Here is a 58,605-nt window from a genome sequence, read left to right as displayed (position 1 = left end):
TGCATTTCACTTTCAGAGATTCCTTCAGGCAGTAGCTTCCAACTAGAGAATCAGTCCATGGGTGTCCTGGTGGGAAATTAGATGGTAGAAGAAAAAGTGGAGTAAGGGTTATCCCTCTCTGCCAAGGGGCAGGCTCAGGCAGCAGCTGTCTTCTCCAGAGCTCCAGTTTTCATCAGGGACCCTGGCTCCTGTGTTCCAGAAACCCCACTCCTCCCTTCAGTCCTCCAGCCTATGGCTGATGGAGGCTTCTAGCTATTGTTTTGAAAGACAAAGAGGGAGGGAGGGAGGGAAGGAAGAAGGGGGAGAGAGAGAAAGAGAAAGAAAAGGCCAAAATATAGTCACTTTTGCTACTAAGCCATGTCACCAAACCAAAACTTAATAACTAACCTAAGGCAGTTTCAGCCTCTACCGGGAGTGGAATTTTAAACCAATAAGTCTGGAATTTCCTGATCCACACTAGTGAGGTAATCTGCCTGATAAGACCCCCTGCTATTCCCTAAGGGAAGGTGTCTTTGTCTGAAATAATCCATTCTTAATTTAGTTCCACCCTCTTTCTTCCTATAAAAACCTTCCATTTTATACAATTCATTGGAGCCCTTCTAGTGATACACAAATTGCTTAATAAAGTCAATTAGATCTTCAAATTTACTCAGTTAAATTTTGTTCTTTAACACTGTTGATAATTTCTGAGTTGTTTCCATTCCCTGTTTGGCTTCCCAACCCTTCCACCACTGGTGTAAGGCCTTGTAGGACCCTGAAGGACTGTGAATGGACTTAAAGTGAGAGGGGCAGCCACTAGAGGGAGCCATTTAGCAGAGGTCCTGCAGAAACTGACCTGTTTTACCAGGATTACTCTTGCTGCGGATGAGAAGAGTGTAGGGGACAAAAGAGGAAGCAGGGAAAGGTTACTGCTCCTACCAGAATAAAAATCAGATCATAATGATCTTTTGCCTCTTTTGAAGCCCTGTTGGACTCACAGTTATGCCATATAATTCAAAGCTCGCCTACCTGATTGGAGGCCAACTTGTTCTCTAGTTGGGTTGTATAATTCATCTCTGAACCCCTCAATGCTTCCTCACACAGTGCCTGAAACAGTAGGCACGAAGAAGAAGACGATGAGGAAGAAGGAGAAGGAGAAGGAGAAGAAGAACCTTGTATTTAATAAATGAATAAATAAATGGGAGAGAAAAAACCGGCATGACTTGCCTGTCTTACTTGTCTGTAAACTCCTCAAGCTCAAAGACCTTATCTAGGACTTTCCCATGCCTCCCAAGTGTTCTGTGAGTGTTTGTTGAAAGAATGACAGCCTGCTGTGTGCCAGGTGCCACAGGCAGTACCATTTTCCCAAAAATAAGACCTAGCCGGACAACCAGCACTAATGCGTCGTTTGGAGCAAAAATTAATATAAGACCTGGTATTATATTATATTAATTATATTATATTTTATATCATATTATATAAGACCGGGTCTTATAGTAAAATAAAACAAGGTTTCATATTAATTTTTGCTCCAAAAGATGCATTAGAGCTGATTGTCCAGCTAGCTCTTATTTTCGGGGAAACATCATCACCACCCTGCCCGCAACCCACTCAGAGCTTTCCTGGAGAGCAAACCTCCCATGAAGATTACCCTGAGGTTCCACTTCGGGAGAGAAAGGCTCCTTGTAAATGACCAGGCTGTCCCCTCCTCTGGGTAGGCACTTCCTGTTTGGGGTAGAAAGGAACCAGACAATTTCCTGTTAGCAGGTCTTTTAAGCAAAGCAGCAGATGCTGAGCAGGTCCTGGCCCAACCTTTCAGGCCAGATGCCTGGCAGTTAGATAACCTTTATGTGGAAGGGAAGTGGGGCACAGTGCCAGATTAGCCAGGCTTTTATTGTGCTCTTTGTAAGTCCCCTGGGTCCTGGTGTGAGTAAAAAACAAACCAGAAGAGGCTGACGTCCTGCAAACCATGATGAGGGTTAGGGGAGATGGGACGGCTCTGAGCCAAAGAGCACTGCCTGGTAAGGAGGTAGTCATGTGATTGTCCTGGAGCAGGCTTATGTATGTCATCTGGATGTGAACACACTCAAGTGTGAACCTGTGTGAAGAATGCATGTGTATACACTTGTGTCTGTGCCCCCAATGTCCAGCACTTGGTAGGATTTAACATTTATTTATTGTCTGACTTGCTCCCCACAGCAAATTGGGGTACTAGAAAAGGCAGGAATTATTGTTGTCCCATTTTAAAATGGCAGAAACTCAGAATGACTTTCAAGTTAGTTGACTTTCAAGTTTCAACAGAGTATGAAAAAAAACCTCAAGATTCAAACCCAGATCTGCCTTGCTCCAAATTTCTTGCTTTTTCTAGTCCCATGTGAGCATATGCATGTGTGCATACAGGGAGGGAGAGAGGCAGATATACTTGTGAATGTGACCCAGACTGATGAGACCATATCCACATGTGCTGGATAGAGGACATTTCTCTTCCAGAGGCAGAAGCAATGGTTAGTCACAGCTTCTAGAATTGAATCATAGCTAAAAATGCACAGAGATTATGGTCAATAATGTATCCAAATGATCACAGCTATAGTTCTCACAACTATGGGGAAAACGTCCTTTCAGCTTTCCCAGGCTAATCTCGTGTCCTCCTTCTTCTTCTTCTTCCTATTTTTGTAGTTTTTGAAGGTTGATCATTCCATTAGTGCCTTTCTCCGGAGCCCAGAATTCCTTCTGATAAAAATCTGCTTTGTGTTCTCTACACTTCCTGGGGAGGAGGAAGGGGCAGAGACAAAGCTGATTGTTCCAAGTATTATGAAGAGAGAAACTGAGGCCCAGAGGGGCCTTGTCCAGGTCTACACATCCTGCCTGATTCAAGGGGTCCTGGTCAGGAAAACGACTCACTGGCCACCTATTGCTTTCTGTCAGAGAAGAAAGAATGGCCTGGGCAGATGCTCTCCTGGACAGGCAACATGCCCAAGCCCTGGCATGAGTTCCACAGAAGTCCTGTCCACTCTGGGAGGAGTGGGAGGCCTCGTGGATTTCAGCCAAGCCCAGTGCAGAGAGAGGGATGGAGGAGAAGCAGCTTTCTTTGAAGAGGAGGTATGGAGAGGAATGCCAGCCTAGCTGGGTCAGGAGCCTGCCCCATCAAGATAGAGAGGGAAGGAAAGAGGCAGACCCTTGGAAAACCTAGTGCTTTCTTCCTCTTAAACATTGGTGTCTAGTATTTACTGATTAAGTAGGTCTAGAGTAGGACTCTGAAATCTGAATTTTTAATGTGTGTCTCCAGGTGATTCAATGCAGGTGATCCAAGAATCACATTTTATAAATTTAACTTGAGGCGAGAAAGACCCAAGATCTGGACTTATACTCCAGGTTTGAACCCTGACTCTATTGCTAGATTTGTAACTTTGGACAAGTGCTGTCTCTCTGTGCCTCAATTTCTTCATCTTAAAGATAAGAATGCTTATAATAGTAGCTTTCTCCTAAGGAAGCAGCAAAGATTCAATGACATGATTTATGTAAAGCACATAGCACATACATGGCACATGTTAATTTCTTAACAAGTATCTACCATTGTTATTTGTTTCAATTCCTCATTCCCATCCCTACCCCCACTCCCACCAGAGGAATAAATAATGGTATTGGATATAGCGATTTGGCACCACAGTATTGTTTTGGATGTGGGTAATATTTGGACTGTGCTGTGAGAATCCCCCACTCCAAAGCCATTCTCCTCCCATCACTCTTCTGACACCCTGGCTGTAGGCTGAGCTTCTTCCAATAAACTCCCCTGCCGTTCTCGTCTTCCTTTCCTCCTCAGTTCCTCTCTCACATGGCAAGTTGCCCTCCTTCTCCACCCCACTGAAAGTTATTTGGGGCTGGCCCGGTGGCTCAGGTGGTTGGAGAGCCTTGCTCCCAATGCCGAGGTCGCGGGTTCGATTCCCACATGGGGGGAAAAAAAGAAAGTCATTTGGCTCAGGATGTGTCGCGGAAAGTAAAAACAAACAGCAAGTTAGTTGTGGAGTTGCGTAGGCACCTGGATTCCTGAAGAAAATCACAGAATGTAGTGCTCTGGGACTTATGAGTAAGCTTTAGAGGCAGAAGGGAACTGAAGCTTCTGCCACCCAGATTCTAACCATAGAAACATGCTGTCTTCCTGGGAAACAGAGACATCCTGTGCAAAGGCATGGTTGAAGCCCATGGTGAGTGTGTGGGCAGAGGAAGCTCTGTTCTGCACAAATTCTTCCAGGCACTTCCAAATCTGAATGGTATCTCCAAGTGACCATAAGCAGGGAGAGGTAAGTATGGGATGAAGTAATTCAACCAAGGACACAAACGGAAAGCAGAAGAGGTCAACTTTCAAACAGTGGGGTTAGTTTTTGAGGACCAGGGACCAGGGCTCACCTGGGAACGGAAAAAGGCAGAGTCAGCTCTCTGAGCTGCCAAGCCCATCCCGACTCCTCCCTGTCACTCAACGCTCCAGAGAACCACTGCTTCCTCCCTTCCCCTTTCCTCTCAGTGCAGCTGAAATAGAGAACCCTTGGGATGTGCTGGAGGAAGGGATGGAGAAATTCTTCCCAAAGAAAAAATTGGCAAATCCTGGTTTGATTCCAGCGTGGCCTACAGTGTCCTTACTGTACCTCAGAATTCCCTGCCCCAAAGCAGAGTTGTAGCTGGCCTATCAAAATCCACCTGTTGGTCAAGGGCACCATATACCATGTCATACCTGCATCCTTCTGACAGTCCCCCCAACACACCTACGTGCGCATACGCGGGTTGCCAGATAAAATAGAGCACACAAAGTTAAACTTGAATTTCAGATTAATGATAAATAATCTTTTAGTATAAGTTTGTCCCAAATGTTGAATTGGCACATACTTATTCTAAAAAATTACTCGTTGTTAATCTGATGCTCTAGTTTAACTGGCTATCCTCTATTTTTATTTGCTAAATCTAGCAACCTTACCCCACACCCCTTCCGAATCTCCCTCCTCCAGGCTCACCATAGGACTTTGCTAGAACCTGTAGCTGTGTCAGACTGCTCTGTTCTTAGCTGAGAAACTTCGTTTCAATCTGCCCCAGCGGACTGAAATCTCTCTGAAGGTAAGGCCCAGGCCCTCTCCACAATCTCTGGGGCTCCGTTTCAGGGGTATCCACTCTTTACAAATGTGCACAAGGGCACCCACAGAGAGGGGGCATGAATGGGCAAAGAAATCCATCCTCCACTCTTATGTCCCCAGCGGAGTCCTGGCACAAAGATATACCATTGAAACGTGTGTGTTTTTCTCATTGGTCTGCCAGAGGAGCGTCTGTTTCTAATTGGTTCGCCCAGGATGAGTGACCCCTTTTCATTGGTTTGCTGGGAGGTGGGTGGGGCCTATTCAAATTACTCCACCCACAGGGGAACGCCCGTTTCTAAGAAGGCTGACTAATCAAAGAAGAGACTTTTAAAAATTCCTCCACAAGAGTGAAACCTTCTAAACAATGCAAAAACCTTCTGTGTGCTACTAAACCTTCTGAGGCCCTGAGGCTAAGAACACTGCATTACATTTGTTTAGCACTTTATAGATTCCAAACTACTTTTACGTACATCAACTCATCTAATCCACACAACAACCCCCGGAGGTGGGTATTACTGGGCCACTTGCATTTTACCGATTAGCAGATTGAGACTAGAAGACAGTAGCAACCTGCGCAGTTACTAAGGCAGATAATGAAAACAGTTTACTTTTGCTTAGTGTGAGTTTAGCTACGGCTTTCGCGTAAATCATTCCACTCCACCTTGACTACGTAAAGCCAGGCACTTTACAATCATTTTCTCTTTTAATCTTCACGCAACGCTGGGAGCTAAATATCATTTGCTCTCATTTTATTGCTGAGGAAACTGACGCTCAAAGTAGTTAAATCCTTTGCCAAAAGTCACCAAGTTTGCAGCTAGCATTTATTAAATGCGTGCTTCACGATGCCAGGCACGGTGCTGAGTTACTTACAGGCATTAATCTCTCACTAAATGCTCCCTTCCATGACATGATACTGGTATTCTTATTATCCCCGGTTACTGATGAGAAAAATAGGTTCAGAGAAAGTGAGTGACTTGCCCTAGACCACTCAGCCAGCAGGTAGTTGAGGCAAGATTCACACGGCTAGCAAAGAAGCAGATCTGGAACTCAAACTCAAACACTTCTGATCCCAGCCCAGGGCTCGTCTCATAGCCCAGGTTCTCGCTCCCTGCTATCCGGGTTGAAACAATCAATGACCCTCAGGTAGGCCAGGACCCCTCTTATAGAAGTCTTAGGTGGCTACAACCACCAGAAGACGCTACCTCCCCCGCTCTCCCCGGAGAGAAACGATCTACTGGAGGTGGCGGGCGAGAGAACAGAGTACAGGTCCGCAGGGCGGCGGCCGGCAGCGGAGCGGGGTGGGTGGGGCCGGAGTGCTGGGCTCCCGCCCGCTCCTCCCTCCCTTCCTCCGCTGCCTTGTAAGTCCGGGGGCCGGGGACCCACTGTGCAGGCACTGTGCGAGCTGGAAACCTTGGACCGGTTTCCAGCGAAACGCTGCAGAGGAGCGGCCCAGCGTGCGGAGCCGGGGCACTGGCCAACCCCTGGGACCTTCCCTCTCGGCGCCGAACGCACAGGGCTGGAGCATCCGCGGAGACCCGGGCACTGCTGACTGCGGGCCGGCTTACCGGTTCGCCGAAGCTCCCCACTGCCCCGCGCTCGCCGCAGAGACCGCGGTGAGATGGCCGCGCGTGTCGGCCTCCTGCTGCGCGCCCTGCAGCTGCTGCTGTGGGGCGGCCTAGACGCCCAGCTCGCGGAGCGCGTAGGCCAGGAGCTGCGCAGGGAGGCAGAGGTAAGGGGTGTGTGCGGGGAGGAGGAGGTCCGCGTGCTCAACACCGGCCAGAATTTTACCGTCAGGGCACTCAGCTGGTCCCATCTGAGCTGACAATCTGCGTTACCCTCCCCCTGCGCTCTGCACCCTTCACACTTGCACACAAAGAGCCTGGGGCAGCATTCTCTACCCCACCCCCTCCCCTACCCCACCCCAGTCAGGGCTGGGACCACACAGTCACGCGGATCTGCATTCATTTTCCCGGCCAGGGGAAGGAGGGAGCGACGAGATGGGACAGATAGGCAAGAGTTGAGAGAGTCCCTGTACCCCAGTTTGTCTCGGAGCCAGTGCCCCTCACCGCCTATGCTGGGGAGACTTGGCAGTTCATTCATCAGATGCCCCGAGCCCTCCCCGGGTGTCAGACACTGTGGAGCTCCCAGATTGGCGTGGTGGAGAGGGCACCACAGACTGGGCTGGGACACCGGTAACCAGCTGGGGCAAGTCAGTCCCAAGCTCAGAACAAGTTTCTTCAACTATAAAATGGGTGAGAGTAATATACATACATAGTCTCAAGAGTTGTTTCTAAAAAAAAAAACAACAACAAGACTTGCTTCTAAGGAGCTCTAAACAGTGCTCTGGAGTGACCCTGAGAGGAGGGGACAGGGAAGTGGAGATGAACCTTAAAGATTTCCCATTTCATTTTCCTCCTTCAGACTCAACCGCTTGCTGTATGTTGCACAAGGGGGAATTTCTTGTGAGGTAGGAGTGGGGGTGGACTCGGGCATCTATTTTCTAGATTTAGGTGACTTTACATGAGTATCATTTCTTTCTTCCCCAAAGAAGCATCTCTGTGTTCTTAGCTCTTCTCAGGAATAGGACTGGAGTCTCCCCTGTTCTAAAGAGAAGAGCTGCAAATTAATTCTCAATTACTGAGCCCATCTGTCTACCCTGAGACTCTTATTCCCCTCAGAGCATCATTCCTGTTCTAAAACTTCTCAGCATCCTCCCAATTCCCTTTCCTAGAAGAGGCTGAATTTGGGAAACCTACAGAACGAGGAGAGCCCTCTCTGAATCGTTCTTCCTTCCATCAATCAACCAGCTCCTATCCCTGTTCTGGAATATCTGAGAATGACCCTGCTTCAACAAGGAGGTCCTCTCTTCTCACCCCCTCCCCTTCTAAGCACTGGTCTCTTGTTCAATGCTCTCTGCTTTTGCACATTCGAGAATCACTTTGTTTCTCTGAATTTAGAATATTACAACAAATGCAAGTCCTCGTGATCCCAGGAGAAAGTTTCTGTCTACAAAGCCACGTTTTGTTAAGGGTCCCACCACACCTCCTCCCGAGTCCAGGTCCCAGGCAATTCCTGGCAGGAGAACAGAGATAATATCTCTGCGCCCATGCCTGTGGTGGCCCCAGATGGAGAGAATTTCATCTTGGGGTGTGCTTGGAAAACATAAAATATTTAGCCAATTGAGGCTCTTTCAGTCTATTTAACATAGTTGGGGGAAGGAGTTTTTAACTCTGACAACTATAAATATTTTAAAAGCATACAAAAACTCTGGAAATGTGTAATGGGTGTGTATGTGCCTCTATATGCCTTTGCATGTAAATATGTAAGCATGAACCGGGGTGCCAAAAAATTGTATACAACTGGACACTTTGGTCAGCGTTGCTCAAGCAGTAGTTCGCCGTCATCAGCAGTGTCTGGACGCTGATGGTAACCACTTTGAGCACCTCTTGTAATTGCAGAAGTCAAACGTGACTTGTATTCATCTTTTGTTATCGGTATATATTGAGTATTACAATTTTAATACAGTTTTCCTTTTTTAAAATATGTATCATTTTGGCTCCCTCTGTATATGCAAAGTGTGTGTGTGTGTGTGTGTGTGTGTGTGTGTGTGTGTCTAGATGTGTTTCTGTAGAAGGTCAATTGCATGGGCTTTAGCATCCGACAGACCTGTGTACAAATCTTGGGTTTCACCTCTACAGACCTCAGAGTTTTCTTCTCTGTACAATGAGGGTCAGTAATGCCTATTTCACAAGATTATTGTGTGGTTTCATTAAGCTCGGCACAGTGCCTAGTACAGAAAAAGCAGTCTATAAAAGAAAGTTGCTCTTAGTGTTGTTAGAATCTTCATCATTATCTCAGAGAACAGAGCTTCAGATTAAAGTCCTGGCTTGGTGACTAGCTCTCCCAAACCAACAACACAGGACAAAATAACTAAGGCAACTATTTTCAGCATTGGACAAGAGACAGTACAGGGCTATAATTCCTGAGATGGTATTGCAGTTACTACGGCTATATTACAAATTACCCTGAAACTTAGTGAAGTAAAACAACCATTTACTATGTACATAGATACTGTGGATCAGAATTTCAAACAGAGCACATCAGGGCAGCTTGTCTCTTCTCTACAACGTCTGGATATGGAATCATCTGCAGGCTGTTTACTCACCTAGCTGGTAGTTGATGTTGGCTGTCAGCTGGGGGCCTCAGTTATCCATGTGGGCTTATCCACATGGTCTCTTCACGCGGGCTAGTTTGGGCTGCCTCAAAACATGGTGGCTGGTTCTCCAGGGTGAATGGAGAGAGAGAGAGACAGAGAGAGAGAGACAGAGAGACAGAGAGAGAGACAGAGAGAGACAGAGAGAGAGTTGTGTTCTCTTTATGACCTACCATGTTTCCCCGAAAATAAGACTGGGTCTTATATTAATTTTTGCTCCAAAAGACGCATTAGGGCTTATGTTCAGTGGATGTCATCCTGAAAAATCATGCTAGGGCTTATTTTCCAGTTCGGTCTTATTTTCGGGGAAACAGGGTAGACTAGGAAGTGGCATAGCATCACTTCTGCTATACTCCATTGGCTGGAGCAGTCACAAGCCTCAGATCAAGGGGACCCCACGAATGGCTGGAGGAATGTTGAAGTCACATGGTAAGAAAAATCTGGGAATAGATGTGTGGTCATTTAGGGAAATACAACCATCCACAGAAGGGAACCACACAAAATGAGACCCACGATTACCCCCGCTCTTTGCTCGGGTGCAGATAATTCCCTGACTGCTGTGCAGAGAGCTAGACCCCAGCAAAGCACAGCAGTCCTGCTGAGCTCATGGGCAAAGGTCAGAGTTCAGGACATAGAAGAAAAGAAATCATAAAAACAAGCTGTGTGATCTTAAGCTAGTCCCCTCACTTCAGGCTGCAGTTTCCTCTGTAAAATAAGGGAGTTAAATCTCTTAAGTGACTTTTAAGCTTCTCTCCAGCACTAAGATTCTGTTGGCTTTGATGTGTTTGCATGCATGTGACTATGTGTGTGTATATTTCCTCTGCCTGTGTGTCCGAGTCTGTCTGTCTGGATGTGTCTGTGCTCCCATGTCTCTGTGTGTATCCCTGTGCCCTGTGTGCATGGCTGTATGTGTCCCCTGTGTGCACACAAAGTAATAAAGTTGAAGGCTTTCCGGAGTGGGCTTTGCCTGGGAGGAGACTGATGGCTTACAAAGCTGCATTATGAACAAGTCCATTGTTGGCCTTGGGAAAACCAGGGCTGCTCACACTAGTGAGTAGGAAGGGCCTCTACTGCTGAGTTGCAAAATTGAGAGTTAATGAATGACATCACCATCCTGGCCCCCCTCCTATTCCCAGACAGGCCCTACCCTGTCCTCAGGCAACACAGACTATCCCAAGGGATCTAGCTACCATGCTTTGCTCAGACCTTCTTCAGAATCACCAGGCAGTCTGTCCAGGACTTCCATTCCACTCAGTGGGCTACACATATCTGCACAGCTACTCCTGGGGTGCTGTCCAACCAGCAGCTGGGGAGTTTGTTTCTCTAGGGAGACCCTGGAAGTTCTGTGGAGTATCCACCCCTAGATGCAGTGTCTGTTTCTCATACCCCAGAGCCACTCATTTAACTTTCTGTGAGTCAGAAACTCAGAAGCCTGGGTATAGACGCCGTTCCCAAGAGCTCAGCTCGGTGACTCAGTGCATAGAAGTGCAGAAGAGGCTCTGAAAGGTCCCAAAGGACCATGGGTTGGTGGAAAAGAGTTGTCAAGCCAGCGTGAAAACCAAGAAATCTAGTAAAAGCTGGGTGGTGGAAGCAGGAACAAAGAAAAGAAATTCTCCCAGCCTGGGTTAGGGCATTATTTTATGCCTTAAACTTAGCCCTACAAGCCGAGCGAAGACCATGGATTCCTACAGCATGGTTATGACATTAGGAAAAGTACAAGAGGGTCTGGATGGAGACGGGCCAGCTAATGTTTTCCGACTTCCTTGAGGATGGAAAATGAAAAAAGGAGCAGGGATTACAGTAAGAGGTATTTAGGTTACACCCAGACAGAACTTTGTGAATATGAGACTGGGGACAGGGAAAGGAGCAGTAGAGAGAGGAAGTCAGACAGAGGGAAGGGCAAATGGAAAGGGGCCAAGCTGGTCCCGCTGCCCCGAGGCCTGCGATGGACCCCAGGGGCCAGAGAGCAAAAGCAAAGATTCCTGGCAGCAGATGTTTGTCTTTGTGAAAGAACATGCTTCAGTCCTGTTGAATACCTGCGGCTTGTCAGAAGTCTGATTTGGGGTGTGATGGGAGGTGTGATCCCAGCCTCCATTGCAAACTGAGCCCACCAGTTAAGTAGCTTCTTCCTTCTGTCCTGCCCCTGCACCGACTTGCAGAGGAGACAGGAGGAATCAGCTACAAAGACCCCCTGTTTTGCCTTTCTTATTGGAGGGCCATCTCCCAGGGGACAGAGCAGCTTGGCCCCTGCTCCTTCCATTTTAAAGCCTCTGAGTCACTTGTTTAAATGTGATATAAAACATCCTGGATAGATGTCAGAGGATTTGGATTCCAGTATTGGTTTTGTCACTCACGAAGACCCTTTACAAGGATAGTGCACTCCCCTGAGACTTACTTTCCTCATCTTTAAAATGGGAATAACAACACCTGTCCTGCCTATGTTTTTGCTACGTGATTGTGAAGCTCAAAAATCTAATCCCCTTAAAAGTTCTACAATAGTCAAGGACTCACTGCTCCTGATTACCAGAAAGCATTTTTATTTATAGGATATACAAGGCAGAACTCCAGCTATCATCCCTTGCATCTTGACTTGGCTACTAAGGCAAAAGATGTATTGGATGGTAGACTGGTCACGTAGTGACTATGCGAAGACGAAATTATAATGAAACACAATATGAGATGGACTAAATCATAGGGAAAGCATCATGGTTTCTGCGTCAGCTTACCATTTTGCAATTTTTTAATTTCTGGTTCCACTTTTGCTGCTGCAGTTCTTTGATATGGAGGGTGTCACAGCCAGTCTGTGCATATGAGACTGGGAACTGCCCCTCCTAGACTTCCAGCAAGAAAGCTTTGTAACCATAGAGGGAAAAATAGTGTTTTTAATGGGAAAATTATCATAAAGCTTTCCCAAAGCATCTCTTACTGGATTTTTACAGTGCTCCTGTAAGAAACATAAGCAGTATGCTTTGGGGCACAGAGAAGTTAAGTAACTTTGTCATAGTTCATACAGGTAATCAGTTGTAGAAGAAAGGCTACAATAACAGACAGACCTGGAGTAGAGCTTAGCTCTAATCCAACCCCCTCATTTCACAGAAGAGGAAACTGAGGCCCAGAGAGGCACAGGAATTGCCTAAGGGCACACAGCTAGCAGCAGCACGAGGGATAAAACTCAAGACACTCAATCCAGTGCTCTTGCCCTGTCAGGCCAGTGACTCAGAGTTCCTGACTCAGACCTGGATTCATTTTGCTACACCTTATTATAGTCTTGCCCTACTCAGAAATGGCCAGAATTTTTCTTTCCCTTAGACATTACGTGGGCTGGGCCCTACACACCCACCGACGACAAGTTAGGACTGGTACAGGACTAGAACCCCCAGAGTTCTGCTTCAACTCAGCTTCCTATGTCCCAGGGAGAATTGTTTTCATGTTACCCAAACACCACAGCCACTCCCAGGGCTTTTCAGAGGCGACTTCCCAGGAAAGCAGCCCCAGCCCTGACCAAGTGGGTGAGACAAGTTGGCACCAGGTTTAGGCCCGAGCAGGGTGAATCACCAAAGGGGCACAGCCCTCCAGCTTCCTCTGCACTCAGTGCAAGCCTTGGGCTCTCCAAGAGAGAGGATGGGTGGAGAACAGCGAACAGAGAAAACCTGGTGCTTGACTTGCAAGGCAGAGAGGAGCAGTCTGGTGCTATCTCCATGAAGGAGGACGAGGTGACCACGTTGGAACTCAGAGAATCCCTGAGAGGACATAAGCCCCCAGGAAAACTGCAGCCGGAAAGGGAAATGACTCCTCCAAGGTGATTAGTGTCGAGCTGGGATGAGAACGAGAGCTCCACCTCCCACTCCTGTGTCTTTTCCTGGGATCCCTTTGTCACGCTGTCCCCTGCCACACCCCTGCTCCGATGCAGACACGAGTATTTCACTTTGCAGGGGGAAACTGAGGCACAGCAAATGGACTCACAGAAGAGGCTTAGGGACAGCTCCAAGACCAAAGGGTGTCTCAACCCTGCCTCCTCCTCACCAGGGACGTGGGTCTGCCCCCCTCAACAGGACTTTAGAGCCCTCAGCACTGACGATATCAAGGGGACTCTTCCTTGTAATTAAATTTTTTTTAAATATAGGTATGTTAATCATAAAATAAGTATAAGGGAGTTCTTAAGTCCTGCTAATCTCCAGGATAACACTTCAGGGCTTTTCTGGAAATATAAACTGTCAAATTCTTAAAATTTCTTTTTTTCATTCTTTTGGTGTATCTTGGCTGGTGCCCTGAACACATGCTCACTGCCCCCCAGGAGTTCAGCTAGGCAACCCACAGCGTCCCAGAGACAAGTCAGGAGAAAGGCCCAAGATTTCCCTCTGATGGACGCATGGAAAAGACCTCCACCCCCATCCTGCCCTCCACCCCACCTTTTCTTTTCCAAAGCACCAGGCACAGGCCCAGCCAGGAAACAGGAGACGCCGCTGCTAGTTGATTTCCCCTCCCTCCCATTTTGGCTTCATAGTTCCAGAACTGGAGCCAACAACCTGATAAGTTCTGGGTGGGTTTGGGGGGCGGAGCACAGGGAGTGCCAGCCTGTTGGCCTGTGACCCAGTCTCTCCCAAGTTACTCAGCAAAACTGCTTGTAAGGAGACATTAATTCTCTGGCTTCCCGTGAAAAGCCAATATCTGTATCCTCACCAGGGGAAAGGGAAGAGGCAAAGAAAAGAGCCAGGTACCTGGTTGGGGTGAGGCAATTCTGGGACAGAGCACCTGAATTGAGAACAGAGGTGTTAACTGCCTATTGAAAGCAGTTCCCATCTTACAAGTGGGTTGAATTCCAAAAGTCTGTTGTCAATTTTCCCTCTAAGGTAAATCAACTAGATCACTGTTTATTGAGCATTTATTACGTACCAAAAACTACGCTAAATGTGCATTGCTTCATTTAATCCTTCTGAGAATCCTGTGGAGTTACTCTTGTTCTCACATTGTGGGCAAGGAAATGGAGGCTCAGAGAAGTTAAGTATTTGTCCTCCGCTACTCAGCAGAATCAAGGTCGGGAATAGATTCTGGATTCCAAGCCTGGTGGCTATTCCATGACGTCACACTATATTGAACAGTAAACTGTCTTCCAGATTAAGCCACTGGAACTCCATTATGTCTCCCCAAATAGTGTACATATGCAGAGAAAAAAGAAAACAGTAGTGCTGAAATCCTAATAAATTAGTGCAGGAAAACAATAAAATGGAGGTGGAAAGTTCTGTTGTCTAAAATAAAGGTTCCTTAAGGAAAGTGGCTTTATTGAGAAGAGGACGTGGAGGTCACAAAAGATGGATACAGTGAAATGCCCAAAGAGGAAGCTGGATACTTGCAAAGGCTTAGGGGCTTGCCCATCCTGGCTCCGTGTCTAGTTTCATTCCCATTTTGTGCCTTTTCCTCAAGGCAGAAGCTATGATTGGAGTTGATTTAAGACATACAGCAAAGAAAAGTGAGTAAGAGAACAAGGAAGACAGAAATTATTTCTGCATAGGAAACACAACAAGGAAGGGTCAAAATTAAGAGACAGTGTGTGTCTGTATGAGAATTAAGCAGCTGAGGTAACATTCTAAAGAATCCGTTTATGGGGCTTTATCAGTGAGAAGGGCAAACGGAGCCAAGTACATTGTTTCCCCTTCAGGGTAAGACCGGTGACTGGTGTGGACAATGAGTCACACGCTTCTCTCCACTGGCTTCCAAGAACTTGGTTGCTGAGAGAGCAGCTTCCAGATATGTGAGGGCAGGAAGTAAGTCAAAGGTGTCTGGACGGTGGGAGGTTATACTAATTTCCCCGGGGAATCTCATCCCAAGCCTCAGCTTCACATCATCTACGTGCTGAAAGATTCTGGCTTCTCTGAGCTCCAGGAGCTTACAGCCAGTGTCACTTAACATTATTCAGTTCATCTTAATCCCACCACCCGCGTCTGTTCCTCCCTCGGGCTTCCTCATAGTGTAAATGGCATCACCCTCCAAGGCAAAAGTTTAGGAGTCATTCTGGATTCCTCCCTTTCATTTCTCACGATTAATCCATCATAAAGAGGAAAATAAAAGTCACTTGTCTCACCCAGGCTCCTCTCTCTCTCCGACGTCCTCACATGCCCTGCTGCTTCTCATTCACTGAGCTCCAGCCTTCCTTCTTCTGCTCCTTAAACACACACATCATTTCTAGCTCAGGGTTTTTGCATTTGCTGCGGCCTCTGCATTGACCGGCCTTTCCCACCTCCCTGTATTGGCTAGTTTCTTCTCACTGTTTAGAACTCAGATCAATTATCAGCTCTTCAGAGCGTCCTTCTCTGACCTCCTGATGTAAAGTTTCTCTCTAAATTATTCTTAATCACATCACCTGGTTTCTTGTCTTTATCGCTCCAAGACTCTCTCCTTTATTTGTTATCTGTGCTTTTATTGTCTGTCTCTATCCAAATAGGCTCCTTTAGGGGTGTCTTGTTGACCATTGCACCTGGCAAGGTACCTGAATTAACGAATGAATGGATGAAAGCAGGAAGTTGCAGGTTTCAAATTCAAAAAGTGCTGTTGTGAAGAGTTAAGTTTTTATACAAACCCTGGGGTTGAAAGTAAGTGCATCTGTTGTTCTTGAGCCTTAAATATACATCTGTATTTTGGGAGAGGAGAATTAATTGTTTAGGAAGAAGCCAGAATTAGATAAGTAATTCCCAATCCATGCATGGCAGAGCCGTAGGTGATCAGCTCAACTCTAGATCACCACTAGGAAACTTCCTGGAGAGGTGAGATGTGTCGGGCGCAGAGTTGAGGCATATTTACATAATATGTATTATAATAGTTACTCTGTATGGAGCCCCTACGAGATGACAGGCGCTATGCTAAGTACTTTATATTCACTATTGTGATTAATTCTCACACACACACACACACACCTGTAAAGTAGGTACTATTTCTAAGCCCATGTTACAGATGAGAAACCGGTGGTTTAGAGAAGTAGCTTGCTAAGTGGTCTTCAAACACAGGCCAGCCTGACTCCAGAGCACATAACTCTAGCTTCCTGGCAATGCCATGAGATACGTCGCGTAGGGACTGCCTGGCCAGGTTTAGAAATAAGGAAGCTAAGGTTCAGAGATACTGAGCGCTTCGCCCAAGACCATCCAGCTAGTCATGGGTGGCCTGGGACTGAGTCCACATCCTTCTGACTTTGATCCCAGGACTCTTCCTGCTATATAGCTCACAGACCCTGTTGGGACAAGGGGTGAAACCAGGCATGATGTATGTGCCATGGATGCTTAGAGACCAAGGGAGGCGAAAGGATACCACCCAATGGGAAAAGCTGATGTTCCTCTCTCCCCCAGGCATTTCTGGAGAAGTATGGATATCTCAGTGAGCAGGTCCCCAAAGCTCCCACGTCCACACAATTCAGCAATGCCATCAGGTAGGATGAGGGACATGGAGAACTTGGGGGTTCTGGGATATACGTTTGGGTCCCTTCTTCCCTTCTTCTAGAAGGCTGGCCTCCCACATGTGTCCAGGAGGCCACGCTCCATTGCTTCCTCTCTCCCCAGCCCCAGCCTCCCGCTGTCTCCAGGAAGTCTCCCTGCCCTCTCCCCCCACCACCCACCCTCCCTTCGTGGTCCTTGATCTCAGTTCCTCCTGACAGGGAGTTCCAGTGGGTGTCCCATCTGCCCATCAGTGGCATGCTGGACCCCGCCACCCTTCGTCAGATGACACGGCCCCGCTGCGGGCTGGCAGATACTGATAGTCAGGCAGCCTGGACGGAGAGGGTCAGTGCCCTGTTTGCTGGACAGCAGGCCAAAATGAGGCGCAAGAGACGCTTTACAAAGCAAGGTGAGCACGGTGAAAATCTAGCTAGGCTGGGATGCACCACCGTCCTGAAGCCCCATGGCCAGAAAAAACAGTTCAGCCTCAGACTAGGGCAAGGAGGGGAGCCCAGTGGGCAAATAGGACCTCTGGTACTTGAGGACCATGTTGTAAATACAGACACTTAAATCAGAATTATACCTACACTGATGAATTTTCATTGTGCGAGTATTTTCCAGAGAAAACCCCGTCAAGCCTGCTTAATTCCTGGATCAATTTGCTATGCAGGGCGGTTAAACTGTTGCCAACATTTTTTCCTTTATATTTTACTGAAGTTATTTTCATTAGAATTGATTCTTTTGCATAAGACTTATTCAACAAAGATATGCTTCATCGATTAGTTTTAGTTTGTCCACAGCACATTTTTAACAGCTGTATCGAAACGCAATTCACATACCATACAATTTACCCATTTAAAGTAAATCCAGTGGCTTTTGGTCTATTCGCAAAATTGTGCAATGATCACCACAATCCAATTCCAGAATTATTTTCCTCACTTCGAAACAGACACCCCATGCCCCTTAGCAGTCACTCCCCAACCCCCTTCCCCCCAGCTTCTGGCAACCACTAATCTACTTTCTGTCTCTACGGATTTGCCTGTTCTGAACATTTCATCATAGCACATTTTACACACTACAGATCCTGCTGTTCTGATTTTCCTTTTATAGTTCTGGTTTTTCTCTTCCCTTCTCCGCTTCCTCCTCTTTCTCCTTCTTTGACCAAATCCAATTTTCCAGGGTCAAATACTACAGATCTAAGATATATAAAGATTTTGTTCTCCTGTTAAGTCTTCATCAATGACAAGTTTTGCTGCGTATGATTTTAACATCTTGACTGTTTTTACTAAATCTAATTTTCTGGGATCAATTTTTGAAGTTTTCACGATTTCCGACAAGCTGGGCTGGTTTAATCAGGTTTTCACCTAGAATTAATTTTACTATAAGGGCTATTGCCTCTTGGAATTTGCTTTAACTACGTTTACCAACGATAACCATAATGAACAGGACAGAAGGCACATGGTTTATTTTCATTTCTTAGCTAATTCCAAGGAAAATTGTGGGCATTTCTTCTCCACCGTTGGAGAATGGCTGTTTCCAGGTGTTCGCCAGTCCGATTCTGCTGTGTCTATATGACCAGCCACTCTGGGTCCCCAATACTGAATGCTATGTTTCCGGGCAGCAGAGGAGAGGGCAGGTACCATATTTCCCTGAAAATAAGACCTAACCAGAAAATAATCCCTAGCATGATTTTTCAGGATGACATCCCCTGAACATAAGCCTTAATGCGTCTTTTGGAGCAAAAATTAATATAAGACCCTGTCTTATTTTCGGGGAAACACAGTAGAAGAGAAGAGCAGCATGAGCACAGGAGACCGTGGCAGAGCAGGAAGGGCAGTGTCCCCGGAACCAGGGAACTGGGTTCAGCTGTGCAACCTGAGCTGTCACTTTGCTCTGTTTCCTCACCCTAGACAGGCCCCTTTGGATTGCAAAGGAGAGATGGACTCTGATTCCCGAGGGGAAGGGGCTTATGGGAATTCAGTGGGAAATGGTGCAGCCCCAGACGCAGACTCAACAGTGGCAGGCACATCCAGGCTAGAGGATGTGCACAGAGAATTGAGATGATGCCTCCCCTGACCTGAGCACTCAGGATGCTTCCTTCTGGCAGCATCTCATCCTCTCATGCCCCAGGGGAGAATCTGAGAGAGTGGTTGTCTCTGCCCAGTTTGGAGCATCACTTTTGGACAGAGATTTGGGCTGAGGTACCTCCCAGGCAGGTGGCCTCACCCCACCAACCTAGCCCCATTTCACTGTCTGACACTGACCCCTGGTCCAGACAGCAGTGGCCAGGTTAGACAGAGAATTCCCCTCTTGGTCACAAATGATCCATAGCAGCTTTACTTCCTTCACTTCCTGGGTGGGAAGACATTCCCTAGAAAGAAGCTATGAGTCTGGCAGGCACTGGGCATTTCCTATGCCTTAGGAAAGAAAATGTAATAATAACAGCTATCACGCTGAGCGTTTATGATGTGCCAAGCATGCTTCCAAATGGGTTAACTCATTTAATCCCGTAACGACCCTATGAGATAGGTACCATTTTTATCCTCATTTACAGATGGGCAAACTGATGGACAAAGGGCTTAGGCAACTTTCTCAGGGCCACAGAGCCTGAGTGTTAGCCACGCCTTCTTGTCATTGGGAGGATTAAGGGAGATTGCAGATGTGGATAACCCCCCCAGAATACGGGTAGGTGCTTAAAAAATGATGTGGATTTCTAGGCCAGTGACTTTCCACTACGTGGGTTAAATGCTGTGCTGCTGAAGCTGCCTCCAGAGCAGGTTTGCCAGCTGAAGTAAAGGATTCCCAGTTAAACCTGAATTTCAGATGAACAACAAATAATTGTTTTGTTTTTACATACTCATACTAAAAACACTATCTATTGTTTACCTGAGATTCCAATTTAACTAGGCATTCTGTATCCTGAATTGTTAAATCTGGCAACCTTGTTCTGAGCGCCCTCCCCTCTGTCCCTGCAGGGCTGATGTTTAAGCCCCACTGCTCCTTCACAGAGCTGCTGGGAATGGGGAACATGGGGTGTGTGTGTGGGGGGTGTTGGAAATGGGGTGGAAAGGAAGAAAGGTATGGGTGCTTAGAGCACCCAGCACAAGCCAAGCAGCTTCCCATTGCTGTCTTATCAACCCCTTTTTGCAAAGGAGGAAACTGAGGCTTGGCAGGATTTCATAATTTGTTATGTAAGGTTGTAAGTAGAGGTACTGAGATTCGAACCCTTGTTCTTTCCACAGTACCTTTGCCCATTGGGAGTCTGGACTCCAGCCAGGGTCCTCCCCAAGCAAGGAATCTAGCTCTCTTTCCAGTATCTCCTTTTTCTTTTCTCTTCCCTTTTGGATTGTGGAGCAAGGGTGTGTGTGTGTTGGGAGGGAGGTGGGTGGGAGGGGAAGGAACAGTACAAGGTGCTAATATGGCCTGGAGCTCACCGTGGAAACCAGGCCTCCCTGGCCAGGAGTTTGGGATGGGGCCTGAAGTGGCCAGCCTACTCCAAGGACACAAGTTTGGGGGGAAAAAAAACAGGGGAGAGGGCTCAGGCTGCCTGCCAGCACTTCCTTCCTGTCTGGCAGGCACACCAACGACGACCCGCCACCCTGCTCCCTTTCCAAGGAAAATTAGTCATTTTCTCATCATTCCTATTCCTAGTTGTCTTCTCTATCCTCCCTAAGCGTGTACACACACACACACACACACACACACACACACACACACACACAGTTTCACAGAAGATTTTTATCCTGTGAAGTATCACCTTCACTGGCTACCTAGAGTGAGAGAATTGCCCACCCTCCCTGTTTCCTGCCCTTGGAGGGAGGGGTGCCCTAGCTGCAAAGATGCAGAAGGACCTGCTTTATAGTTTTCTAGAAGCTTGAAGGTTGGGGCGTGGGGTGGGGGGTGTCTGGGAGTTGGGAGTCAGTTACCCATAGCGGGGTATGGAAGAGCCCAGCACCGGCCAGCCCAGTGTCCAGTGAAGACTTACAATGCACTAGAATTGTTACCGGCGCCTCTGGACGCCAGGCCTTCCCTCCCTTAGAATCTTTCCCTCTTCCCTCCCGGAGGGTTGGTCACTGACTGGGAGGGGTTGGGTGGCTGCCAGGCCAAACAGGCCTGAGGAGGCAGCATTGCCTTGAATGGAGCTTTGCTCAGGGGTGGAAGAGGCACTTCCACGGGGGATGGGGGAGGGAACGGGCACTCCGCTCCTCTGCTCTCTAAGCCTCTCCCTTCCATCTGGAGAATTTTAGCTCGCGCAGAGCCCCTGCTTTGACCCAAAGACGCGATGTTTAGGTGAATTTTTAAGACTTGAGTCTTAGCAAATGTGCCTGTTTATCTGTGTGGTATAATGGAAAGTGCACTGAATTAGGTGTCAGGGCCTGTGCTCCTCCTCACTCAGTGTGTGACCTGGGGAGGTCCCTTCCCCTGGCCTCAATTTCCCCAAGGTAGTAGAGACCAGGTTGGATACGGAGACTTCCACGACTTCACGCCCCCTTCCTGGTTCAGGCAAAGACTTCCCCAGGACAAAGGGGCAGGAGGCCTGAATCTTCAGCTGCCCCACCAAGGGGAGAGGGAGCTGTGCCCACTAGCCTGGTCTCCTAGCACAGCCAGGCCTGCCCTGCCTACTTGTCACCCATGCGCCAGGGATTAGATCCATTTGGGCAGCTGAGATCCGAAACTGAGATCGAGCTGTGAGACTTCCACTTGGGGTTACAATCTCAGCTTGCAGAGCTCAGCATTAGCCCGTGAAAAACTCAGAATATGGGTCTTCTATACACCCTGGTCCTGGGTGTGTGGTGAGCTGCACCTGGACCCAGACTAGCTGTCCTGGGGCTCCAGCAAGAGGCCTGCCTCTCGGGCCTCGGGGAGGAATTGCAGTTTTGGACAAAGGAATAGAAACACTTAACTAAGTGGAGATGGAAAAATTTCTCTCAGTCAGTGACAAAACACACCCTTTGTTCTTATTTTGTTTTCACCTCAGAACTCTCCAGAGTCCCTGAGGAAGTGAGGGGGAGGGCAAATGGTCAGGGAAGGACCTGGACTAAATGGGTCTTGTGGTTGCTTGTCAGCGCAGGCCCCAGCCACTGGAAAGGGAGGCAGCAGGAGTGTGTGAAGGGTGCAGAGGAAGAAGGAATGAGGGGCAGTCGTGTCTGTGACCCCTGTGGGAAAGGGCCGGGATTTGCTGCCAGCAAGAAGTGCGGAGTGGTTTTCAGGCTCAGCCCAGTCTGTAGGGAAGAAGACCCCAGGCCAGAGGGTTCTTCAGGTTGGGAGCTTTTCCTGGGTAAAGGCTACATCTCCCCCATCATCCTGGGACTTCCTCAGGCCAAGCCACTAGACTGGGGACTCTCCAGGACAAGGGTAGTGCTTTCTGTCTAAGAGCAGTGTCACCCCAACCAAATGGAGGGGCTTCCCAAGGCAAGGGCTGTCTTCCCCACCAGATCAGGGGCTCCCTAGGGGAAGGCCTATCCCCCCATCATATATATGTGCCCCCCCAGGAACTCCCTGTAGGTTCTGCAGCAGGTATGACTAATGCAGCCTCTCTGGGTGGCAGGCACCAAGTGGTACAAGCAGCACCTCTCCTACCGCCTGGTGAACTGGCCCCAGCACCTGCCTGAGCCGGCAGTTCGGGGAGCTGTGCGTGCCGCCTTCCAGCTGTGGAGCAACGTCTCGGCGCTAGAGTTCTGGGAGGCCCCAGCCACAGGCCCTGCTGACATCCGCCTCACCTTCTTCCAAGGGGACCACAATGATGGGCTGGGCAACGCCTTTGACGGCCCAGGTGCTTACACAGCCTCTGTCCCCTGTGGCAGGAGGGGAACCCAACTAGGAGAGGTAGTCTGCGGAGAGCAATGGAGCATTCACTCTCCCTGGAGCCTCGTCCAAGCTGCAGCTTCAGTCCCCTCATCTATAGAATAGAAACAGTGACCCTGCCTTATTATGTGCCACAGGGCTGGCGGGATGGTCAGATGAGGTTCTGCATGGAAAGTGCTTTGCAAACTCTAAAGAGTGTTATCAACTCTGGGAGAAACTTCTAAGGTCCTGTCATCCATCTCCTGCCTCTAGATAAGCCTGTGCTTCTCTTGCTTTCCAGGAGTGGACGTTCTCCACACCCAGGCCCTAAAAACATCCAGAGGCTGCCACCCCCACCCTACTCCTGCCCTCCCCTCACCCACTACCATAGTCACTGCCATAGGGCAAGAGCATTCTATCCCTCCTACCACCGAAGTGCTTCACTACCCACAGCCCAGACGGTTCTCCTATTTAGCCCCAAACTGAAGGCTCTGGCTGCCATTTAAATTGCTCTCCTCCCATTCTGCCCAATACTGGCCTTCAGACCCTGAAGGCAGGCAGGCTCTCTAGCATCCTAATCCTTTCCACTGAGGAGGAAAGAAACCTAACCAGACCCCTTCAGGTGGGACTTAAGCCCTTATGTGGCTTGGGTACTTGGACCCCACTCCCTTGCACTCTCCTGTTTTCCATCAAGCCTGCTCAGAGCAAAGCCCATGTCCAGGCCCTGCTACCGGGACCAGGGTAGGACTGGAAGACACCTAGGCTTTTCAAGAATCCACATGTAGGACACACATGCTTGCATGTAACTCACTTCACCCACGATGTCTACACGAGATGTTTCTGTCCATACCCAGGTAGAGTCTAGTTGATAAGACAGCGCTGGACTGGGAGTCAGCACTCTGATTTGGGACAGGTGCTTTTTCTTTTGGAGTTTAGTCAAAAACCTGCCCATCTGTCTCCCAGGATTATTGTGAGTTGACTGGAAAGGGTTAACATTGCTCAAAGCGCATTCAAATTAGTAGGCCAGCATTCCGCCTGCACTTGGCCAACTCTCCAGGCCCACGAGGCTCTCCTTTAATGGCAGCCTGAGGACCTCTGTCAGTCCCAGTTGGCCCGGGCTCCAAGAAGGCAATGCTGGAAGGACCCTCAACAGGGTCCTTGAGGCTGACATTACCACAGTGCAGTTTGCTGACCCCTGCCCCTGCAGAAAGTGAATTGTGAGAGGTGAGGCCCTTGCACTATATAACTGATAAGCTCTATCTGGGGCAGGAGACAAGCTTGAGAATCCAGGCCAACTCCCTCTGTTTGCTCCTATTACGAGCAGGGAGGTAGAGACCCACAGAGGGGCCCTGGCAGAGGAAAGCAAGAATACAAGAATATATATACTTTTAATTTAAGAAAATATACCTATACGTAAATACAACCAGCACCCAGATCAAGAAACAACTTTACCAATGGCCCAGAAGGTCCCATCATGCCGCACTCTGGGGTAACCCAGAATGGGAGTCAATAACCATTATACTGACACCTAGATCTTTCTGGAAAGCAGTCCTGTGTAGCATTTATTATGTGCTGGGCACTACGCAGTATATGTAACATACGCAGAGACGCACATCCCTTTTTAATCCTCAGAACAACCCTGTGAGGAAGAACCTCATCATCACCCCCGTTTTCAGATCAGGAAGCTAAGACACAGAGGGGTGAGGCTACTTGCCCAAGGCCACATGGTTAGTAAATGGTGAAAACAGGGTTGGAACCCAGGCAGTTTGGCCCCGTGCTGTATGTACATCACGCTGCCTCTTAGCGTTCATACCCCACGGCCTAGTAATGTGTTCACTGCTCCCGATTTCAGCTTCTGCCGGATTTAATTAGGAGGGAAATTATTCAGCAGACAACAGCCACACACCCCCCCAATGGCAATTGTTCCCCGGGGCGGTGGGAACTTGGGGGCGTGGCGGGCGGTAGTTCCTGCTGACCCTCTGCGACGCCTGCAGGGGGCGCCCTGGCGCACGCCTTCCTTCCCCGCCGAGGCGAAGCGCACTTCGACCGAGATGAGCACTGGTCCCTCAGCCGCCGCCGCGGGCGCAACCTGTTCGTGGTGCTAGCGCACGAGATCGGCCACACGCTCGGCCTTACCCATTCGCCCGCGCCGCGCGCTCTCATGGCGCCCTACTACAAGAGGCTGGGCCGCGACGCGCTTCTGAGCTGGGACGACGTGCTGGCCGTGCAGAGCCTGTATGGTAAGCCTCCGGCTGTGCCCACCAGGGGTCCCACCCTTGCCTCCAGGCCCTCCTTGCCCTGCAGTGCTTAGGTACCGACTCCTCAAATTGGATCCCCCAACCTAAGCGCAGGAATCTGGCCTCCCCCTGTCACCAGTCCTTCCAAATCTTGAAGCCTCAGCCTCCCTTCAAATCTGAAAAACCTCTGGCTCTTGTCCCACATGCCTGCCGTCTATCAATCCCAACCAATTCCCGCGCAGTCCTCCTTGCGTTCCAATTCCTGATTCTCGCCCAACCTCTGGCCTTGGCAGTTCCTTTTACTGGGTCTGCCGCATCACCCAGACCCAGTCCCAAGTCCCATCTCTTCCCCTTCCCAGATCCCAGAGCCCTCCTCATTCCTGCTCCCACCTATGGTCTATCCTCCAACCTCCCCCATCCATGACACTGATGCCCACTTTCCCCCTAAGCCTGGGCCTCTGACTGGTGGTGGATTCAGACAAGGTCTTCTCTCCCAGAATGACTTGGCCACCCAGGGACCTGCCTGGACCGCAGGGCTGTCGCCCTCAGAGAGGGTGGTGTGGTGGGCAGGGCCAGGAGCTCTGAGTTCCAGTCTCCTTTCCATTCCTCATTAGTAATTGCTCTTGGGCAAAGCATTTCCCTTCTGAGAGCCTTCAGTTAGTTATTCCTTCTGAGGAAATGGATAATAATTGAGGCCCTGATTACCTCACAGGGCTGTTGTACTCGTGGGTATGACATGCTTTGTAGCCTAAGAAATCTACACAAATGTAATAACAGCTGCTATCTTATGAGTGTCTACCATGGGCCAGGCAATTAACATGCAACATAACCATGAGGTAAGTATCTTTGTCCATAGATGAGGAGAACGGGGATCAGAGAAGTTAGGCAACTTGTCCAAGATTATACAGCTAGGAAGTAACAGACCAGGATTCAGGAACTGGTGCCAAATTCTAAGCTTGTTGGACTCTGCCTCACTCTCATAAGTGAAGTGTAACAATGTAATTATTATAAGTACTGTAATTATCACAGCCTGGGCCCCTGAACTCTGCCTTCATGCCATCTGCTTTGTCCAAGACTCAGAGAAGAGGATCTCTGCACTTCTTAGTTCCAGACCCTTGTTTGGACCCCCACTCCAATTTTATCTCAGTAGGTTCCTCTTTCCCAGACTGATAGGAGAGAGGGCGTCTGAGTTCAGTGCTATGGTTAACACCAATAGCCAAGGACAGTTCTTACCCCCCCACACACCCCTCATATCAGATAGTGATTAAAGGAACCAAGGGGTAGGTCTTGAGCCCTCAACACACACCCCCAACCCGTGTGCATTCTCTCCCTCTCCTTCCCCATGAAGGGAAGCCCCAGGGGGGTTCTGTGGCCATCCAGCTCCCGGGAAAGCTGTTCACTGACTTTGAGGCCTGGGACCCCCACAGACCTCAGGGGAAGGACTCCGAACCCCAAGGTCCTAAATATTGCCACTCTTCCTTCGATGCCATCACTGTAGGTAAGAGGATCCTATCCGTGCCTCGCTTCCTTCTTCCCTCCTCCCCCACATCTTCAGGGATCTCCAGAGCTGGAGTACAAGGTGGGGGGGGGATGGATTACAAAATCCAGAATTCCCGTGCCGCAAGCATTCTGGGTAGCAAGCCCATGCCAAGCAACACGCTGCTTCCTCTTGTGCACTTCCCCCTCTGCCCCAACTGTGCACGCTACACCCTCTCTCATCAGTTTGGGAAGCTGGGTTCAAGGAACGCACCTTCTCTGGAAGGAAAGCAGGAAGCTGATGGTCACTGCTCAACTCTCTTGTTTCTCTGGGCAGATGGGCAACAGCGACTGTACATTTTCCAAGGGAGCCATTTCTGGGAGGTGGCAGCTGATGGCAATGTCTCAGATCCCCGTCCAGTGCAGGAAAGGTGGGCAGGGCTGCCCCCCCACATTGAGGCTGCCGCAGTGTCATTGGAGGATGGAGACTTCTATTTCTTCAAAGGTACCAGCCCTGGGGCAGATGAGAAAATTGAGACCTAGAGAGGGAAGGTGTCCTGCCCAAAGGTCAAAACAGGAGGAGGCACCTCAATTCCAATCCAAACCTGTGGGCTCAGGAAACTCGACCAGGAGAGTCTTTCAGTCAGTGGTGGATTGGGGAGGTGGTGGTGGTCAGGGGGGAGGTGTCAAGATTGTGCTAGACAGAGAGGGTGGGGCAGTTTCAGAGAAGACTCTAGAGGGAAGCAGAGGACAATTTCTGAGCTCTGCATTCAGCAGAAAGTGTACCTTCCTTGGAATCCTGGCTGTGTGGATTTGGGCATGTCACTTAACTCTTGGAGCTTGAAATTCTTGAATGGGGAAAACAGTCTCAGGTTTGTTGGGTAAAAAGAACATGATGTCTGAGGAGTGTGCAGTATATTATTTCAGTAAAGAGTGTTCATTCATTCATTGATTCAACAAATATTGAGTGCCTTCTATGCACTAGACACGGTTGGAAGTGTTGGGATACAGTTGTGAACAAAGCAAAATTCCCTGTCCTCCTAAAACCATTGGTAGTAATGATAGTGAAGAAAGGCCCTGGCCTTCCCTAGAGTCCAATCCTCAACCAGGGAGGGGACCCGGCTACCTAGGCCAGGGTAGCTCCTTCCGCGCTCTCTGCCCTCTGCTGACACCTGCTGGAAGTTTAGGCCACAACACTTCCCGTACTGTTGAAGCATTAGGAGGACCCATTTGGATTATCACGAATAGTAACCAACTTGGGCTCCAACACAAGGGGTAGTAGGAATATGGGGGACAGGTGGGGTGGAGGACCAAAGGGCGAGAGCTGCCAGCTCACCCTGGCTCTTCCAATGCCCCACAGGGAGTCGATGCTGGAGGTTTCGGGGCCCCAAGCCAGTGTGGGGCTCGCCACAGCTGTGCCGGGCAGGGGGGCTGCCCCGCCACCCTGATGCGGCCCTCTTCTTCCCTCCTCTGAGCCGCCTTGCCCTCTTCAAGGGTGCCCGCTACTACGTGCTGGCCCGAGAGGGACTGCAGGTGGAGCCCTACTACCCCCGAGGCCTACAGGACTGGGGGGGTATCCCTGAAGAGGTCAGTGGCGCCCTGCCCCGACCCGACGGCTCCGTCATCTTCTTCAGAGATGACCGCTACTGGCGCCTTGACCAGGCCAAACTGCAGGTGACTGCCTCGGGCCGCTGGGCGGCAGAGCTGCCCTGGATGGGCTGCTGGCATGCCAACTCAGGGGGCGCCCTGTTCTGAAGGCACCACCACCTCTTAGTGAACTGTTGGTGCCTCATGGTCAACATGTATCGCCTGCCCCAGGGGCAGAAACTGTCTTGGAAGCCTCTCTGCCTCCCTGCTGAAGACCCAGAACAGAAGTTTGCGTTTGTTCCCTGGAGAACATGGCATTGTCTCTGCTGTCCCCCCCCCCCCCACGACATGGAGGTGGGGCTGGGATCAATCCAAGGAGAAGCCAGAAAGGGTCCCAGACCTTTTCCCAAAGGACTTGTTCCTCCCCAAGCCTTGGGGATGTTTTCTTCCACTAAAGGTGCGGTTCTTGTCTGTAAGGCGGAAGCACTGGGCAACCAGGGACCGTGCAAATCTCAATGGAGAGGTTGGGACCACTTTGCAAGACCGTTGCCTTACCCTCAGGACCTCCTGGCTCAGTCTTTGGAGGAGAATTGTGTCATATTTAATCAGAGGCTCCACCTCAGGAAGCCTGAATAGGCTGGTACGAGGGTCTCCAACCTCAGAGGCCCTGAGGGGGATTGAGACCCAGAGCAAGAGGGAAACCGATGCAGGCCTGCTGGGCCCTGGCTTTTTGTGGGAGGCTGGAATAAAGAGCTGTCTCCAGTGGTGATCCAGGGGGCACAAATCAGCCTTCCTTGGAATGGTTTCCAGTGAGAATAAGCGGGCATGGGTGCTGTGGAAGATGAGACCATATTCTACTGGCCAAGCCAGAACCAGCAGGCTGTGTGTGTGTGTGTGTGTGTGTGTGTGTGTGTGTGTAGTTGTATTAGGGAGAAGGGGCCTCCCCTCAAAAAGCAAAATGTCCTTGCCCCCCTTCATCCCTCCAGGCCAGATGGAGAACCACATGTGGCAGGGAGTGGGCAGGGGCATCTCTGGAGGTCTGCACTGCTGCACGCGGGGGGCGGGGGGCTCTGCAGGCTGGGGGCAGGACTTGTGCTCACTCACAGTGGCCCCATTCTCCGGGCCACACACGCAGCATTCCAGGAGCTCGTCCTGCTTGGCCAAGAATAGCTAGGATTCCTGCAGAAGGAACCAGCCGCCCCAGCCGCCCTGTCTTCTGCCTCAGCTCGGCGCAGCGGTTCAGCATCTGGTTCTCCTCCCTCCACATCTGCCAGGGCCTCCTTTGCATGCACACTGACCTCAGCGGGACCGGGCTTCCAGGGAGAGGGGAGAATGGCCTGGCAAGGTTCAGCCCTCAGCTCCCTATGGGCATTCCCGGTCCTGCGCCTTCATTTTTTTTTTTCTTTGCTACGTGGGGAGAATGGCCTTTGACAGCCCTGGGATACAAGTGCTTTGTTCCACCCCGGGGAGGCACAGGGAGGAGGCTCTTGGCCTGCGCTTTCCCCTCTGACTTTAACCTCTACAGAGGGGAAGGAGGACCAATGTCGTCCTCAGGGGAGCCACCTTGCTCCCACCCAAAGGCACTGACACTTTGCTTAGAGGCTTTATTGAATGAGTTGAGGGAGAGGGGTAAGAGAACCTTGAGGTGATTTCCTCTAGGCGATGCCTCTGCTCAGCATGCTAGAAGGACCTGGAATACCCAAGAGATGAACGTGAGGTTGTGCCAGGGGACGCCAGTCAGGTGGGCAGTAGGCACTGGGTGTGTGTTGGCGGGGGAGGGGGGCTCAGAGGCACTATAGGAGCGATGGAGCTCTGCTCAGGTGACGTTGGGCTCTGCATTGGGTGGGCGCTAGATGACAGGTGGGGCGGTGCATCGACGGTGGGCCTGCTAGCTTGAGGGGCCACTCTGAGAAGGGACAGTTCTGTGATGTGCTAGAGAGCGCTCCGCATCAAGGGACAGGAGGAGGTTGCGGGGAATTGGGGATCAGGCGGGCATGGAGAGCACAGAGTTTGACACTGGGGGCGCTCCGGGTCCCCTGGCGACCCCCAACTCACCCAGATCCGGGTGCTCCAGAATACAGTGCGCCACGTAGGCCGGACGGCTGTGCAGAGTCCTGCATTTCTTGCAGAAAAGGATCTCGCAGCGCGCACAGCCCCCGCCGCGGGGTGGTGGTCGCTGCGTCTCCAGCACGCACCGCTCCTCCGAGTGGCTCCGCTTTCTGCGGGCGGGGACACGGACGCTCAGGGCCCCGCGCCGTCCCCTTCCGCCCGGCGCCAGGCTGTCCTGCGGGAGCCCAGGTGCGCGCCCTCACCTGTCGACCGGAGCCGCCAGGCTGCCAAGCAGAGCGAAGGGGCTGAGCCAACCCCAGAAGCCGAAGCCCGCGAGCCGCAGCAGCGCCAGCCGCTGGGTGCTGGACTCCTGGTGCAGCGGGCAGTAGGACACCGAGCCCCGCTCGCGGCCCTCGCCGCCCTCGGAGTCCTGGCACTCCGCTTCGCCCTCGGCCTCGCTCTCCTGCAGCGGCCTCTCCTGGTCTTCCTCCTCCGACCCCTCCTCCGCGGACTCCGCCTCCGCCTCCCTGGTCCCGGGCTGCTCCAGTTCTTTCTTCCACAAGGGGGTCTTCACGCCTGCGGGGCGGGGAGAAGGTCACTGCAGGCCCCCTGTCCCCGGGTACCCTGCCTGTTGCTCACAACCTTGAGCCCCAAAAAAGTCAGGCACCTGAAGGACGGTGCGTAGGAGCCAGTAGGACTCCAAGAGAGGGTTACAGTGCCCAGGATTTCCCGGGTGAGGGAGGGCCTGCCTGGCTGCTCCTGATTTCCTAGTGTCGTGCTGGGATGTCATGCGGAGTCTCTTCTGGGGTCTCTAGTTCCGCTCCCCACATAAGAACGCAGGATGTGGTGAGGCCAAAAAGGAACACCCACGGAGCCATTGGTAGGGGAGTCATACCACTATATTCTCACTGGCGGCCGGCCGGGCGAGACACAGGAGGCAGGAGCCACATGATCTGCAACTTGCCGTCCACTTGTCTCTGCCAACCAACCCACTTACTAGCTGCAATCCGCCTCTCTGCAATCTATAATCCACACTCCACCACGCCATGCCACTACACCACCACACTTTGCTAGCGTAGCCGTGGCAGTTGTATTAGTGGCCAATGGCTCACTGGTTACAGTTGACAGCCAACTAGCCACAGCTGATGGCCATCCAATCACAGTTGATGGCCATTTACTACCTGAGCCAGCACCTTTCCATGTGAGACTGAGAGCCTGGAAACTGCGCTCCTGGCTCTGTCCCCACACCCAGGTTTCTGCACATTCTAGCTAAGGACTCTGGGCAAGTCACACTGCTCCATCAAGCTGTCTCCTCATCTGTGAAATGGATAAAAAGTAGTGCCTATCCCAAGGGTGGTGAGGCAGGTATGAGATCGTCTGTGTAAGGTGCCCAGCCCAGGGCTGGGCAAGTGGGAAGCAATCCACAGGAGACAGCAATGAGGATTGCAAACCTGGAAGAAATTATGGCTCCTCGCCTTCCTTCTAATTGACTCTAGGATGGGTACTGATCTCTGCGTAGGGCTGTCAATAAACATTAAGTGCCCTGGTTGAAATTCCCATAGGTGGTAGTATATGTATATATTGTTTTCCTGTATGGGACATCCTTCTTGGAAGTGGGCCTTGCCTTAAGGAAGCCAGCATCACCTGTGGCGGAGTGTGTGAGCAGGTGGGCACACAGCGCCCCCCTGTGATTAAAACAAGGCACCTCAGATGGGCAGAACAATCAGAAAAAGTGTCTTCTACGGGCAGACCAGTTAGGAAAAGGTGTCTCTTCCTCCTGCCAGGCTTGACTCCAATTGCCAAATGGATGTCAGCCACCATTGACCCCCTCTTGCTGATCTTTGTTTGGGGCACAAACCACAAATCCAAGCAGTCTCCCCTGCAGGCAGGAAGTTCCCGGGCTGACATGGAAAGTAAGCTGCCTGACTGGCCGGTGTCCACCCTCACCAGCAAACACTGGCCCAGCACCATGTGCCTTGCTGTCGCTGGATCTGGGGAGCTCGCCTTGTAATGAAAAGAAGACGGGGAAGGCAGGGAAAGCACAACTGGGATTTGCGCTGGGCAGGTCATGAGAAATTGCTATTGGTCCCTGCCCAACCTAAAAAGGTTGGAGACAATGAGGAATGATAATAAAAGGAGCCTTCTAGCCCACATGTATTGAGCAGCAACTGCATGCAGTCGTCATCCAGAACTCTTCATACATTGTGTCCCTTCATCTCAGGTAGGAGATAAAGTAGGTCACAGAGGGGCCTCTGAATTTCATCCAAGACTTTTGGAAACCTTTCAAGAAAAGCTGCTTGAAAGATTCTGCCAGTTCTTGGTGTTGTTAAAGGTGGAGAACCCAGGTCCACTGTACTTTCATTTAGGAAAACACATTAAGGAGCCTTTGGTTGTGAAAGGCCAGACCTAGTGCACAGCCAGAAAGGGGTGCCGGGAACTTTTCAGGAGGAGGGGAATTGGATGGAGACTTGGGGGTTGGGCTATGGAGTTTGAACTTCGGTAGCATATGAAGGTCACAGAGGGATTTAGCAAAGGGTCCAGTGCTAAACTCATGTCTTTGGATTCCACTGCTGTGTCCATTTCATTCCTATTCTACAGTGCTCACTGAACACCAAGGGCGGCGGCCCTGCAGCGCAGGAGCTTCTGAGCGCTTGGATGCAGGACACGCTCAGAGCTGTGTTTTAGGATGTCCCCTCTGACAAAGGGAGTTATTACGTGGTCAAGGCCAGAGGAGACGAAGGTCCAAACAGCAGGTGGTAGAGATGACGGAGCAGACATCAAGAATATTCAGGAAAGAAAAAGGAGAGTGCTTGTACATGGATGGGGAATGGAAAAAAAGCTGGACTCCTACTCCAGGGTTACCATGGTGACGGGCTGGTTGGTCCACACTGCAGTCCAGACCCTGTCCTCTGGCCCCGCTCTGCGTCCAGCCCCACTCACCGAGCTTATCCATTCTTCCCAAGTCTGTGCTGCCCTCTTCCCCTGATGAGAGCCTAGGACGAGAGGGAGTAGCCAGAACCCACAGAACTTGTTTTAGTCTCTGGGGCTTCTGTTGGATCACAAGGGGTGGGCTAGAACCTTACCTGCCTACAGGGTTCCAAGCAGGAATAGCTACCTTTTCTAGAGCCTCCCAAAGCACTCAAAACCCCAGTGTCCCCTATCTTCCCTTGTGGGGAGGCATTCAGCGGCAGTAGAGGGTGGCTTTGGCCCCCAGTAGCTGGCGTTCAAATCCCAGCTCTACCACATAAATATAAAAGGTATCTGACCTTCAGCATGTTATCTCTCTGACTCTCAGTCTCCTCATCGGTAAGTCAGACAGAGTGGCACAGTACCACGTTACCTGGCCCACATAAAGCACTTAAAGTATTCTGTTTATTTGTCCTCTCCTTTATATTCTATCTCTATCCTTCCACAGCTCTGCTCTCCACTCCACCCTCTTCCAGCTCATTGCCTTAGCTCAGGGGAAACCCAGCTGCCATGTCATGTGGACACTCCATCAACCCTTTGGAGAGGATCATATAAGCGAGGAACCAAGGCCTACTGTCCACTTCAGTTTTTTTGTCCCCTCATCCATAAAATGAGTAATCATAGTCTTGATACCTTTAGAAGGTAATAGAAAGAAAATTCCTTTCTAAAGAAAAGCCCTGCATGATCTGACCCCTCTCTGCCTCATATCCCACCTCTCTTTGCTATTCCTGAACTATGCCAGGCACACACCTAAGTGGAGCTTGTGCACTGGCTGTTCCCTCTATCCGAGTGCCTTTCACCTAGATACCTGCAGGTCTCACTTCCTTACTTCTCTCAGGTCTCTGCTCAGATATCACCAGATCAGTGAGGCCTTTTGTTGTGCGGGGTGGCCTGGGGGGTCTCTGCTCCCGCTCCCCACATAAGAACGCAGGACATGGTGAGGCCAAAAAGGAACACCCACGGAGCCATAGGTTGGGGAGTCACAACACTATAGTATCGCTGACAGCTGGGTTGGAGACACAGGAAGCAGGAGCCACACTGTTCGCAACCCTCACTGCACTGCTTGCAGGCTCAGACCCCATCTTCTTGCTAGCCCTCATTTTCTGCTAGCGAAGCCATGGCAGTTATATTAGTGGCCAATGGCTCACTGGTTACAGCTGACGGCCATCCAATCACAGTAGATGGCCATTTACTACCTGAGCCAGCACCTTTCCACGTGAGGCCGAGACCCTGGAAACTGCACTCCTGGCTCTGTCCCCACACCTTTCCTGACCCCTTTATATAAAATTTCACACAAGCCCATCTCCTTTAGTTTTCTCCCTGGTGTTTATCACCATCTGACTTACTATAGATTTGTTTGTTATCTGTCATCCAGCAGCCACTGACATGTAAGCAGCCCCCATGAGGTCAGGGGCCTCATTTATAGCTCCATCCTTGGGTCTGTAATAGTGCCTGGCACACAGTAGGTACTCAAGAAATATTTGTTGAATGAATGCATTGCTGTGGCCATGGTGTGAGGTACTGTGATGGACAGCCCACTCTAGAGGAATCATGTAGTTAGATGTGGGGATGGGGCATGTTCTCCAAAGAAAGTAGGAATCATGATGCCTAGACAGGGCTGCTGGGAGAATCACTGAGAGCTGGGACCCACCCAGTCCTGAGCGTGTGTGTGTCCTGACAGTCTGATATTTTTCCATATATATTATTCCGTTATTCCCCGTAACACCCTGAGCGGTAGATATTATTATTCCCATTTTACAGTTGAGGAAACTAAGGCACAGACAGGCTAGGTAGCATATGAAGGTCACAGAGGGATTTGGCAAAAGGTCCAGAGCTAAACTCATGTGTTTGGACTCTATCGCTGTGTCTATTTCATCCCCATCCTATAGTGCTCACTTAACACCAAGGGCCACAGCACCCCCTGACCCTGCCCCCTTCCGCCCCCCCCATTCCCCAGAAACCCCACCCTGCTCAACCCCAGCCTCTCCTCCATGGTGCACTGGCTCCAGGGCAGACTCTGCAGGGCAGTGCTTACCTACCAGGAAGGGTTAACAAGGAGTGTTTGTAGCAGCCACTGTCTCCAAGGAGAGAGGAAAGCAGAGTAGAGAGGCCCACAGCCATACCAGGCTCCAGTGCCAGCGGTGGGGGGTGGGAGGCATCTAGCCTGGCCTGTCTAGTCCTGGGGCGGGGGGAGTGCCCTCACCTCCATCTCTCCTGGAAGGTGGAGAACTCTGAGCAGACTGGGCAGTGGAAAAGTAAGGTTGCTGCAGGGCCACCAAGTAGGGAAAGTTCTGGCGGGGACTGAGGAATGAGGGGGGGCGGGGGGAGCGGGGCGGGTACCAGGCAGGTCTGGTGGCGGCAGCTGAAGCCAGCGGCAAGTAGCAGAGCCGGAAGTCCTAGACTCTGAGAGGATAGAAGGGGAACCCTGAAGTCAGAGAGAACCAACCAAGACGCAGCAGCTGGAAAGAGTAGGTGGCCACCTCCTCCCCTGTTGTGGAGCCATGTCCCAGCCTGAGGGACGTGGGAGGAGGCCTGGGACCCCGGGGCCTCCTGTGCGCAGCATCCGGCCCTTTAAATCCAGCGAGCAGTACCTGGAAGCCATGAAAGAAGACCTGGCCGAGTGGCTTCGGGATCTCTATGGTCTGGACATCGATGCAGCCAACTTCCTGCAGGTGCTGGAGACGGGCGCGGTGCTGTGCCAGCATGCCAATGCCATCACCGCAGCGGCTCTGGCCTTCCTGGCTGAGGCGCCTGCCAGAGCCCAAAGGATTCCCATGCCTCAGGCCGGGGTTTCTTGCAACGGGGCCGCCCATCCGGGCACATTCCAGGCCCGGGACAACGTGTCCAACTTCATCCAGTGGTGTCGCAAGGAGATGGGCATCCAAGGTACCCACTCTGGACCCCTAAGCCCCTTACCTTGCCAAGCATCCACCTCCTCTCTGAGGCCCAGGGTGCACTGGGGATCAAAAGCTGGGACCCACCTTCCAGATTTGCCTTGGGCCAGCTCATCCCTTTTCATGCCTCAGTTTCCCCATCTCATAGTAAACCCTCAAAAAATAAGTGTGTTGATTGGATGATTCATTCATTCAACAAACACATATTGAGTACCTATCTACTTTGTGTCAAGCACCATGCTGACTACTAAGGACCCAGAGCACTGAGACCCAGTGTCAAAGGGGTTCAGGGTCTAGGAAGGGAGATGAATGAGTCGATACCTAAACTATAGCCCAAGTGATAAAAGCTTAAAGGAGAGTGTGGGGACAGAGCCCCAGAGAGCAGTTTCCAGGATCTCGGCCTCACATAGAAAGGTGCTGGCTCAGGTAGTAGATGGTCATCAGCTGTGACTAGTTAGCCATCGGCTGTTACCGGTTAGCCATTAGCCACTGATATAACTGCCGCAGCTGAGCTAGCAAAGTGTGGTGTAGTGTGGTGGTGTAGTGGTGTGGCGTGGTGGAGTGTGGATTACGGATTGCAGAGAGGCGGATTGCAGCTAGTAGGTGGGTTGGTTGGCAGAGACAAGTGGACGGTAGGTTGCGGATAGTGTGGCTCCTGCTTCCTGTGTCTCCAACCCAGCCGCCAGTGAGAATATAGTTGTATGACTCCCCTAGCTATGGCTCAGTGGGTGTTCCTTTTTGGCCTCACCATATCCTGCATTCTTATATGGGGAGCGGGACTAGAGACCCCACATGCCTCCCCGCATGACAGAGAGGTGTGTGTGCTGGGGAGTCAGGGGAGGAAACAGCGACCTAATGAAGCGTGGGGAGGATGGAGAGACCACATAGAAGAAGGAGGTGTGAGCTGAGTCTTGTGGAATAAAGAGAAGTTTGGGGAAAAGGGAATTCTAGGCAGGGGCACAGCTGGGACTAAGGCACAGAAAAAGCACTGTATTTGGATGACGGAGAAGCTGGGGTTGGTGAGGGCACAGGGTGAGGGTGGGCAGGGCGAGGACAGGTAGGAGGCACTGGACATTCGGGAGGGGCCAGTCATGCTGGGACTTGTGACTCATCTCCTTGGCCTTGGACCCAGCAGCAGGATAAAGCTGGATGTTGCAACATCCTACATGCCAAAGGCAGTGGGGTGAGGCCGAGGAAAGGGTCAGGCTGAGCTACTGGCTGGTGGCAAGGCAACCAAGGGCAGGATTGGAAGATGGATCAAAGCTAGTGTTTTACAGAGCACTTACCATGTGTGGGACTTTGCACACAGTAACCACTACCCTCTCGACAACCCCATCCCCATTTTACAGAAGAGGAAATTGAGGCTCAGGGACTAGCTCGAGGTCACAGCTGGTGGGTCAGTTAGGGTTCCAATGCTAGCGTCAGGCTCCAGAGCCTGACTGATTATAGGTGAGCTGGGGGTTGAGTTTGAGGTGCCTGGTAGGAACTGGAGGGGAGAGAAGTGGTCTGGAAGCAGAACAAACTGCTTCTTGCTCTGGGACCCATCCTGGCAACTGAGTGGGGAGAAAGTCAAGATGGAGTTAACCCTTCCCTCGCTGAGGCCCACAACCAGGCCCCAGGTTCTTTTGCTTGGCTGTCACCTCTTCCCACCCCAATGACCTCTCCTGTTAGATGGGCCACTGTCTGCACTCAGTGCCTGAGCGACTTGGCCCAGACCCTTCCTAGGGGCTAGCTTGACTCGGGGTCCTCAGACCCAGACCACCACCCATGCCTGCCACCCCAGTCCCAGAATGGCCCCGCTGACTTTCGCACCCGCTCAGGCTGCCGGCCCCTCCCTCTCCCCAACCCCCCACGACCAGAGGTGCTGATGTTTGAGACCGAGGACTTGGTGCTGCGCAAGAACGTGAAGAACGTGGTGCTGTGTTTACTGGAGCTGGGCCGCCGGGCCTGGCGCTTCGGAGTGGCGGCGCCCACCCTGGTGCAGCTGGAGGAGGAGATCGAGCAGGAGCTACGGCAAGAGCTGGCCCTGCCCCCGCCCGACTCCCCGCTGCCCACGCCCCCCACACGCAGGCCCTGCCACTTCCGCAACTTGGACCAGATGGTGAGGAGCTTGGACACTCCCGTAAGACCCAGCCTCCCTTTGCCCCGCCCTCTTCTCCCTCCTCCACCCCAGCCCCCTCTGCGCCACCAGCTTCTTGAGCTCCAATCCCCTCCTGGACAATAATCCACTGTGTGACTTTATGTAAGTCATGTCCCACTCTGAGCCTCAGCCCTAATCACATATAGCAGTAGCTAAGCCTCTTATCATTTATTATTATTATTATTATTATTATTATTATTATTAATCCAGCACTCTATACCTCTCTCGTTTAACACCTGGTGGGACACTTTTTAAGAACACAGACTCTAGCACCATCTCTGACACTTCGGGTCAAGTCTCTGAGTGCCATGGCTTCACAGCTGTGTGACTTTAGTCAAGTTGTTTAACCTCTCTGTGCCTCAGTTCCCTTATCTGTAGCATGGGGATTGTAATAGTACCTACCTTCTATGACTGACATGAGTATGAAATATTAAAGAGCAAATGAAGTGCTCAGGAAGTGCTGGCACAGAGGGGGCTTGTCATAGGAGTTAGCTCTTACTTTGATTTACCCTATTCCTACCACCGAGAAATCGGGCTCACGGAGGTTTCTTAACTTGCCCAAGTCCTACGATGCAGTGGAGGTAGGACTCTGAGCCAAGCCTGTCAGATACCAAGGTCCGCCTTTTTCACCATTACACGCCGCCACCTCCGCCAGCTGACCCATGAAGGCAGTGAGGCACAGGTGACCACTCACGGTCTTGTTCTCACTGGCATTCAAAGTCTCTACTCATTTCTCAGCCCCCAGCCCTGACCTCAGCAGAAGTCTCAGGCTGGCTGTGGGGGCAGCATGGGGTGGGGGGAGCTGGGCACCTGTGCAGAGGGAGGGATGTACCCACTGCCCACTGTCTGCAGGTTCAGAGCCTCGTGAGCCACTGCACGTGCCCCGTTCAGTTCTCCATGGTCAAGGTGTCTGAGGGGAAGTACCGCGTAGGGGACTCCGACACCCTCATCTTTATCAGGGTAAGTCCAAGGAGGAGGCTGGAGGGGTCCTCCGAGTCAGCAGAATAGGGTTTCCTTCAGTGGGAACCTGCCCAGGCCTGAGGCAAGGACAGGCTATCACCATTCACCCCAACTTATCAGGCCTTGGGACTTGCTTTCTCTCCCTTGGAGAATTCCAGAAAACTCCTGACAAAGTTGGCAAGCCTATCCCTTCCTCCTATAAGGGCAGCCAGAACGACCACTGCCTCCCCCTTAGCCTAGTCCAGAGGCGTCCGCAGGAAGAAGTAGGCTATGACGGGTACTCCCAATTTCTACCCACACGCTTGGTCAGAGCAAGGGCCCAAGTGTGTGTTCAGTGCACGGCCCAGCCACATGGACCCACAGTTCCCCCCTCACATGCCTGGCTTGTACATTCTGCAGCTTGAGCAGTAATACAGGTCTGACATGTGCCTCTCACTACCTCCTCCCCACTCCCCCATACCTGGCTGTTCCTCACCGGAAACCGGTACCTGGGGGTCTGGCCAGCAGCTCAGGGCTATGGCCAAGCCCTTTTCTTGGGCATAGGCCACACCTGGGGGCAGCGCCAACTCCCTGAGCCCTCACCCAGACCCTAAGCCAACAGCCCTGACAAGTAGGCTGGGGCAAGGAATTGTGGCCCCACTTTTTGACAGAAGAAACGGAAACCTGGAGAGACTGTGTGCCCCAGAGCGCAGTGTAGCTGAGATTCCCTCGGATTCTTTGACATACACTACAGAGCAAAGCCAGGGCCCCATTTCTGATACAAGCATTTGCAGGGCAAACCCCTTTACAGCGAGGGGAGAGAAGAGAGGGCTCTGGGGCCGGACTACACAATGCTTGTGAGATCCCTTGTCTCGTTGTGGGGCAGCTTTCTGGTTGTCAGCCTGGCCTCCACCCTTGACAACGTGTTATCCGATGCCAGTCACTCAAACTGCAAAACATGCACACTCAACTACACGTGTGCAAGAGAGTGTTTGCATGCGCGTGTGTACATGGAAGGGGGTGCATGCTAGGAGCCTGCAGGCTGGTCCAGGAAGAGTGGAGGCTCTCTACCCTTCCCTCAACCTTACCCTTGCCCACTGCAGGTCCTCCGGAAGCACGTGATGGTGCGTGTGGGGGGTGGCTGGGACACACTCGGCCATTATCTGGACAAACACGACCCCTGCCGGTGCACATCCCTCTGTGAGTCCCTGAGAGTCCCCTCTCTGTGTTCTGGGTCGGGAGGCCGGAAGTGGGTGGTAGGTCTGATCTCCAGGGGAAATAGGTGTGTGGGGCTGTGGCAGGGATGGAGGAATGAAGCTACTCTAGAAGGGACAGGTATGGCCCCATCAGCCCTAGAAGGAAAGCTGAGCAGCAATGGTGCAATACCAGTTATAGCCACAAGATGACGCCAAACACACAGAGAATCAGCATTTGGTCGGGGTGCCTCTTGGCGGGGCTTAGGTCTGGCTCTGCTGTCCACGTGGTGGCACCAAGCATAACTTGGAGGGGTCTTCAATCCTCCGATAATCTCCATCAGCACCTCAAGACACCCCAAATAAGCATGCAATCTAAGTAAACGATGTGGATTTGCAATACAAACTCAGCTTTAAACTAGTTCCCCCCACCCCACCCCAGGCCTCCGACCAGATTTCATCCCTTAAACCCCTGTAAGGTAATTTTGGCACTGTCGCTGTCACTGTCATTGTAGGTCCCACTGTGTCTAATATGGGATGTTGAGGATAGGACAGCTGGGGAAGAGGAACATCAGCAAGAATTTAACCCTTTCCTTCTCTCCTCTCTGGGGGGCTGTTTTGGTAGCACACAAGCCAGGCAGCTTCCTGAAGCCCCCAGTTCCACCCGTGCAGCATGAAGTGAGGGTGCAGGATGAGCCCTGGCAGCCACAGCCCACGATGACGATCAGCCGTTCCCAGAGCCCACTGCCCCCTGTGGACTGGAAGACATACACTTCTTCAGGCCGAAAGCTGAGGCCCCCTGCCTCCTCATCCCCCACACCCCGCAGGGAATGGGGAGCCGGAGCAGGGGTCCTCAGAGAGACAGCAGCGTTCCTGAGGTACAGGGGAGGGATAGGGCAGGGCCTCTTTCTCTTTTGGAGTCCACATTCTCAGAGGCCACCTCATCCCAAGACAAAGAGAGCAGGTTCCTAGGCAGTGGCCCTACCCCAACAAGACCTCAGGTGTTCAGAACCAAAAAAGCACCCAGTACCTTTGGGATCATCGAATTACTTCATATGCCCTCCCATTTCACAGATGAGGAAGCTGAGGCTCATAAAGGGAACAGACTTACTCAAGGTCCTTCTGTCATTTCATGGTAGAACAGACACTAAGACCCCTCTACCACCCAAGACTGGGTGACCTCTAGTTGCAGGATTTGAAGTAACCCAGGGTCCATACCAGGTGTCTTTCTATGTGCTACACAGGGAATGTGGGAGAATAGACTTAAACAGTGTCTGTCATAAGGAAGACTCTTGGGCAGACACAGAGGGAGAGGCAGTATCTGTTCCCTTCAACATGAAGTCTGGCCCTCTTGGAGTTCTGGCTGGGGAAAGGCTATCCCTTCCCAGAACCAGGGCCTGGGTTAGAGGACCCTGCCAGCCTTATGATTCTCCCTTTCAGGTGCCAGGAGAGGCCATCCGCCCCATTTCGGAGGCACCTGCCAGCTGGGGACAGCTCACCCATTCCCCAATCCTCACCTACCCATAGGGGCCGAGACCCACGGTGCACCTCCTCAGGGAAGAGGGAGGACAGATACACCCCTGAACTCCCCAGGGGAAGGACTCCTACATCTTGGGTTCACGAAGAGCCAGACAACTGCGGAACCCATGCCAGGGCCCCAACTCCCCAGAGACTCTGGGCCTCTGAGGCCACCAGCAAAGGGACACCAGCAAGAGGACCATCTCCCCCGCCTCGCTACTCCAGCTTAGCCCAGCCCAGGGGCCCCAGGCAGCCACCCTGTGGTGAAGTCGAGGGCGCTTCCTCTCAGTTCAGGGAACCAGCATCTGTCCGTTCTCCATCCTCTGTTAAAGGACCCACCAAGATCCCTGTCCAGCTGCCTGCTGCCCGTCCCCCAACTCCAGGAAGAAGTTTTCCAGGTACTGCAAGTGGAGGTCCCACAACAGAATTAGGGAGAAGCTCCATCCCACTAAGGGCTACCACTGGAGTCCTGGCTGGGTCCAGACATGGGGACTGTTCTGTGGAAGGGAGGCAAGGGGACCAGAAGCTGGGCATCCGGGTGACAGCAGAGGCTGGAGAGTCCTGGGACCTGGGCCCACAGAACCACGAGGGGAGGTACACTCCCCTGCCCCTGGATGGGACCAAGAAGCAAGCCATCTACCATAGCCTTGAGGAGGAGCTTTTGGCCAACATGAAGCTGCTAGAGGTGGGGGCTGCCTGTCCCCAGGGCCCAGGGTCTGGGGTCATCCCTCGCAGTGGAGTCTACGTCCCCAGCCTGGGTGGGCGGTGGCCTGAGCCTGGAGGTCCTTATGACAGAGTCATCCAAGAACTGGCTCAGGGGCCCCCACCCCTCATTAAAGTGGACCTGGGAGCCTGGAAGACAGCCCCTACAGGCTCCCCTAAGCTGGCTGTTACCACAGGCCCAGGAAGCCCAAAAGGGAAACCTGGAGCCAGAGAGAGTGTGCCAAGGACAAAGGCAAGCTTGAGTGCCAAAGGCACCAGGATGAGGAAGGTCCCAGCTCAAGGAGGGCAGGACTGTTCAGTCTGTACTGTGTCTGCCAACCCGGAGGACCCCACACCTTCGCCCTCCAACCTCGATCCTGACAAAGCCAAGGCATGTCTGGGCAAGGGCAAGAGAACACTCCGGAAGCCCCAGAGAGTGCCGTCCATCTACAAGCTGAAACTGAGGCCCAGAATCCGGCCCCGGAGAGACCACAGGCCTGAGAAGCGGCCTTCACGAATTCCCAAGCCCCTGGCCTACCTCCGCCTGCGTCCAGCCAGGGTGCCCCCTAGCGGCAGGCTGAGAGCAGCAGCGCTGGGTAGCAAGGGAGGGGAGGAAGCTCTGGTGGATGGAGCCTGGGCTGGGGAAGAAAAGGAGGAAGGAAAGGAAAGGAAAGAGCCAGCCGCCGCACTGGAGAGCAGCCCCCAGCATTTGGGGGATCTGGGAACTCAGCAACTTGATCAAGTTCCACTCCTACCTGAAGAGGAGTCCTGGGTCTGAGGAGGGGCTTCTCATCCTGGAGCTTGTGAGTGTGGGGAAGGGGAAGTGAAAAGAATGCCCATGTATCCGTTGGACTCCCAGATGCAGGAAAGGAAGGAAAGGTCCCTCTCCTCAATACAGGGCCTTGGCCAGGCAGGGTCAGAAGACAAATATAGACTCAATTTGCATGATTGAGCAAAAGGAAAACCCATTACTCCCACTCCAACTCCAGAGTTAGGCGAGGGGCAGTGGGGCCACCCTATATCTTATCGCCCTCCCCCAGAACAGCTCACCAAACTCCTGTCCTCTGGCCCTTTGGCTATGCCCACCGTTTCCACAACTGTTGTAAGTTATTAAACACGTGTGAGTCTGACCTGGAGTCCGCAGCGCTGGAGTCTCGCTCTCTGACACTGTGCTGGTGCAGGAAGGTGCAGCCTCAAACGTTCTCCCACTCGAGGGGGAGGGGATGAGGGGAGGGAGCCGGGGTAAAAATCTTCCTCTCTTGAGGCTCAGGCAACCAACATCGCCCGACAGCCCATCTTTCCTTGAAGCCACAGGTGCTTCAGCACCACGGACAGGGACAAGGGCCCCACTACACGGGTTTCTTCCGTACTTCAAGCTTCGTTTTGAGGCTTGGGAACTGAGATCAGAGTCAAGACGGATGGTGGAGGGCGTTAACACATCTACACCCATGAAGTTATGGCAGAGAGGCCACAGAGGTTCCGCAGCAAGTGGGACAAAGACACAGAAGCAGAAACCGGGATTGACTCTAGTTATGAAAATTTTCCTGGGAGAGTGGCAGATGTTACGTATGCGTCCCCTCTGGATGGTTTCCATCAGTGGGAAGGTTCAGGGGTAGGTGAAGAGATGAGTCCCAAACTCTTCCCTTTAGTTCTCCTGGTTTCCTTGGGTTCTGGGACTCGGGGCCACCTCATCACCCTCACCCTCCTTGCCTGGCAGAGCTCAGCAGGCAGGCCCTGTAGGAGCCCCTTCCCGTCCACCATCAGGAACTGAGCCGAGCCAACACACTGGTACAGAAACGAGGGAAAACACTCCCTGATTTTTAATCTGACTTCCAATCACAGCGCAGTGGGCGTCACACACACTTCCAGACCCTGTGGTGGGAAACCCTGGGTGGGAGGGGAGGCAGGGAGAAGGACAGAGACTCAGAATGGGGGTGGAGAAAATAAAAATCAAAGACCTGGGGTGAAACGGAGGGGATGAGGGGGGCCAGCCAGGCAATACATTCCAATGGCTCCCACAGGGGCAGCCAGAGGCCTGGGCCCCCCACCCCCTCCTCAGGTGTCTCAGAACTGGGGGAGGCGGTGATGGGGCAGGTGAGATGCTGCCATCCCTTATCCAGTCCCCTGGTGAATGAGGTGGGGGGCAGGATGCAGAGGATGAAGGAGGCAGGCCCTGTTCCTTACCCTCCCAGCCACTTCAAGGTGTGGGGAAGGGGAGCCACCTCCTCTGTTTCAGAGGGAGGCTCAGAGAGGGCAGGTCACTTGCCCGAAGTCACGCAGCACATCAGGGGCTATAACCCAGGAATATTGGACTGCTCGAGGTCGGGCAGTCACTGTGGGGCTGCGCTACTCTGGTGGATGGAAGGGGAATCAGCTGGGGAATTCACAGATTCCCTCTCACTCGATTTGGATGACAGACTCCCCACTCACAAGCCCTCCCCCAGACTCCTCTCCATCACTGCTCTGGGCTGCCTGATTTCCTGGTCTATACAACGCAGCTCAGCTACGTGGAGGCTGGGTTATTCTATCTTCCAACAAGGGACCTTGCTATCAGACCAGGGCTCCTCTCCATCACCGCTCTGGGCTACACATCCTCAAGGAGGACGTGGCCAGGGGGCAGGGGACATGCACCATTTGTCTAGCCTTCCAAGTCCCCCAGAAATCCCTTAGGCCGCTCCTGGTATCTTCATTATTTTTGTTATTTCTAAATCAGTACACAACTGACAGTGATCAACTCCCATAACGAGAGGTAGAAACCCGGCCAAGCAGCCGGAGAAAATGGGGTGGAGTGAGTCAGGGCAAAGGGCAACTGGTGTTGAGATGAGGGGGCGTACATTGATCCTGGGGGCCTCCATGTAGGGGTGGGGATGCGGGCATATCTCCCCTAAGTACAGGGGTCCCCATAATTCTTTATCTGGCTCTAGCCTTCCCCCAGATTCATCAGGGTAATCTGAGACTCAAGCAGGCAGAGTCTGGGGCATCAGATTGGAGTGGAATGGGGAGAGAGAGTCTTCACTGGCACAACCTCACCCCCCAAACCCCACCCGGGAAACAGCCTGCCTACCACAGCTCTCCCAAACCGACATCCCCCAATCTGCAGACCATCCAACGCAGGACGAAATAGAGGGCTGCAACCTGGCGTCATGGAAAGAAATCTATCCTTTGGGAGACTCCCTCTCCACTGTCAAGAAAAAAAGTTTTAACCCAGGGGGTGATCCGGCTTAGGGGTCAGGAAGAGGGTGAGGGGCACCCGGCAGGGACGGACCATCAAGTTAAGGCTGGAAGGTAGGTTGTTGTGTCTCTGGGGGCTGCTGGACAGGGAGGTCTCCCTGGAGCGGGGAGAGCTCAGCCTTCTCCCCCTGACTGATCTGGGACCTCAACCCTCAGACCCGACTGGGGTCCTTGGACCACCCGCATCGCTGTCCTGGGCCGGTGGTGCTGACGGTCAGAAGGCCGGCCTCACAAGGAAGCTGCCTGTGTCTCCGACAAGGGGATGGACGAAACGAGAGCCCTGTGAATGGAGCTGGGGGCGGGGAGGGGCACCGGAGGGTGGATGAAACAGTAAAGGACCAACAGACGCTCGGGCAGATGGATGGTCCCGGGAAAGGACGACGCGGTGCGGCAACGACACTCGCTCTGGAGAACACGGGTGGGGCCCAGCCGAGGCAGCACCTCCCCACCCCCACCCTCCATTTCCCGCGCTCACCCCCAATCCCAAAAGGCTGTGCACCCCTTGGGGCCGGGCCAGGTACTGCACTAACGACAGCATTAAAGGTGGCCATCCCAGGAAGACAGATGCGGGAGAGGGGGGGTCTGGGCATTTACCGGGAGGCTCCCCCTCCCTGTCTGCCTCTCACCGGGAAGTGTGTGGCTGTGGGGGCGTTTCGGGCCCAGACCTCCGGAGTTCTATTCCTGCGGCTCCTGGCTCAAGCTCCGCAGTCCCGTGGGGAAGCCGCGCGGGCCGTCCGGGCTGCAGCCCGCGGGCGCCCTCGGGGCGGTGGCGGCGTCACATGATGGCGCAGCGGTTCCGGCGCAGCGCGCCCTGGAAGCGCAGGGCGGCGTGCACGTGCTTGCAGCGGGCGCAGCCGACGCTCTTGAGCAGCTCGCTAAAGAGCAGCAGGATGTGCCAGTTGTACTTGGCCGAGCACTCCACGTAACCGCACTTCCAGGTCTTGCGCACCAGGTGTGACACGTTCCAGCGCGGGATCACGCGTCCGCGCTGCAGGTCCCGTTTATTGCCCACGATGATGATGGGCGTCTCTGAGGTGCCGATCACCCTGCGGGGCGAGGTGGGAATCTCAGAACCCCGCGCGCCTCACAACGCCTGGACGTCAGTGAGGGCAGGTTGTACCTGGTCAGTAATAGTATTACCTACCAGGCACGTGTTTGGGCGCAGCGCTGAACTCCGGAAGTGCATTCTATTCTCTAATCGGTACAACTGATCCAAAAGGTGGGTCCTATTGTTATCCCCATTTTATAAATGAGGAAACTGAGGCCGACACAGTCCCTGGCCTGAAGTTATGCAGCTGAATCGCTCTAGCAGTCTTGTTCTCGGAGCCCCTGCTGTTAACCACTGCACTAGATTAACCACCCACGGGAAGGGTCCCAGTGAGTTAACAGAAATGGAGACGGCAAAATGTCGTGTGTGCGTGTTTGAGTGTACGTGTGGGAACCAGAGGGTACTTCACCTTCACCCCCCCCACTGCACCTTTTTCACTAGCTAGCACTGGGGCATCCACCGAGATGGCAATGGACTGTATCCCAGGCTCTCACCTCGTCTCTAGGATCTGCTGGCGGATGGTCTTGACGTACTCAAAGCTGTCAAAGCAGCAGATGTCGTAGACCAGGATGTAGGCGTGGACGCTCCGGAGTCCCCTGCAGCAGGCGTCTGCCCACTCCTGCCAAGGTCAGAGCAGCCATGAGGACTCCCCCTGCCCCCAGCCACATATTGACAGCACTCTCACCTGCCGCTGCAACCCAAGCCTTCCACACCCACCCAGCCCCAGGTGGCCAGGTCCCGGGCAGGTCACTGTCTAACCTCCAGAGCCATGCACTGTCCTGTGCCCTTCTGGAGATGAGATCGTCCTTGTCCCATTTTGTTCCCCAATCCATCCATCCTATCCTTCTTTGTTCAAGTACATTTATTAAGTGCCTCTAAGAGCCCAACCCTGAGGTTGCTGTTGGACCTGTTGAAATCTCTATCTTCCAAGGCTCAGCTCAAATGCCTCTTCCTCCAAGAAGCCTTCCTGCAAGCAGAGGACTACTCTGTTCATCTCCTGTGATAATACCTTGGTTAGAGCTGTTTCCACCCCCGCTCCTCACTTCTGCTGTGAACTCCTGAGAGGGCCAGAGCCAGGCCTTCCTCATTTTTACATACCTCTCCCTCCTCTCCCCTCAGCGCTTTGCGCTGCGTTGGCTCTTAGCCGGCTCCTTAACCCCACTACCTAACCTTGTGAGCTCTCCATGGTCTGAACCCCACCAGGCCCATGCTGGCATCACAGCAACTCCTGTGGGTAATGCTGCCCTCAGATTGCTCCCTGAGGTGCCCCTTCTGTATGTTCCATTCCGCCCTCAGGGTTGAGCAGGAGAAGGCCTAAGGAGAAAAAGTGTGATACTGGATGCAAAATGGGACTGACACAGAGCAGGGCCCCAGGGCAGCTCCAGGGAAATGGAACTTCCTGAATGCTTGTGGCAAATTCTCAGGGTGGGGCTGTAGCTCAAGATGAATAGACCCCTAGAAAGGCTGAGTGCACTAAAGAGAAGGTTTCTTAAGAATTAATTAGCTAATTAACTTGCCAGCAGATGGTAACTGCAAGAGCATTTGAAGGCAGCCGGTGTGCAGAAAGAATGGGGTCCCGGAGGTTGGGGGAGGCAGAGTCCTTCAAGGACAAGGGGCAGCAGGGTTTTCTCCCTTCAGGGACCGGGCAAAAGATGCGAAGGAGGTACAGGCATGTCTCCTGTGCCAGCTTGTGAGCTGAGCTGGGGCAGGGACCAGGCATGAAGGAGGACTGCAGCTGACTCTTCATCTCAGAGAAGCAATAAAAGGGAAAAGACTTCGGTGGCAGTGGTAGAGAGTTAAGTCTGACTCCAGAAAAGCACTTCCCAACTCAAAGGCTTAGAAGCTGCTGCAGTGGATTTCTCCAGGGAGATGATGTGGCATCTTTTCTTTGTGCTGAGTTTTAACTTTGTGCAGGGGAAGATGCTGAGGACAAATCTAGAACTGTAGAAAACCATTAAGGGGCTTCTCCCACCAGGGAAGACTGCATTTTGCTGGACCTCCAGGAGCTTCGGACCCACATGTATTTGCAGGTGCTCCCCCATCCCACAAGGAGTAGAGATCAGTGGGAAGTGGGAGGGATGGGGGAACAGACAGAGAAGCTCCCAACCTTTTCCTGCTCTCTGCTGGGGAGAGGGAACAGCTGCCAGCCTTCGAGGGTGACAGCCTCACCTCTCCGGTAACATGCTGCCTCCACGAGGGGGCGTCCAGGCTGCCTCCCACCCACTTCTCTCTGGGGGCTCCTAAAGGGAGAGGAAGAAGGCTCCTGATTGGCTGGCTTGTCCCTTCGCCCCTGGTTGAAGGGAGGAAGCAAGGAAGCTCAGCTTTCCTTCCAGCTTTTTCCATACAGGGTTCCAGACTGTAAAAGACCATCTTGGGGCTGAGTCAAGACAGAGAAGGAACAATTGAAAACTGAGTCCAGTTCCAAGGACACAAGAGCTGAGGGAGGTTCAGCCTCCTGGGTCTCAACCATGAATTTGCTGCTCATTCCTTTGGTGGGTTGTATATGCCCTCTAACCTCAGAGGAGAGGGGGCTGCGGAAGGAACAACTGAAGCTCAGAGCAAGGAAACCCCACTCTCCCGGGCTGGATTTCATCTGGAATTGGGGAAGAATGTATTTTTATTTTTAGATGGTGGCCATTGAGATTCTTGGGTTTGATATTTGATCTTTGAGGCTTCTCAGGACTTCCCTGCTCAAAGTTCCTTACCTGTGCTCCAGGAGTGAAGTCTTGGACATCCTGGAGAGTCCAAAACTCCAGGTCAATCAGGAAGAAAAAGGCCAAACAATCCAATAGAAAGATGGGCAAAGGGCATTAACAGTTGTCAGAGAAACAACTACAAAGGTCCTTAAACATATGAAAAGATGCTCTCAACCTCACTCATAATCAGAGGTGCAAATAAAAACTCCACCGAGACGATCATATCTCATCTATCAGATTGTCAAAAACCCTAAAGTCTGACGATACACTCTGATGGCAAGACTGCGGGGAAACAAGCACTCAGGTACACTGCTCACAGGAGCACAAAAGGTGCTGCCTCATAGAAGGGGAGGGGACCCTGACACCTTCCAAACTCTAGCTGCATTTCCCCTTTGATCTAAGCAATGCCATTTCCAGAAATCCATCCCATACATATGCCTCCCTATGTACAAAAAAAAAAAAAAAGCAACTATGTACAAGACTACTCCTTGTGGCATTATGTGAAACAGCAAGATTGGAATCACTGCACTTGTCCAGCTAGAGGAGACTTCATAGTACATCTCTCCAGTGGAATACCACGTAGTCCTGGAAAAAGAATGAGGACGACAACTAGATTCTGACATGGGAAGAGGTCCAGGTTATAAGGCTAAGTCAAAATACCAAGGTGAGAACAGTTTATTTCATGTTTTTAATGTTAGACAGGGAGTGGAATAAGAACACATTTTCTTATTTGTGTAAAGAAACCCTGGATGTGGAAGTACGCATTAACAACAATGAGAATGGCTATAGAGGATGGGGCGAGAATCAGGGCGGGACTGACATCTCGCTAGGAATACCTTCTTACCAAGTTTGGACTTTTGAATTGTGTCTTACCTATGCCAAAATTGAAATTACATTAAAATAAAAAAATTAAGTACACAACAAAATTGAAAAATACACAAAGCTCAAAGGGGCGGATTGGAGCAAGATCTGTGTATCTATTCTGGCTTCTGTTAAGGTCTCCTTTGGAGGAGAACTAGAAAATCCTGACCCCAGGCCCATTGCCCTGACTTCGCTATTTCCAAGGGGTGGATACATGCTGACTCCTCGCACCTGGGATGGCAGAAACTAGTGTCCGTGAGGTTAGGCCAAGGCCCCTCTGCCCCGGTTTGCCGAGACAAGGCTGAGCCTGAGCCCCTCGCCAGCCCTCAGCCCCTGCCTGAGATTGCTGTATTTGCACAATTACAACCGGCCAAGCTGTGGCCCTTGCCTTCCCGTCTCCACCACTGTGCCTATCCTTCTGGGCAAAACCTTTGCACACTCTGCTGAGAGGCTGCCTTCCGTGAGTAAATGTGTCAGAGAGCTCAGCTTCCCCCTGCACCCACCTCCTCTCAAGCCAGCACTGGAGAGAGGGAAGGAGGACCTGGTCCCTGCAGACTTGGGGAAGGAGCACTGCAAGCCAGGGCGCTGGCAGCAGCGGAATCCAGTGCCTGCAGTAAGGGTGCCCCATGGGCCAGTTCTGAGAGGAGAGTGTCACTTAAGAGAAAAGGCCCTTGGGCTAGAGACCTGTCTCTGAGGACCTTTCCCAGGTCCTGGCCTTTTTTTCTGTTGTCCCTTCAACAGACCATTCTACCCCAGTGCCCACCACAAGGCCTGGCACACATTAAATGCTTATCAAGTATTTGTTGAATAAACCAGTGTGCAAATGAAGAGATTCCTGGTCTGGCTCTAAGCAGGGCCGCCCATGATGCAGCGCAGAGCTCACAGAAGCCAGTGGTGGAGGCCTGGCACCAGGCCCAGAGCCCGGATCGGGTTGGAGTCCAGCCTCCCTCCTACCCCCCCAGGTCCCCACCACCCAACTGCCCCTGCGGGCCCTCCTACCTGCAGCGTGTTGACAGGGAAGGCGCTGATGGGCGGGAAGTCGAGGATCTGGAGGTCGTGCACGTGGCCGTTCATGACGACAGCGGGCAGGTAGAGGCGGCGGGTGGTGGTGGGCACGCAGACCTCGCTGAACTCGTTGTACAGGAACTGGCGCACGATGGCACTCTTGCCCACGCCTCGCGCCCCCAGCACGGCCACCCGGTAGGTGGAGACCATGCCTCCCGCCCCACGCCGCCACCGCGTCCTCACCGCTGCCTGGGGCTCCCCCGGGCTGCATATTCCAGGGGCTGGGGGCTCAGCCACCGTCAGGACCAACCATTGCTGCCCCTGCTCGCTCTGGGTCTTCTGCGGCCTCCACCTGGACTGTGGGACAAGAGGTGGGCTTGGTGGGCTGGCTTTTCCCTGGACGTGTCCTGCACTTTTCCACCTCGGCAGGGCCTTTGCTGAAGCGGTTACTGCCCCTCGGAATCCTGTCCTTGCCCAGAACCCCTATCTCATCTATCGAAAACCTCTCCATCCTTCCTCCTCCGTTTGTCCTGCAGATGTGGAAAGAGCAGAGGGAATCAGTCTTTCCTGATTTGCATTATGACCTGACTTTTGGCCAACGGAGGCGTGGAAAGAGCACTAGAGCCCTTCCTCCCCACAGAGCTCTGGACAGGTCAGTGACGGGATGAGTCTAGGCCAGCGTGTCTCAGTGGAGGCCCTCCTGGCATTTTGTGGAGAGAGATTCTTCACTGAGCAGGACATTTTACGTTCCTGGCTGCCAGGACATACCTGCCAGCAGCAGCAGCTCCCAGTCACCATGATGACCCAAAATGTCCCCCCCCATTACCAAATGCCCCCCCCCCCCGAGAATTCCTGGATTAGATGACCACCTGGCTCTGGAGGGCAACACTTGTTGAACACTTGCTCTGTTAGTGTACCCACGAGGTTATCTTCAGTGAATACAATATCCCCAAGGGATAGGCGAGGTACTCCTACTTTAGAGAGAAGGCTCAGAGGAAGTAAGAAGTAGACCCAAAGTCACACAGTTGAGAAGGGCAGCTACTCCTTTCTACAATGTCACAGTACTGCCACCTTCCAAGTTTAGTGATTTTAGCTGGTGAATGAACACAGGCCAAGGTCTGTGTCTGATTCTCTGGCAACCCCCGGGTTCAGTTGGCCTGGCACACAGCAGGTGTGCTAGCAGCCAGGAAAGCGCTGCTACAGGGTTGGTCCTTGCTATGGATTCATGAACTCCTTGCTTGTTCAGTTTCAGTGACTTTAGAGCTTGGGTATAAACCCCAGCTCTGATGTGTCCTAGCTGTGGGCCACCCGCCCAATTGGAGCTGTGCTCTGCACATCTGTCAAAGTGGGATCAATAGCCTCTACATCTGAAATAATCTACATACATCTCTTAGCTAGGTGACTTCTCCTTCTGTAGGGGAGGGTGACCAGGGAGGCTGGTACATGCCCGAGACCTCCTGTCTGGGGACTATTTCCAGGAAGGGTGACACCAGTGTCTGCTAAATGGGTCCAGGGCAGATGCGTTTGCTGGATTCTGATGAGCCGTGCTTTTCAGCCTGTGTGTATGTTTTCTGTGAGAATGCATGTTCTTTCCACATATGCACAGTTCACAGCTGAATGTCCCTCAGTCTGTCCTGGTTCAGAGGACCCACTCCACTACGTATGTGTACAGACAGCATAGTAAATCAAGGGCAGGATTTGGAGTAAGACCCACCAGCGTTGGATTCCCAGTTCTGCCACTCACCTCAAATGTGATGTGAGGCAAGAAACTTCACAGGGAGTGGTAAAGCCCACACCTTCACAAGTGTGCAGGTAAAGCCCAGTGCCTGGCACAGAGTGGGTATTCAATAAAGTAGCCACTGTTATGTGCAGGGGTCCTTCCTTCATCTAAGGTTTTCCATGTTCTCAATGGACCACTTAGCAGTCCTGTTGCATACATGTTGAGTGTGTGAATGTGTCTGAGTGTGTGTGTGTGTGTGTGTCTTCTCCCCATTTTATTGACGGTAAAAACAAAAACCAAAAAACAGAGACTTAATGAAACCACACAGCCAGTTGAGCTGTCAACTAAGACGAGGACCCAGATCTCCTCCGTGCCCCATGCATTGTCTTTTCATCAACAGGTTCTTATCTACTTATATGGGCTCCAAATTGGGTAAGTACCATTCCCTCCTCCCCATAAACCCCTCCATGCCCTCAGCCCCTCAGGTATCCCTGGACACTGTCAGCTTGGCAGAGCCCTTCAGCTGGGTTAATTACGTAACCAGCACAAGCAGGTGGGGAGGGGGCATCCTAGGGGAGGAAGAGAGGGCAAGGAATGCAACCTGACTCTCTGGGTGTGGCAACTTAGAGGTGTCTAGGATGTATGCTATCCAAATATTCTCCTGGACACCACACTCCCTACCCAGAAACCAGTCCTTTCTGGAGAATAACAGGGAAATAAAAGCGGGGCACAGTGCTGAAGCCAGGGCGCGGCCCAAGAGAGGCCCCTAAGCTGGGGCCAGCCTCCTGGAACTCACCAGGCCCCGGTGTGGCCGTCCCCGACTCACAGGTGACTGATGCCCCCCCTCCCTGTTCCCAGGCAGGGGTCCTGGGTCTACATGTCTATTAATTCGACATCCCAGGTTGGGTGAGGGTGAAAAGGGGCTACCCGGAGAAGCAGGGCCCAGCCCCTGAGCGCTCCCTCTCCAAGGCCTGCGCTCTGCAGTGAGTCTGCAGACAGCGCCCGGCAAGAGACTGGGGGTCACACACAGGGGCCAAAGCCTGCTTCTCGTCCGCTCCCCTCCGCCTGGACACCCGAGTCCCTGCCCCAGACTAAGGGCTGTGCCTTTCGGTCCCGTGGGCCGAAATACACGTTTGCCCGCTGTTTGTCCCCACCACGTTCATGTGGCAGTGGGTGGGTGGGGGCGTCGAAAGATGCTGGGCTCCCCATGACCTGATTGGTAGGAGTTTGGGGGGGAGATGCCGGAGCTCAGCCTGCTCTCCGCCTCCAGCACCTTGCAGGCAACCCCCACTCCAACCCAGCTCCAGCTCTCACGTGGCCGCCCCCGAGCCGCTTCCCCCGCCAGCCCGCCGGCCCCCTCCTCCCTCCTCACCGTTGCCTGTCGCCCCGGCCGTTCCCCCACTTCACCTCCCCCGGCTCGGCGCATCCCCCAGCCGACCCAGCCTGGCCCCTGCCCCGCCCGCGTCTCCTCCTCACGCCGCTTACCCTGGGCCGTCCAAGCTGTCCCCAGCCCTGGCTGACCGGTCGGCGGGGCCGCGCTCCCCCCGGGCTCCGGCGCTGCCCCCCGGCTCCCCGGCCCGGGGGGAGAGAGGCGGGGACGCCCCCGGCTGCCCAGTGGGGGCGGGCTCAGAGGCGGGAGCGAGGGACTGGTACCGGCGCCGAGGGGGTAGGCACTTGCAGCCCGCTCGCCCTCCGGAGCGCGCCGCCCGCCGGCGCTGGAAGGAGGGAGGGGGAGGCAGGGGGAGAGAGGGCGGGGCGGGGCGGGGCGAGGGGTGTGTGTGTGTGTGTGTGTGTGTGTGTGTGTGTGTGTGTGTGTGTGTGTGTGTCTGTGCGTCTGTGTCTGTGTGTGTGCGTGTGTGTGTGTGTGTGTGTGTGTGTCTGTGTGTGCGCCCGGCTGGCATTCCGCTGGGTCCCTGAGCCTGACATATTCACTTGGGCGGCCCTTGAGGAGTTCTTTAATCCTTAGCCTGGGTCTTCACCTGCCTCCCGACGCTCCCTGCGATATTTTTAGCTCTAAACTGGAGGGATCGGAGAAAGGGAACAGAGAGGCCCTAATGCCTTTTCCTTCACTCCAGACCCGGCTAGCTCAGAATAAAGCTGACCTCTGGCCAATGAATACCTCTACAGCCCTAAAACTACTGCTCCCCTCTCCTCTCCAGACTGGGAGATACCAGGGTTTGAGAATTACCCATGTATTTATTCTAAAACAATTGTTATCAGTATCATTCATCATCAATAGCTAACATTTATTGAGCACGTACTACGTGCCAGACAACATGCTTGGAGCTTTGCCTGCATCCTCATAATTCTATCAGGTAGAGTCTGTTCCTCCCCTTTTACAGATGGGATAGCTGAGGCTGAGAAAGGCTGAGTCACTTGTCTTCCTGAAGTGCAAGGTATGGAACAGGAAGATTGGGAGTTCCTAGCTGGGCAGCTGCTGACCAGCGTGGTGTGGCGCTCAGAGTCCAAAGGGGAGATCAGAAGTAGACACCTATTGCCACCTATTGTCAAGTCAAGGTTCTGGGGGAAGGCAGAGGGAGTGGACCAACTAGTTAGCAGAGTCAGTGGATGCAACTTTCAAGGATGGAGTCTTGAACAAAGTGGACTTGAGGTGGCAAGTGGGGGGGGGGGTGTTGGAAGAGGAGGGCTGTAGATGAGAGAAGTTGGGAGCAATTCCAGAGTCTTGAAAGTGAGTCCAGGAACCAGGCAGGTGCCCAGGGGGCAGGAAGCTAGGTGAGTGAGAGGAGACCAAGATGTTGGTTGGGGTGACGTCACAAAGGCTTTGGTTGCTGGGTAAAGAGTTTGGATGAGCCCTGTGCTGGATGGGAAGGCATGAAACGGTTTTGAAGTGGGGCAGCAACATACTCAGAGTTACATTTTCAATGCCTGGCGGGCAGGGAGGAGGAGGGGGAAGCTCTGAAAGACCTGTTTTCACCCGAGACCCAGCATCTCCCTGTATGACTTTCTAGACTTTCTATTACTTGTGGGTTCCTGTTTCCTCCAGCATTCCTCCTCCTTTTGGGCTCTGCATTTTGGGCACCTTCCCAACTGCTCCCCATGCCTCTCCTGTCCAGACAGAAAGCATAGATAGTGGTTATGAACCAGGACTCAGAATCAGACACATCTGGATTTAAATCCTGGCCCTACCACTTACTGTGGAACTAAAGGCAAGTAATTTGAACTCTGGGAACTCTATTGCCTTGTTTGTGAAATGGAGAAATGAGCCCCACAGCATGTGCACAGACAGTCCTTACTGCAGTGCCTGGCAGGTAGAAGTTTCAATGTGTGGCCGTGATTTTTTCTTTTCTAGAAACACACAGCCATTCATAGAGGAGCTTGAACACCACCTTGGGAAAGTTTCCATGTATTGTGGGTGGGCTCCCAGGGGGTTAGGTTAGGGTGGGAGCATGAGAAGAAAGGTCAGGATATCAGCTAGAAGCAAATCCAGGGCTGAGAAGGATACGCTTCCTCCTAGAGTGAAACTTTTGGGGGGAGAAAAAGCAGATTTACTGACCCTATGGGATCACAATGGGTCACCGAGCGCCTCCTAACTTGATCAAATTGTCCGGGGCAATATCTAGCCCCACATAGTATCTGAAAATCTTTCATCCTTACCTTGTCCAAGGGCCCCAGGCTTTATGTCTTCTCCCCTCCATGCCCTTCCATCTGGTTCTATTTCCAGCCCAAGGTGGAGCAGAAATAAGAAATTGTGTAGTGCTGACACTCATACCTCGGATCCAGGCTTCTCAGAAGCTTCTCTACTTAGCTATACTAGGGGAACACAAAGCCACAGGTAAATTATGGGGCCCCGAACTGGACACCCATGGTAGGTCATTTACAGCATTATTGTTATACGAAAAACAGCCATGGTATTAACACAAAATGCAAAGTTTGCCTGAATTTAAGATTCGGTTAAGTCATTTTGGTTTTCTAGAGTTACTTTCGGCTAAGAATGCACACCCAGGGGCCTGTCCATTCTCCTGTATCATTAGGATTACGTTGGTGAAAGTCTGAGAGGCCCTGTCCTTGGGTCTGTCTCACCTTGATCCGCATGTGGCTCCGGTCAGGGGAGGACACCGGACAGCTGTGGTGTAAGCTCAGGCTCCGGGGAGCAGAAGTGTATGCCCACCTGCAGCATCTGTGGTCCAGACGTGGAGTGGGGCAGAAAGGACAAAGACCCGAACCTGTCTGCCCTGCCCCTGCTCCATCCTAGCTGAGGACCACACTGGCTTTCAGAGGCTGTTAGCCCAGGATCCTGGAGCATCCGACCTTAAGTGGACAGTGAGTGAAACGAGGGAGGGAAAGCCAGAGGCTGGATTTGAACACCATCTCCTACACAGTGGGAGAACAGTGAGTAGAGTTCTCTCAGTCCCAGTGTTGGGGCAATCCTTATCTTAAAAGGTTATTTCTGGAAATTAAGTCCATTCTGGGTCTCACCAGCCCTCAAATTAGTCTTCCTCTTGTTGGCAGCATCAAGGATGGTAGGCCAAAGGCTAAATGAGAGGCTGCAAGTTTGGAGCCAACTCGGAAACTTTTCAAGAAACACCCTTGTTGTCAATAACAGGGCTGGGGGCTGGTTGGGATTCTCGGATTAGTGTTCAGGAGATAGAAATGGGTAACAACGGGGGAGGTGTGATCTTTCCCAAGTGCCACACCAGGTATTAAAATAAACAGGCTTTTTTGCCTCCTGGAGTGGGGGTGGCAGGGGAAAGAAATCTGAGTCCCATCAAAATCAGAAAAAGCATCGGTTCATGAGATGGAAGTAGGAAGGCCCAAGCCTGGGAGTCCTCAACTGTTTTCTGGCCTCAGAAACAGTGTACCTAAGATCTCAGTATTTCCTACTTGCCATTCTGGGGGCAGAGAAGGATCGTGCAGTCTCAGGTGGAAGTTTGGGGCCAGTGTGCCCTCTTTTGGAGAATGAACATACTGCTATCTTGGGGGCTTAAGCAAGGTTGGCCATTGGCCTTGTGGCCAAGTTCAGAGGGAGGGGGAACCTTCAGTGCAATGAAGCGGAAGCTGCAGTGTAGTGGTTAAGGACACAGGGAGTCAGAAGACGTGGCTCTGCCACATCTCTCCTGAAAAATGGGGCTAATGCTCAATCCACAGGATGGGCAGGTATCATGGGCACAGAAGGGCTTTACTTTCTCAACTGCCACCAAAACACAAGCATCACTGTTGAAAAGGAAGGTGAACAGGTGTGTCTCTCTCCGGCAGTGATTCTCAACCCCCTCTGAACATTAGAAACACCTAGGCAATTTTTTTAAATGCAGATTCCCCCAGGTCCCACCCCAGTCTGGCTGAGCAGAATCAGGTGGCATATTAATGTACACCCAGGAGTTGAGAGCCTCAGCCCTAGGATTCTCTCGGCCCAAACTGACATGCTTAACTGGTGAACCTGATTAGATCTCAGTAAGGCCTCTCCCTCTTCATGTCTTGGACCCTGAACCTCAGCAAAGACCACCTTGAGCCCACTCTCCCCCAAGTGTCATCCCCGTTACATCCTGGTCTAACTGCTGCCCAGCAATACGGAGACACCCAAAAAGCTCCTCGCTGCCAAAGGCAGTTTGTTCACGGTGTTTGGATCCAGGTAATAAAAGCAGTTATGGGTCTGAGCACCTAAGTGCCGAGCGCTGGGCTGACCTAGATTCACTCAAATTGGCGGCGAGGTTCAGGGACTGCGAGGTTCAGGGACGAGTCCGAGGACATCCTAGGGTTGGATCCCGCAGCCTCCTTCCTCCACTCCAGGCTGTGGGCGACTTCAGAGGCTGTCAGCTCATCAGAACTTGTGGGCGGGGCCTCTATTTTGACAACACCTGGGTCACGTTTGA

At 52.3% G+C, this 58,605-nt stretch overlaps 4 protein-coding genes across 6 annotated transcripts; 2 read left to right on the top strand and 2 right to left on the bottom strand.

Annotated features, from left to right (window-relative positions):
* The first annotated feature begins 6,242 nt into the window (after positions 1 to 6,242).
* MMP28 (matrix metallopeptidase 28) lies at positions 6,243 to 28,598 on the top strand. 3 transcript variants are annotated; one of them, XM_019732594.3, is made up of 8 exons: positions 6,262 to 6,828; positions 16,647 to 16,726; positions 16,952 to 17,139; positions 22,279 to 22,503; positions 24,509 to 24,754; positions 26,100 to 26,249; positions 26,565 to 26,732; positions 27,722 to 27,953. In XM_019732594.3, exons 1-8 carry the CDS (start codon positions 6,718 to 6,720, stop codon positions 27,808 to 27,810), a joined length of 1,257 nt encoding a protein of 418 aa, XP_019588153.3. In that variant the 5' UTR covers positions 6,262 to 6,717; the 3' UTR covers positions 27,811 to 27,953. The 3 variants fall into 3 exon arrangements, with proteins under 3 accessions (XP_074175556.2, XP_019588153.3, XP_019588152.3); XM_019732593.3 differs by having other exon boundaries at positions 6,282 to 6,828; positions 27,588 to 28,598; XM_074319455.2 differs by lacking the exon at positions 26,100 to 26,249 and having other exon boundaries at positions 6,243 to 6,828; positions 27,588 to 28,598.
* Positions 28,599 to 29,798: 1,200 nt separating this feature from the next.
* On the bottom strand, positions 29,799 to 30,653 carry PGBDF (plakoglobin binding and degradation factor). The gene is made up of 3 exons (XM_088801839.1): positions 30,503 to 30,653; positions 30,127 to 30,439; positions 29,799 to 30,033 (listed from the first exon to the last, which is right to left on the bottom strand). Exons 1-3 carry the CDS (start codon positions 30,651 to 30,653, stop codon positions 29,799 to 29,801), a joined length of 699 nt encoding a protein of 232 aa, XP_088657965.1.
* Positions 30,654 to 32,153: 1,500 nt separating this feature from the next.
* Positions 32,154 to 43,352, top strand: GAS2L2 (growth arrest specific 2 like 2). Its single transcript, XM_019732592.3, has 6 exons — positions 32,154 to 35,716; positions 37,584 to 37,825; positions 38,717 to 38,824; positions 39,907 to 40,003; positions 40,622 to 40,874; positions 41,437 to 43,352. Exons 1-6 carry the CDS (start codon positions 35,332 to 35,334, stop codon positions 42,992 to 42,994), a joined length of 2,643 nt encoding a protein of 880 aa, XP_019588151.3. The 5' UTR covers positions 32,154 to 35,331; the 3' UTR covers positions 42,995 to 43,352.
* Positions 43,353 to 44,005: 653 nt separating this feature from the next.
* On the bottom strand, positions 44,006 to 54,604 carry RASL10B (RAS like family 10 member B). Its single transcript, XM_074319458.2, has 4 exons — positions 54,263 to 54,604; positions 51,052 to 51,414; positions 46,990 to 47,114; positions 44,006 to 46,493 (listed from the first exon to the last, which is right to left on the bottom strand). Exons 2-4 carry the CDS (start codon positions 51,265 to 51,267, stop codon positions 46,223 to 46,225), a joined length of 612 nt encoding a protein of 203 aa, XP_074175559.1. The 5' UTR covers positions 51,268 to 51,414; positions 54,263 to 54,604; the 3' UTR covers positions 44,006 to 46,222.
* Between the last annotated feature and the right edge of the window lie 4,001 nt (positions 54,605 to 58,605).

This window comes from Rhinolophus sinicus, chromosome 12 (assembly GCF_057876585.1).
Source record: "Rhinolophus sinicus isolate RSI-liver-muscle chromosome 12, RSI-T2T, whole genome shotgun sequence".
In the NCBI taxonomy this organism is placed as follows: domain Eukaryota; kingdom Metazoa; phylum Chordata; class Mammalia; order Chiroptera; family Rhinolophidae; genus Rhinolophus; species Rhinolophus sinicus.
This window is presented reverse-complemented; position numbering and strand designations above follow the sequence as displayed.

Bases quoted from the DNA above. Each gene is read 5' to 3' on its own strand.
- MMP28 (XM_019732593.3), top strand. From the start codon at position 6,718: ATGGCCGCGCGTGTCGGCCTCCTGCTGCGCGCCCTGCAGCTGCTGCTG. The intron at 16,727-16,951 runs GTAGGATGAGGG...TCCTCCTGACAG, and splicing joins CAATTCAGCAATGCCATCAG to GGAGTTCCAGTGGGTGTCCC. The intron at 24,755-26,099 runs GTAAGCCTCCGG...TTCCCCATGAAG, and splicing joins GGCCGTGCAGAGCCTGTATG to GGAAGCCCCAGGGGGGTTCT.
- PGBDF (XM_088801839.1), bottom strand. From the start codon at position 30,653: ATGACATCCCAGCACGACACTAGGAAATCAGGAGCAGCCAGGCAGGCC. The intron at 30,440-30,502 runs GTGAGCAACAGG...CCCGCCCCGCAG, and splicing joins CTTTTTTGGGGCTCAAGGTT to GCGTGAAGACCCCCTTGTGG. The intron at 30,034-30,126 runs GTGAGGGCGCGC...CCCCGCCCGCAG, and splicing joins CTGGCGGCTCCGGTCGACAG to AAAGCGGAGCCACTCGGAGG.
- GAS2L2 (XM_019732592.3), top strand. From the start codon at position 35,332: ATGTCCCAGCCTGAGGGACGTGGGAGGAGGCCTGGGACCCCGGGGCCT. The intron at 37,826-38,716 runs GTGAGGAGCTTG...CACTGTCTGCAG, and splicing joins TCCGCAACTTGGACCAGATG to GTTCAGAGCCTCGTGAGCCA. The intron at 40,004-40,621 runs GTGAGTCCCTGA...CTGTTTTGGTAG, and splicing joins CTGCCGGTGCACATCCCTCT to CACACAAGCCAGGCAGCTTC.
- RASL10B (XM_074319458.2), bottom strand. From the start codon at position 51,267: ATGGTCTCCACCTACCGGGTGGCCGTGCTGGGGGCGCGAGGCGTGGGC. The intron at 47,115-51,051 runs GTAGGAGGGCCC...TGACCTTGGCAG, and splicing joins TCCCTGTCAACACGCTGCAG to GAGTGGGCAGACGCCTGCTG. The intron at 46,494-46,989 runs GTGAGAGCCTGG...CTCGCCCCGCAG, and splicing joins CAGCAGATCCTAGAGACGAG to GGTGATCGGCACCTCAGAGA.